Here is a 70,392-nt window from a genome sequence, read left to right as displayed (position 1 = left end):
CTTCTTTGTTGAAGGGAAACCTACATTGTTAGGATTGTAGAACCGTCAACAACAAGATAAAGGAAGAGTAAATAGGAATATTTTTGTATATTGAAACTGAAAAATAAACAAGAAGAGAGAGAGGAATAAAGGGATACGAAAACAATTCTAACGGATAAGAAGAAGTGTTGTGAAATAGCGGTTATAGCGCTATAGCGTAGCACTTTGAGGGTTCACCGTTGTTCCATAATTTCCCGCTATTATCCGCAATTTTTCGCTATGAGAATTGAAATAGCAGATTTTTGGCTTTATTTGAAGGAGAAATCTCTTTACAAACTCTAATACTCAATTCATACTCTAACATAAGGAGAATACTCTTATTTATAATCCCGGTAAGGTAAGTAAGTGACATTGACCCAACATAAGCCCAACTCAAATAATAAAAACTAACTTAATACCATAGGTCCCCGAATGATAGCTCAAGTGGTAAGAGTTAGGGACATAAGAGTTGGGTGAGATAAAGGGTAAAGGGTCCAGGGTTCGAAAAGGATGACTAATTTACTAACAATTACTAACAACTAACATTTGCCTATAAAAGTTAATAAAAAACAAAAAAACACTTAATACCAAAGCAAATAACAAAGCCAGACAGATAAAACCAAACCCAGATCCTAACACTACAGGCCCACTGACTCTATATTGTATCTTTTGTTTTTGAGAAGAATTAACTAGAAAATTGATAAAAAAAAATCTTCTTTCTTATTTTAGCTTAACTTTTTAGATAAAAATTAGGATTCTCAGCTTGATAGAGGATTTAAGGTGTCCAGAAAACATTGATGGAACTTGCAAAATGGAAGTTTATTGATGGAAGCTTGCAAAATGTTACAAAATGCATAGGTGAGAGAATATGCTATGTTTATTGATGGAACTTGCAACATGGAAGAAAGTTAATCAAGTGCATAGGTGGCAATCAATCTCTGAAAATGATGAAGATCCGATGAAGGAGCAAACATGAAGCTGAACTGGTGGACCCTTTCCTTTGCCATCATGTGCCCACTCTTTGTCCTTGGCACAACAACCTTCATTGCATTTGCACTAGACATCCTCCTAACCGGGATAAAGACGTTACAATCCCATTATGGTATTTCTTTTTAATCTTAAATTTTCATTAACATGTGACAAAGGAATTTGTATTCTTGCAGCAATTTATTGGCCTCTTTAGCAAGGAAAATGGTTGTCTACACCTAAATGAGAACAGTGCCAAAAAAAATACATCAGACATATGATGTGATGCGATAGATAAACATAAATAGAGAAAAAAAATAAGACATAGTTTATGCTGAAGTGTTAAAAAATTGGGATAGTTAGTGAAAAACTACCGTGAAAACAAAATCAAGCTGGACAGACCCAATAGCTATGCGAAGTTACTTCTGTCCATCAGGATTTTTGCTTAGCGTGGTTTTCTCTGTGTATTGAAAAATGCACTCAGTTGATACCTTTTGCATAGCAATCAAACTTGTCTTGGGTTAATAATGCACTAACATGAAAGCAAGGTAAAGTTAATCAACCAATGCAGCCAGCATTGGCTATAATCATAAGTGCTATGACTAACAGTACCTCTAAACCACAATCTAACAATGAACGTTGGATGAGAATAAACATAAATGAAGGGAACATGTAACTTCAACTTTAAACTAATGGTTGAGTGGAGGAGTGGGAGAAGGATAATTTGGTGCTAAGAATAAGTGCTTTTATTATTAAGCTAATTTTGATAATTATGTTGGGATCAAGTACCATAATTTCTTCCTCATCTTGATTCCAAAATCAATAAATCCCACAACAACAATAATTAATAACACATAGGAAGGCGACAACAAAGTAGCTTTCTTGCTTCCATTCCGTAACATAATATCTATGTCCTGTTGCCTCTGAAACTTCTTGAAAAACAACAAAGCACCTCAAGACAACCACTCCTCTTAATGTCCAGAGTACATATTACCAACCCATCACAAAATTTGAGTCCTTTACTTATTGCTCTTGAAATATATGGTAAGAAGAACAGCTACAACCACTCCTGTTGGAAAACATCACAAGCCTGTTAAGGTAAGCCTTAAAAGCTTTCAGAGTCATGGTTTCCATTATGGCTTTATAGGATCAGAGTGGAAGGGTCATTAATGACTTGAAGAGTTGGATACTGGATTTGTGTGCTTCTACAACAAAGTGGTTGAGTTAGTTTTCAATTTTCATCCTCCCTAACCCTTTCTGTGGTTTCCCGGAAACTAAAGAGATTGATGCTTCTTTGAAAGTCTTTATCTAGTGGGAACCCTGACAGATATTTCCATAACTCAAAAGTTCCTTGTTGTAGTATTATAGATCCTATAGGGTCTAGTAAAGAACTGATAAGAAAATATTATTCAAAACTTTTCTTGCTTGGTTTCCTAAACCAAAATTCTTGCTTGGTTTACAATCAAGTCATCTTGTGCATGAGGTTCCACAACAGCAGAAGCTAAAAAACCAACCTCCCTGAGATGTTTCAATCCCTGCAAACTTCTCATTGGGACTATTTGCTCTTGCATTTTCAAGGTCATTAGCTCAAGCTTTTCAAGCATTGGACATAGATTCCTCAGCTGCTATCAAAAGGGTACAAGAATTCTGAGTTTACTTTGCTGTTGGAATTTTTGGTGTTTTTGGCATAGAGAATCATAATGGATCTTCATCACCATCTACACCGCCGCCTGTTGGTTCACCGTGTAAATTCAACTGATCCAGGGTCGAAGGAATCTCTCACCGGTGGCTCAAATTTTGACACCAACATGCTGTTTATCTTGGCAGCTTTGCTTTGTGCACTGATATTGGCTCTGGGACTCAACTCCATTGTGCGCTGTGCTTGTTTGCTTTTGAGATGTAGCCACAGGCTTGCTTTCGAGACGCCGGAGGAGGCCGCAGCTCGTTTAGCCTCGAAAGGGTTAAAGAAGAGTGCATTGAATCAGATCCCTGTGGTTGTTTATGGTTCAGGTAGTGCTAGTACTAGTATTGCAGCCACAGATTGTGCAATTTGCCTTGGGGAATTTGTGGATGGAGAGAAAGTTAGAGTTCTGCCAGAATGTAACCATGGATTCCATGTGAAGTGCATAGATAAATGGCTGCTCTCACACTCTTCTTGTCCTAACTGCAGACAGTCATTGCTTGACCCTCCATCAATGTCTGAAGCTGCAACTGTCGCAGTAGCTGTAGTTGCAGATGCTGGAACCACGCGCCATGTAGAGAATTCCTTGGGAGGACATGAACCTGGGACTTTAGCTATAGCTGTGGACGAGGTTGGCTAATTCTACATTCAGGATTTTAAATTGCGGCCGCAGTTGCTGAATTGCGGACAAATGCGGGTTGATGAGGCCGTGATGCCAATGTGGGCAGTCAAAAACCCTTGAGGTTGGAATTCTTAATGTTTAAAGTGATAAACTAGAATGAAGAAAGGGATGAAAAAATTGAGACTGGTTGTTTGTAGCCTTGAGGTTGGAATTCTTAATTTTTAAAGTCTACTAGTATTAACTTATGCAGGATTGATGATATATGTTAGCGTAGAAAAGACTGCTGGGCGATGATTTCAGATACCATCCTGTGTTTGTGCATGTTTTTCTGACATAAGAAGTAGTGATAAATCTTGAATGTTTGTTATCGATGAATAGATTGAAAGGCAAAGTGATGCACAACTACTTGGATGTTTTGATGGCATTTTGTCAGCAGTAATTAAAAGAGGAAAAGTAAGTTTTATTAATGAATGCCTAATTCAAACTCACTTTACCTTTTCCCTTTTTTCTGTCAATTACATCACTAAAGCATTAACATCTGAAATGAGCTCAAGTGGAGTTTGGAAGTAAATCAAGTTGTTAATGTATATTTAAATAGATAATATAGATTTAGTTCATGATCAGCATTTGGAGTGTTGAACTAACTAAAATTAGTACTGAGAATCAGAATGGCATGTGATTTGGCAATCAAATTAGATGATTATAAATCTGATATCATCTATTTGCTTTGATTCCCAAAGCAGACACTGATGCTCTTTTCCCCCCTCCAGGTGGGGCAGCATCTTCTTTGTAAAAGGGAAACCCACATGGTAAAGAAATTACAATTGAATAAAACTAGCCTTAATTAGCACACAGATAAGCCAAGTCCTGAATAAGAACCTAAAAAAGTCAAGAGTTGGAAATCTGATTCCAAATCTAATCAAGAACTAGTCAATATGCAATGAGTATAAAGCAAAAGCGAGAAGAATGTTTCAATAACTATCTTTCCACATGGAAGGCATACACAAACACTCTAGTCTATTTTTATTCAAAGTGTTAGCAGAGATAGATAGTTGTTTCAGATTTCAAAGTGACTTCACATGGCACTAAGAGCAAACTTCTGTTCATTTTCGCTTTTCTATTCAAGCTTTCATACACCAACATCCTAGTACAGAATCCATTTCATGAGAAAGGATTCAGGGTTATGCCAATAATTTCTTTTGTCATGGTGACACAACAAATACAACTGAAAATCAAGAACCCTATATTCTTTGTCTATATTAACCACCATTAGAGGCTGAAAGAATCTGGCATTTATGCCAGTTCTCAAATGTAAATCATCTTTTGTATCCACAAGTGATTGCTGGAAAATATCACTAGATGAGTAGGAGATAGATCGCGATCAAGTTCGAACTTTGAGTATTTTGCTTACATAAATAGAAAGGAATCACCTTAACTTCAGTTCATTAACTTGTGTTTTCACTTAGCACCTTAAACTTTTTGTAGAATTCGTCTGTTGCATGGTATTAGACAAACGACAATAAACTAATTTAGAGTTTTTTTGGGTGTAGAAACTAATTTAGAGTTTGATCCCTACCGTCCCTATTTATTTTGGGAAAAAAATGAGATGGCTTAATACATTAGAAGACCCCTGAAATTGTAAAGGGGATCAATCCCAGTCCTTGTAAAATTTTCGCATCAAATTGGGTCCCTAATAAATTTTTTTTAATTCAATTAAGGACAAAGTGTGTCTGATGCTGAAGTGGCTAAATTTTAACAGACATGGCATTTCCATGTGGCTTTTATATTTATTTTTTAAAACCTAATAATTCCAACACATTAAAAATAAACTTAATCTTAATTAAAAAAAACCAAAACCCCAACAACAAACACAGAAAAGCTTCCAGCTCTGGAAAATTCAGACCGGCCCAACATTCTCATTGACATGAACATAAAAAACCAAAGATAATGATGGACTGAAGATACCCAGTAAACGGAAATGGACTAATACAGCAGTAAAAGCTTCAAAGTTCCAATTTTTATTCTTTAATTACAAGAATAATGATGGGATGAACAAGTAATGAAATTTGAAGACCTGAAAGTGAAATGAAGCAAAAGAAGGGATTCCCAAAAGAAGCTAGCTTTTTAATAATCAACGAATACCCATTTACCCAAACTGCAAGATCTGAATGCAGAATTAGTAACTAACCTATTAATCTCGTAATCGTTCCAGATGAGGAATCAAGCACAAAGAGGAGTCACTGATGAGGAATGAATTTCTGGGTTTTGGGAAAAGAAGAAAAGCAAAACAAGGGGGGAGAGAGAGGGGGAATCGATGAGCACCGTTCGGGAGCAGCGTTAGAAGAAAACGCAGCGGAGGGGAGAGGCACGAGACAGGATCTGAACGACGACGAAGAGGTATTGCTCTGTTTCGACGCGGTGGCGCGGTGGAGGAAAGAGGGCATAGTGGCAGAACGCGTTACTCTTGTAGCTTTCCTTAACCTTCTTCCCCTCGCATCCCACTTCTTCTACTGGAAACTCAGATCTGAAAAAAAGCTTCACTTTTGTTTTCTTAGCTTTGAGTTTAGTATCAAACAATGACCAAATCTGAAGCTTAGTTTAAGGGTCGATGGTTCCACATTAGCTCATCATGTTCTCCATCAGATCTTCTATGTTTTGTTTGAATTTCCACCAAGCACGTCGTGTGGTGGTAGATCTATGAGAAAGATGATACCCATTAGATTAGTTTTTTTTTTTTAATTAAGATTAAGTTTTTTTTTAATGTGTTGGAATTATTAGGTTTTAGAAGATAAATATAAAAGCCACGTGGAAATGTCATGTTTGTTAAAATTTAGCCACTTCAGCATTTGGAAATAAAATAAAATGAAAATATTAATTGGTATTTAAAAAAAAATTTATAAAAGCCATGTGGTAAAAAAAAATTAAGACACATCAGCGGCTCACACACTTTGGCCTTAATTGAATTAAAAAAAATTTCTTAAGGGCCCAATTTGATGCAAAATTTTTACAGGTCCTGGAACTGATTCCCTTTATAATTCCAGGGGCCTTCTGATGTATTAAGCCAAATGAGATTAAGCAAAAGGTAAGTGGATCTGGAAATTATCTATGCTTCAAGTTGGAAAGTTCTTGCATAACGAAACAAGTTAGAATGTTGTACTAAAAAGTATAAAACCATTTATGTGGGTCACTTGACATTCCAGACATTTTATTCTTTACAACTAATTTTATGAGGCCTGAGAGCAACTCCAACCCCAAAATTCTTATCTGGTTTCTTAACACACTATTCAGCACTATTCCTGTGGGCCCTGTCTGCCACATCAGACTTAAGAAACTCCTAAGAAACTGAAGCAGATTTTGCTCCAACCCATGGTTTCTTAAATTACTATTTGAAGGGTCCCACACGTGTCCCACCATACAACATAAATTAATAATATTTATTTTCACTCAATTTAGATTTAAAATTTAATACTAAATCAATACTTCAACTTAAAAATAATTTAATTAAAATTAATACGAATTTAATTTAAATTTAAATTTACTTAATATTTAAAACAATTAAATTTAAATATCGGCATGCTAACTTGAAACAAAAATAAAAAAGTACATTGTGTTATTTCTAGCAAAAACAATTTTATTGAATGATAGAAATAAAGACGAAAGAAAATACATGACAATGAAAAATAAGCAACAATACATTTGAAATGAAATACATAATAACACTTGAAGGTTAATTTTCATTATTCTCGTTTTCGGGAAGCTGCCAAATATGCTCCACCAAGTCTGCTTGAAGCTGGTGATGAATTGACCTATCAATTTGATGTGCTCTTCTTTCCAAGATATTTCTAAAAGCGGGAATAGGACCACTTACTACTTCAGCATCCAATATGTCATTATTGACCTGATCATAAACAAAATTACCTCGGTACGTGTTGCGCTCATCATAAACAATATTGTGGATTGTTTGGATAAGACATTTGTGATGGATATGATCCCATTTGACCCTGAGGTTGGTTTTGATGGTAGAACGATTGTGGAAACATTTGATACGAAGGATTTTGAACATTACCACCGGTGTGAGGAGGTTGGTTTTGAGGGTGACACATCTGCGGATGTTGGCTTTGTGGTTGATACATTTGCGGATGTGGGTTTTGTTGTTGGAACATCGGCATAGGTTGGCTTTGCGGGCGAATCACCTGCGAATGTTGGTTTTGTTGTTGGAACACCATCATAGGTTGGCTTTGCGGGTGAATCATCTGCGGAGGTTGGTTTTGTGGCGGAAACATAGGCGAAGGTTGCAAACCTTCACTTGTAGGAGGTGTTTCATTGTCGAGCAGTGGATAATATTGCTCATAAGGATTAGACATTGTGAGAAATTTGAGAATTTTTGGACAAGAGAGAAATTGTGGGAGTAAATGTTGGTGTTTCAAATGGTCTACTGCACTATATATAAGGTAAAGAATCTGAGAATTGAAAAAACGGTCGGAGAATTGAAAAAACGGTTAGAAAACGGGCAGAAAAACCGGTCAAACCGGTCAATTTAAAAAAATTCAAAAAAAAAAGCCCAAACGGGCAGAAAACCGGCACCAGCCGGTGGGATGACCGGCTCAGCCGGTCACCCACTATATAATCTACTTTTCCTCCCTCACTCTCCATTCTAACCCTAGCCGCTCCTCTCTTCTTCCTCTCTTCTCTCACGCAGCTTCTTCTTCAACTTCTCTTCTCCTTCGTCCTCTTCTTCTGCAACCTCACCAACCGATCACCAAACATCACCAACCGATCACCTGCGTCCTCTTCTCCTTCGTCCTCTTCTTCTCCTTCGTCCTCTTCTCCTTCGTCCTCTTCTTCTCCTTCGTCCTCTTCTCCTTCGTCCTCTTCTTCTTCCTCACCAAACCCTCCTCACCGCCACCTCACGGCCTCCTCACCCTCCTCACCCTCACCACCGCCACCTCACGGCCTCCTCACCCTCACCACCCTCCTCACCGCCACCTAACACCCACAACCTCAAACAAAACCCACCTCTCCGCCACCAAACACCCACAACCACAACCAAAACCACCTCACCGCCACTGACCCGCCACCAAACAACCTTCACCGCCACCAAAACCGCCTCATCACCTCCTCACCGCAACCAAAACATACCCCAGCCGCCACCAAAGCTTCAATCTCGACCCAAATCGCCCCTCAAGCACTGGATCAGAGACATGCAAGCCTTCCTCAAGGGCCACCCTCTGCCACCGCCACCAGATCAGAGAAAAACAACCGGATCAAACAAAAATTTATTGTAATTTTTTTCTGTAATTTTTTTCCTTACACCCTTCAGCTTCTGTAATTTTTTTTTTCCATTTTTCTTTGTAAAAATTTATTTTTCTGAAGCTTTGTAATTATTGTTTGAATAAAATTGTAGTAGTTCATACAATCTGTTAACCCTGTTTCTTCCCTCTGTAATCTGTTGGAACTGAATGTGAGAGAAAGTATAGTATTTTATTTAAGAAACTGATAAAGCAGAGTTGCTTCTGCAAGCAACTCTGCCCACTTTTTCTTAGCTAAGAAACCGGATGGAACCCTGCTCCAATGGGTAAGAAACTGGCCCTTGGTTTCTTAGCACCTCCAACCTGGTTAAGAAACCAGCGTTGGAGTTGAGCGTTGGAGTTGCTCTGATAATCAACTAGCAAATTTGGAAGCTTTTCATAATTTTAGCACCAAGACAAATTGTTAGCATCTGAGGAGAGTGTTTATTGATTAAAGTGAACTGAATATCTATTCAAAGGGGCAGCTTCAAATTTGAGTTTCTTCAAAACCAGTTCAAAACATAAAAAGCTTTTTAATGAACTTAATTTATAGCTTCTATGCCTACAAGTGTTTAATAATAATAACCTTATGGTCTAAGTCCAGAGGATCCGGCTTACGGAAGTGTTGACTAGTGCGAATTGATGAGGTGAAGTCACAAATTTAGCGTTTGGACCTATTTAGATTAAAAAAATAACTCTATTGTAAATGATTTATTGTAAATGATTTTTTACAGGAATTCAATTTAATTTCTCCTTAAAAGTCAGAGACTAAAAATATATTTAAGCCTTAAATTTATGCGCTGAGTTCTAACTTATTTGAAGAATAACCATTAGCACTCAAGAATTTGACATGTAAACAACAACATTATTCTGAAAAGTTAAAAAGCCGAAATCCGAAAATATTACAAACACAACACAGATCCCTCAAAGATTATACAGCATGAGGTTCTCTTCACTTGGACAACTCCTCTGACAGATTGCTAGCCAAAGATGAAATAGTTGATGGAGAAATCGCCCCTGATCCACCAAGGTACCATTTCTTGATGGTCTCTACCACATTGGCATTCTCTACTACAAACTTGGTGTCTTCTTTTCCCTCCAAAGACACAACAATCTGTACAGAAAACACAATAAACAAGAATCAGTTTTGATCATCTAAAGCTAACTCAACTTTAATAGCATGTTTGGATCAAATTCCTTCCTCAGAATCAATCAGAAGGTAGTCACAGAAGCTTCTCCCTAAAAGGTTTAGAATCAATTGTATTGTAGAAGGATTCAAACATGCACTTACAACGTGTTTGGATTAACGTTGTCAGAATTGATTTGGGATAGAATTGACTTTAGTAAAATTGATTATGGTAAAAGTGAGTTGAAAGTGAAGTGATTTATGTATGGATAAATTGATGGGTAAAGTGATTTCTTATAGGGTAATGTTGTGAAATCCAGTTATGAAATCCGACAATCGATTATGTCAACCGCAAAAGTTACTATCTCTAAATTCTCCGCAGAGTTAATTTAAAAACTAAAATCAATTCTCTACGCCGATTTTCAAACATTTATATATCCACCTAAAAGTGATTCTGGTGAATGAGAATTGATTTTAAGACTCTCCAACGTGGAGCCAAACACACACTTAATCAGCAATGAAGGATCAAACGAGGTAGATGAAGCTGCTACATATACTTTACCTCAGCAGTTGGAGAATTTGCTGGGAAATGAAATGTGATTACTGAATTTTTCTTGAAGTACTTAGACTGGAAAAACTCAACAACTTGTTCCAAAGCAGCTTCTTCTTCATCCTCATATTTGTCATCATTTACCAACCGGTCCCTCACAGCAGTCTCAATCTGAACTCCATACTGTGCGCCCTTGATCTCTTTCATCACCACAAGTCTAATAGCCTTCTCCACCGGAGCTGCACATACACACAATGTATCATGCACTCGTTCTATTTAGCATTTAGCAATATATCATTATTTTTCCATTGATACCAACAAACTAATCAATAGATGGGCTCATATTTTCATCAACCAACTATTCCAAAAGCTTAAGCTATAAGTATTTGGTGAAGACATATAAATGATCTTATATCATATTTGTAACGTGCCCCCTTACGCAAGAGACATTGCACAGCCTCGCATACCTTGTCGGAAAATTTAACTTTTTTTAGCAGAATAATGGGGCAACAAGAATTGAACTTTAGACTACTTTGTCAGAGAGGCTCTAATACCATGTCATGAACCAACTATCCCAAAAGCTTATGCTAAGCTTGAGTGAAAATACATGAATGGTTTTTTCTATTATATTTCTAACAATATCAAAGCTTCACCAATAGCCATACCCTGCTAAGATATTAACAGAACTTGGATTATTAAGGATCACAACTTACCAGAAATGAGAGCATCAAAGAAGTCATCTTTCTCTTCCAGCTCCTTTGCAGGTGTACCTTTCCACTGCTGCAAGTGCCCTACTACTTCAGGGTCCAAATAAACCCCAATTGTGTAGAATTTCACTTGGAGAAAGTGGATCACCATGTCATTAAGGCCTGATCAAAGAAGGAATTAGATCAAGTTGTTTCTAGTTGCAACTTACACATAAATCAAGCCAAAGCAAATAATCCAGCAGTTTTAAAATCTAGAGCCTATGATCTAAATCCCAAGCTGAATTTAGTTTAAAACTTCAATTCTGAACTTGGATTCAAAGTAGAAAGTTGAAACATTAGTTTACAGGAACATTAAAAATTCTAGACATCACCCCCCATCTTCAGAATCAAATCAAGAAAAGGGATACATGCAGCTTACCATAACCCAGTAGAGAAAGGGGCTTGGTGGTGGTGATCTTGGAAGGGTAAGTGATCTCATCAACCAAAACTGTTTCACTGGCCACTGAAATTAAATTCACAAAAAAAAAATTGTCTCAATTATAGGCACCCAAAACAACTAAACAAGAGATTAGCAACTCATATAACAGAGAAAGAGAGCTCTTACTAGTTGTGTTTGCAGGAGATGGAAATAGAGACAGGGTTGAAGAATTGATTGAGCAAAGATTTAGAGGAATTTAGACACAGGTGAAGGGTGAGGTGTATGTATGACTCGTTGAGTTGCTATATAAAGCTCTATGTTTTAGACACTTTCTACCAGACTAGGCTGCTCTCAAGGTGGTAGGTAGAGCAAGTTGACACACCTGTGAGTTTATTAATTGCTACCTTTCCATTGCGGTTTAACTCGGTTTACCAAGAAAAATATGATTCACAAGTTACAACAGTTTTTCACAGATTAATTTTGGCAACATCAGAAAGATATAATACTGATGTTATTTGTAAAAACATGATTCGAAAAGTTAATCATCTTTTAACATGATCCACCATAAAATTATGGTTCTACATAATTTGTAGTTCATTATTTGGCCACAACCTAAACTATGGACCTAAACTACACATCACATAAAACGTGTCCTCTTTTACCAAAACTAATGAATCTCTTTAATTTTCAGTTTTTGAATATATACTTTCTTTGCCTAAACTGGCTGTATTTGAAGTTTGAATGGGAACTTTAAAATGATGTAAAATTAGTTTTTGTTTATAAGAAATTAAGAATGGTTGAAATGACCAAAATTGAAATAAGTTTGGATTGAATTTAGATTTTAAATGTTGATGTTGACATGCATGTATATATTTTCCAGTCAATTTCGTTGCCTTTTGACTACTTTGAAGTCTGTTGGCCACCGATGCGGTTGGTGGCACGAGCGCCACCGTTCATTCCACCTACTCATCATCATTCATCAATAAATAACAAATTGTATTTTTTTTTTGGTCAAAACAAACAAATTGTATTTTATCCAGCTAGAATTTGTATTCTTCTGCAGCATTTGCATATTAAATAGCAAGTTGGGTTGATGAGAAATCTCAAATATGACAAAAATTGGGAAAATGGCTACGAAGATGGGCCACGGAAGGCCCAATCTGAACAATAGAGCAGTACTAGATTATTCCAACCATCAGAAATAGTGGAACAAAAAAAAACCATCCGACATAACATAAAAATGAAAAATCCATCAGAATTGGCCATGGCCCTCATGGACCTAAAAAAACATGTTCACAAGTTGGGCAAAGCTATATGCCTATATCCATACCACCTCTCACATATCTTCACCATCCCCCATTTTGAAAGAGACTAAAATACCTCTAACCCTTTAAACTCTTCACCATTCCTTCATTCTCTTTATCACCTATTGGACTCTCTTAATCTTCATCTTCCTCTTCCTCTTCCTCCTCCTCACCCTATCTTCCTTGTGAGCATCCTCCTTCCCCTATTGCAACCAAGTCTTTCCATTGCAAGCTTCAAGTGATCTCTCTTCTCCTTCTTTGTTTTATCATATTCCCTTTCTCTTATGTATCTTTCGTCAAAGAGCTATGAATCTCATAAGTATTACATGTATGTGTGGCACAATGAGCTTGACCTGTTAGGCCAGCCCGTTTTACCCACTTTTTTTGGCGAGTTGGATTGAGACTTTCAACCCAAATGTCAAAAGTGGGTCAGCACAACCCAACCCAACCCACATTTTAGCAGACCAATGGTGAGTTGAGCTTACCCCGCCAACCCGTAGGCTGTTTTAGGTAGGGGTGGCAAAATGGGTTTGGCCCGCTGGGCCAGCCCGTTTTGCCCACCTTTTTTGGCGGGTTGGGTTGGGATTTTGAACCCAAATTTTAAAAGTGGGTCAGCCCAACCCAACCCGCATTTTGGCGGGTTAATGACGGGTTGGGTTGGGTTAGCCCGCCAACCCGTTTTTCACTTTTTTTTTGAATTTTTTTTATATTTTTATTCTTTAAGTAGATTATTGTAAGGTACGCATAGATTATGGCAGACCTAAACTAAAAAACAAAAACTATTTTGAAAGCTAGTCAATGATGACCTTCCATGGATTCACCTGTATAAGTTGCGGCTCTTATTTGTAGGTTATGTTTTGTCTAAAACTTTCATGACAACTCCACATTATCTTTTATAATTGTTGGTTAACTATTATTGACTAAAGTAAACTCTTGTTGATGATTGTAAAACACATAGTGTTGTTAAGTAATATTAAGTGAGTGTGTATCAAAGAAAAATGACATTTATCAATTATTTGATTAAGGTTATTGACACTTACAGACAGTTGCTAGTGAGGTTACAATTTTACAACTTTTAATAACCATGCATGATAAATATTTTCTTGGTATTACTATTGGTGAGATTTTCTAGTTGAAATCATAACATTTGAAGATAAAGAATAAGTATAATTCTAATTTTTTCATGTGCCAACGTATGAAAAGTGAAAGATTTCTTAAAATTCCTCATTGCACATTTTTTATTATTATACTACATTTTTTAAGTGGGCTAGCCCGCCAACCCGCAATCCCGCCAAAATATGGGTTGGGTTGAGACTTTGAACCCAAATACCAAAAGTGGGCTAGCCCAACCCAACCCGTATTTCGGCGGGTTAGTGACGGGTTGGGCCTGGCCCGGCCCGCCAACCCATATTGCCACCCCTAGTTTTAGGTATTATAAAGTAGATTTAAAGTTGTGCTAGATATATATTTTAGTGTCATGAGATAATCTAGTAACAATAAGGATTCAGAGGAAAAAAACAACTCATATATCCTTACCAGAATTTACAACTCAAACATGTCACATTCGTTCATATTGCTCATTAGAAAATACAAAGGGATGAAAAATGGACAGTTGCTGACATAACATATCAAAACCTCTTAATATGATTGAGAGTGACTCAACTCTTGTTGTGAGATGGGTTTGCCGGGAAAAGAATAGACCTTGGAACTTAACTAATGAGCTTAATATGATTGATTATTTACTCCTGGTGGTGGTTTGTAGTGGGTTGCATCATATTTTCAGGGAAGGAAATGCGGAGGTAGATGAGCTAGCTAAGGAAGGGTGTTTTCGCGAGGAACAGGTTTGGCCGTATGGGGGGCAATTAGGATGAGGAATTTTTTGTTACGGTTTGGTTTAGTCTATTTTTATGCAGGACATGTGGAGCTAAATGTGCTGCTGTTAACTTTCTGTTTCCCAGCTGCAGCTGTTTGATGTGGGCATGCTTGGCAACGTTTGCTATTTTTTGTTGTTTGTTGTTTGTTGTTTTGCTGTTGGTGTTGTTGCTGGCTATTACTGTTGCTGCTGATGTTGTTGCTGTTTGCTGTTGTTGTTACTGTTGTCTATCTTTACTGCTGTTGTTGCTGCAGTTTTGTTGTTACTGATTTGGTTGTTGTGCTGTGGCTGCTCTTTGCTGTTTTACTACGGCCGTGTCAAGTTTGTTGTTGGTACTGATTTGTTGTTCTACTGCTGCTGATCTGGTCCACTAAATTGCTTGGGGAATTTTCACATTTTCGTCATTTAACATTCAAACTTCAAATTAAATTTGGGGTATTGTTTGCTTGTTCAGATGCAGAATGGCTTTCCCATGTTGGTGGTACTCTTTTTCCTTGCTAGGTTTTTATCTCACTGGATTTTTCCTAATAAGGTTTTAATGAGGCTCCTTCATGAGATACGTTAGAGGCCATTATGTGGGTTGGTGGTGGGTTCTGTGCACTCTACAGTCTTGCACTTTGGTCTCTTATTTCTTGGTCAGATTGTAATATAATTCAGTCTTGAGCTTTATTTTGGCTCAAGCTTTCATATTTATGATATTCATTTCGTTTTAAAAAAATATATATATCAAAACCTCTGTAAGTAGCATTTCAGGGTCAAAGTTGATTTCATCTCTTATGTGGTAAAAATCTGGTCAAACAATCATAAAATATGTAAAATTTTCTTGTATGATTTTCTCTAGATCTGGTCAAAGGTGATTTCATCTCTCATGGTGCAGATATGCCGAGCCAAATGCAGTCCAAAATTCGATCACCAGAAAAACGGTAATCTTCTTCCAAAGGTCGTATGTGTACGTGAAAAGTGACTCAAACCGCATTGGCACAACTTCTAGCTTAAATAGATATTGCCTTTGGAGGTCTGGTCGCCAAAGAACTAACATTTGGTGGTGATGAAGTCACCACAGGAGCAATCAACGACCTTAAGAAGGCAACGTTGTTTTCCATTCGAATGATAACCATATGTGGCATGAATAGGGTTATAGGGCCAATTTGCATGAACTTTCCGGATCATCCACTAAGCCATAATCTGAGATTCATGATCGAATCTCATATTAGGCTGACCCTCAAGAGGGGGGAATTGAATGCAAGATCCATTCTAACACACCACAAGGAGAAACACCATGAGTTTGCCCAAGCTTTATGGTATGTGATGACAAGTATGTTTTTCCCTTTATTTTAATTTGTGTTAGACTTATGGATTGTGTGAACTGTAGTATGTGTTGATAAGAATTTCTAACTCTGGAACTTATGGATCTCCCCACTATTTGCGCAATAGTTTTAGCGCAGTAATTTTAATTTTTTTTGTTATGATGCAAGAAATCCATGCGATTTCTAACATTATGAATTAGATTTATTGGAGTGCTAGAGATGCATTTTAAGTTCATGAGATAATCTAGTGTCAAAATTAAATCATGTAAAAACAGAAATACTAAGTGGTTAGTGAAGGATAAATGATGATAGCGAACTGCATGGTACAGATATGCCGAGCCAAATGCAGTTCAAAATTTGATCACCAGAAAAATTGGTTGAACGATATGAAAATGATCCAAACCATGCTCTGTCTGAACTCTTGCATAGACTGTTTCAGGTATTATAAATTAGATTTAAAGTTATGCTAGAGAGAGAGACTATCTAGTAAGAGGAGGTTTTTATGTGAGAGTGAGAGGGGAAATTTCCAACCTTTGGATAAAAATGAGTGGCTGAGATTAAAATTGTTAAAAGTATCACGTGCCTTCTATATTCGTAAACGGAAAACCCCAATTTTCTCTTCTTCCACAATCGATCTCAACATGTTGTCATGTCTCTGACTAAGAACGCCTTCTAATCTCCTTTCATAAACCCCAATTTTGTAACAATTATCTCTCGCACATAATCATTTGCCTTGCCTCACTATTCCACGCCATTCAAATTTCTTAAGTGGTGTGATTGTTGTGTCCCCTTTGTCATTTTGTCTAACTTGAAAGAGAAAATTAGGTACACTGTTGTTGTAATGCAGTGACTACCTTCCATTTCTGGCCTCCTTAGTAGCTTCTAAGGAGGTGGACATCCCGGGCGATCTTTGTGAAATGATAAAAAATAAAAGGCTGAGGACAAAGAAATTGAAATATAGGATTTTGAATTATAAGTTAGATCCAGAAGCCCTGAAGTTGTTGGAAGCTTCGTATAAGCTTCTCACTGTGAGTATTTCTGCGTTTTTGTTTTGATATTTATTTTGATAATTTGTAGAATTTTCAGTTATGAAATTCAGATCTATAGATGTAAATATTTTAAATTTTTGTTTTTAAGGGTCATTTCCATCTCATTTATGATCAAAAGGTTGAAGAGACCATTGATGCCATGGTGCACGGGTACGGAATTTTATTATTTATTTGACTACTTTGGTTTTTATTGAAAATTACGAATGTTAATTAATTTTTTATTCTTCTTCCACTGAGGTGAGGCTGGAGGTCAGGATTGCAGCCTGTAACTAACCTTAATTAGTCACAAAGTATTAAAATAGTTAATTAACAACATAAACAAAACTAACAGATTACATTCTTCGTCCAGAGAAACTATGGAGAAATCTTATTTCCTAATAAGGTTTTAATGAGGCTCCTTCATGAGATACGTTAGAGGCCATTCTGTGGGTTGGTGGTGGGTTCTGTGCACTCTACAGTCTTGCACTTTGGTTTCTTATTTCTTGGTCAGATTGTAATATAATTCAGTCTTGAGCTTTATTTTGGCTCAGGCTTTCATATTTATGATATTCATTTCGTTTTAAAAAAATATATGTATCAAAACCTCTGTAAGTAGGCATTTCAGGGTCAAAGTTGATTTCATCTCTTATGTGGTAAAAATCTGGTCAAACAATCATAAAATATGTAAAATTTTCTTGTATGATTTTCTCTAGATCTGGTCAAAGGTGATTTCATCTCTCATGGTGCAGATATGCCGAGCCAAATGCAGTCCAAAATTCGATCACCAGAAAAACGGTAATCTTCTTCCAAAGGTCGTATGTGTACGTGAAAAGTGACTCAAACCGCATTGGCACAACTTCTAGCTTAAATAGATATTGCCTTTGGAGGTCTGGTCGCCAAAGAACTAACATTTGGTGGTGATGAAGTCACCACAGGAGCAATCAACGACCTTAAGAAGGCAACGTTGTTTTCCATTCGAATGATAACCCTATGTGGCATGAATAGGGTTATAGGGCCAATTTGCATGAACTTTCCGGATCATCCACTAAACCATAATCTGAGATTCATGATCGAATCTCAGATTAGCTGGCCCTCAAGAGGGGGGAATTGAATGCAAGATCCATTCTAACACACCACAAGGAGAAACACCATGAGTTTGCCCAAGCTTTATGGTATGTGATGACAAGTATGTTTTTCCCTTTATTTTAATTTGTGTTAGACTTATGGATTGTGTGAACTGTAGTATGTGTTGATAAGAATTTCTAACTCTGGAACTTATGGATCTCCCCACTATTTGCGCAATAGTTTTAGCGCAGTAATTTTAATTTTTTTTGTTATGATGCAAGAAATCCATGCGATTTCTAACATTATGAATTAGATTTATTGGAGTGCTAGAGATGCATTTTAAGTTCATGAGATAATCTAGTGTCAAAATTAAATCATGTAAAAACAGAAATACTAAGTGGTTAGTGAAGGATAAATGATGATAGCGAACTGCATGGTACAGATATGCCGAGCCAAATGCAGTTCAAAATTTGATCACCAGAAAAATGGGTTGAACGATATGAAAATGATCCAAACCATGCTCTGTCTGAACTCTTGCATAGACTGTTTCAGGTATTATAAATTAGATTTAAAGTTATGCTAGAGAGAGAGAGACTATCTAGTAAGAGGAGGTTTTTATGTGAGAGTGAGAGGGGAAATTTCCAACCTTTGGATAAAAATGAGTGGCTGAGATTAAAATTGTTAAAAGTATCACGTGCCTTCTATATTCGTAAACGGAAAACCCCAATTTTCTCTTCTTCCACAATCGATCTCAACATGTTGTCATGTCACTGACTAAGAACGCCTTCTAATCTCCTTTCATAAACCCCAATTTTGTAACAATTATCTCTCGCACATAATCATTTGCCTTGCCTCACTATTCCACGCCATTCAAATTTCTTAAGTGGTGTGATTGTTGTGTCCCCTTTGTCATTTTGTCTAACTTGAAAGAGAAAATTAGGTACACTGTTGTTGTAATGCAGTGACTACCTTCCATTTCTGACCTCCTTAGTAGCTTCTAAGGAGGTGGACATCCCAGGCGATCTTTGTGAAATGATAAAGAAGAAAAGGCTGAGGACAAAGAAATTGAAATATAGGATTTTGAATTATAAGTTAGATCCAGAAGCCCTGAAGTTGTTGGAAGCTTCGTATAAGCTTCTCACTGTGAGTATTTCTGCGTTTTTGTTTTGATATTTATTTTGATAATTTGTAGAATTTTCAATTATGAAATTCAGATCTATAGATGTAAATATTTTAAATTTTTGTTTTTAAGGGTCATTTCCATCCCATTTATGATCAAAAGGTTGAAGAGACCATTGATGCCATGGTGCACGGGTACGGAATTTTATTATTTATTTGACTACTTTGGTTTTTATTGAAAATTACGAATGTTAATTAATTTTTTATTCTTCTTCCACTGAGGTGAGGCTGGAGGTCAGGATTGCAGCCTGTAACTAACCTTAATTAGTCACAAAGTATTAAAATAGTTAATTAACAACATAAACAAAACTAACAGATTACATTCTTCGTCCAGAGAAACTATGGAGAAATCTTATTTCCTAATAAGGTTTTAATGAGGCTCCTTCATGAGATACGTTAGAGGCCATTCTGTGGGTTGGTGGTGGGTTCTGTGCACTCTACAGTCTTGCACTTTGGTCTCTTATTTCTTGGTCAGGTTGTAATATAATTCAGTCTTGAGCTTTATTTTGGCTCAGGCTTTCATATTTATGATATTCATTTCGTTTTTAAAAAATATATATATCAAAACCTCTGTAAGTAGGCATTTCAGGGTCAAAGTTGATTTCATCTCTTATGTGGTAAAAATCTGGTCAAACAATCATAAAATATGTAAAATTTTCTTGTATGATTTTCTCTAGATCTGGTCAAAGGTGATTTCATCTCTCATGGTGCAGATATGCCGAGCCAAATGCAGTCCGAAATTCGATCACCAGAAAAACGGTAATCTTCTTCCAAAGGTCGTATGTGTACGTGAAAAGTTACTCAAACCGCATTGGCACAACTTCTAGCTTAAATAGATATTGCCTTTGGAGGTCTGGTCGCCAAAGAACTAACATTTGGTGGTGATGAAGTCACCACAGGAGCAATCAACGACCTTAAGAAGGCAACGTTGTTTTCCATTCGAATGATAACCCTATGTGGCATGAATAGGGTTATAGGGCCAATTTGCATGAACTTTCCGGATCATCCACTAAGCCATAATCTGAGATTCATGATCGAATCTCATATTAGCTGGCCCTCAAGAGGGGGGAATTGAATGCAAGATCCATTCTAACACACCACAAGGAGAAACACCATGAGTAGGACTGTTCATGGTTCGGTTCTTTGCTTGAACCGAACCGAACCGAACCTGAACCAAAATTTTGGTTTGAGAGAACCGAACCGAACCGATATAGTATGGTTCGAACCGAACCGAACCGGTTTCAAATTTGGTTAACCAGTTCGGTAAAATATGCATATTTATAGATGGTTCGAACCGAACCGATATACTATGGTTCGAACCGAACCGAACCTGAATTGGTAGTTGATATTTTGGTTCGGTTACCGAACCGGTTTTTCAATTTAGGTTCGTGTTCGGTTCGGTTCTTAAAGGTTCGGTTCTTGAACGGTTCGGTTTTCGGTTCGGTTCTTGGTTAGCTTCGGTTCTCAGAGAACCATGAACAGTCCTAAGCATGAGTTTGCCCAAGCTTTATGGTATGTGAGGACAATTATGTTTTTCCCTTTATTTTAATTTGTGTTAGACTTATGGATTGTGTGAACTGTAGTATGTGTTGATAAGAATTTCGAACTCTGGAACTTATGGATCTCCCCACTATTTGCGCAATAGTTTTAGCGCAGTAATTTTAATTTTTTTTGTTATGATGCAAGAAATCCATGCGATTTCTAACATTATGAATTAGATTTATTGGAGTGCTAGAGATGCATTTTAAGTTCATGAGATAATCTAGTGTCAAAATTAAATCATGTAAAAACAGAAATACTAAGTGGTTAGTGAAGGATAAATGATGATAGCGAACTGCATGGTACATATATGCCGAGCCAAATGCAGTTCAAAATTTGATCACCAGAAAAATGGGTTGAACGATATGAAAATGATCCAAACCATGCTCTGTCTGAACTCTTGCATAGACTGTTTCAGGTATTATAAATTAGATTTAAAGTTATGCTAGAGAGAGAGACTATCTAGTAAGAGGAGGTTTTTATGTGAGAGTGAGAGGGGAAATTTCCAACCTTTGGATAAAAATGAGTGGCTGAGATTAAAATTGTTAAAAGTATCACGTGCCTTCCATATTCGTAAACGGAAAACCCCAATTTTCTCTTCTTCCATAATCGATCTCAACATGTTGTCATGTCTCTGACTAAGAACGCCTTCTAATCTCCTTTCATAAACCCCAATTTTGTAACAATTATCTCTCGCACATAATCATTTGCCTTGCCTCACTATTCCACGCCATTCAAATTTCTTAAGTGGTGTGATTGTTGTGTCCCCTTTGTCATTTTGTCTAACTTGAAAGAGAAAATTAGGTACACTGTTGTTGTAATGCAGTGACTACCTTCCATTTTTGGCCTCCTTAGTAGCTTCTAAGGAGGTGGACATCCCGGGCGATCTTTGTGAAATGATAAAGAACAAAAGGCTGAGGACAAAGAAATTGAAATATAGGATTTTGAATTATAAGTTAGATCCAGAAGCCCTGAAGTTGTTGGAAGCTTCGTATAAGCTTCTCACTGTGAGTATTGCTGCGTTTTTGTTTTGATATTTATTTTGATAATTTGTAGAATTTTCAATTATGAAATTCAGATCTATAGATGTAAACATTTTAAATTTTTGTTTTTAAGGGTCATTTCCATCCCATTTATGATCAAAAGGTTGAAGAGACCATTGATGCCATGGTGCACGGGTACGGAATTTTATTATTTATTTGAGGCTTAATAGCACTTTTGGTCCCCCACGTTTCAAAAATATGCAATATTAATCCCCCACGTTTGAAAATAGCATAATGGTACCTCAACGTTTGTCTCCGTTAACAGTTTTGGTCCCCCAGCAATTTTCCGTCTAAAAACTAACGTTTTTTGCTGACTTGGAAATTTTAATAAAATTTAAATTGATAAAATTAAAAAAAAAATCTGGGACACTCATCTTCTCATCTTCATCTCTGTTCTCTCTCCTCATCCTCATGTTCATCTACAAAATCAACATTTTTCTTCTTCTGTCATCCTACTCCCTTCAAATTCCCCTTCTTAAAAACCTCCAACACTGCCGATTATCCTCTCTGAACACAGAACCGTTGAATCCTTTCACTGAACCCACACCGTTGAATCCCTCGATCTCGTCCCTCAGCTTCTCCTAACCCAGATCTGGGCATAAGTGTGGGCGAGATGAAGTAGTGGTGATTCAACGGACTTGGGTCTCTATGCGGTGGTGGTTCGGCACGGCGCGGCGTGATTTGCACGATGGTGGCACTGGTCTGGTCGTGCGATTCGCGGCGGAGGGGCGTTGCTTTCGTTGCTTTCACTGGGTTTAGTTTGCTGTTACTGTGGTTGTGGCTTCTTTTCACTAGGTTTAATTTATTGTGGTTGTGGCTTTATATTGTTGTGGCTTCTTTTCACAGTGGATTCATTTTCTGCAGCATGCTTATATAGGAGGTCAAAATTGCAGGTTCAAATTGCAGAAGAACTTTTGGATTCTATCCAATTCAAGAGTTGGATTTGGTTGAGTGCTAAAGCTCCAGGGTTCCCGTATTCTCAATTGATCTCCAATCCTATGCATTTCCTGAATTGTATCTAATATGGACAGAGTTGAAGCCTTGAGGGTTGAGTTTGTTACTACTGCTACGGGGTTCTTTTTGATTTCATATTCATGTAGCTCTATATCTGGTCTGTCTCGTTTTAATTTATTTTTGCTGGTTATTGTCAAAAAAATAAGTTTGTTGTGGCTGGCAAAGAAATTGCATTGTTGAAGACCAGCCATGGAAGAATGAATCCAAGTGTTTGATCTGGGTTTTATGGGCAAGGTGATATATTTGTAGGGAAGATGAAGATGTTTTGGAGAGGAATATTTTTTTTCTGGGTTTTCTAGGTTGATGAAGATGATGAGGGAGATGAAGAAGGGGATATTTTTCTTGGTTTTTAAGTGTTGTTAATATTTTAATTAATTATTTTTTTGCTCAATTACATATTTACCCTCAGAACGGTTAGTTTTTTGACGGAAAATTGCTGAGGGACCAAAACTGCTAACGGAGATAAACGTTGAGGTACCATTATGCTATTTTCAAACGTGGGGGATTAATATTGCACATTTTTGAAACGTGGGGTACCAAAAGTGCTATTAAGCCATTATTTGACTACTTTGGTTTTTATTGAAAATCACGAATGTTAATTAATTTTTTATTCTTCTTCCACTGAGGTGAGGCTGGAGGTCAGGATTGCAGCCTGTAACTAACCTTAATTAGTCACAAAGTATTAAAATAGTTAATTAACAACATAAACAAAACTAACAGATTACATTCTTCGTCCAGAGAAACTATGGAGGAATCGAACTTGGATATCCACATCATGCGTGTCTCATCGCATGGAGGCCAAATCAAAGTGGTAACTTTAATTCCAGAAAGTATCATCTCGGTGATAGAAAAAATGCATGTAGAGATGAGCTTGTGTCTGAAAATGATCCAAACTGTGCTGTGTCTGAACTCTTGCGTAGATTGTTTCAGGTATTATAAATTAGATTTAAAGTTGTGCTAGAGATATTCACGAAGAGAAGATATAGAGATGAGTTGTTGTCCTAGGATGTTCTCTTTAACGACCTTACACCCTCAACTCCCAAACCGCATCCCAATTCGTTGCAATTCCGCTTCATCAATATTGCAACATTGGCCTATAAATACAATGATGTGTTTGTTTCTCCTTCTGAGCTTCGACTTTCTTTCTTAGACTCAGAGACCCGAAATCCCTTCACCTCTCACTCTTAGTCAGAAAAGAGGAATTCCCCTCGCAAATTATATTGACACTGTCGTTCTCTTGTTCAATATTGCCATGATAATTGTTGTAACGTTCAACCACAACAATGTATTACTGGCTTATGTGACAGTTGGGTAGATAGGTTTCGTAGAACACGAATTTTGTGGATTGACCACTTGCTTGTTATTTCAAAGCCTTCCATTATGACATTTAAATTTGTTAGCCTTAGGGATTGGGGTTGCAAGTCACTACTATGACTCAACATTTGCAGAGGTTTTGGTATCAGTACTAGTTTCAACCGCCTATTCTTTTGGAGTCAACTTTTTTACCTTAGTGGAAAAACTCATAGTGTGCATAGATATCTAATGCTCTTGGGTTCATCTGCATTGGATGTGCGTGCATTAGCCTCCCCAAATTACTTAAAGCTCTAGGCATCGATCTCATTCATCAAGCAGCAAACGATGAAGAAACACTTTGAGAAGAACAAGCAGATGAAGCACTTGCACTTGCACTTGCACCTCAAATGTTGGGATTTGGAAGATATGAAAGATCTACTAGAAGGAGCCTTTACAGGAAAGCTTGATCGTGGGAACAAGCTTAACCGAAGAACCAAGAGAGTAGTAGTTTGTTTCCCCAGTTTGAAGTAGTAGTATGAATATTAGTCTTATCAGTTTATTTCCGCTAAAATTAATCTGATGTAATAGTTTCTAGGTCTCTAGGTAGTTTTCTAGGCTAGATTTTCCCCTAAATTTAGTGTCAAGATCTCAAGCTGAGGGTAGTAGTGTGTCTCTAGGTTATTTGACTTTTGCTTTTCCCAAAATTTAAATTTTTGAATACTATATTGTAATTACCTGTTATCAATTAAACGAAAATGAGTTTTATGGTTCAAAAAAAAAAAAGCTCAACCATAGAACTAAGAGAGTAGTAGTTTGTTTCCTCAATCTGAAGTAGTAGCATGAATATTAGTCTTATCAGTTTGTTTCCCCTAAAATTAATCTGAAGTAATTGTTTCTAGGTCTCTAAGTAGTTTTCTAGGTTAGATTTTCCCCTAAATTTCAAGTTGAGAGCAGTAGTGTCATGCTGAGGGTAATAGTGTGTCTCTAGGTTATAGGACTTTTGTTTTTCCTGAAATTTAGATTTTTGATACTATATTGTAATTACTTGTCTTCAATTAAATGAAAATGAGCTTTATGGTTAAAAAAATGTTGTGCTAGAGATACATTTTAGTTTCACAAAATTGAGTGTCAAAAGTAAATCCTGTAAAAATTGAAATACTAAATGGTTAGTGATGGATAACAGAATGATGCAGGCATGCAGAGTCAAATGAAGTCCATGTAGGATCACGCCTGGACCCAACAGTCCATAATTCGATCACCAGAAAATGGTGTTGTTACAGTTGTATAGGCTTTTGATAAGTCTGCTAAAAGGGTACACCATGTTCTATATAAATAGATCCCATTATGGTTTGGGATTGGTTGAAACTTTCAACCAAACAATCTAAATATTTAAAATTTACTTGTATAATTTTCTCTAGATCTAGTTAAAGGTGATTTCATCTTTTATGTGGAAAAATTTGGGTCGATATGAAAATGATCCAAACCGTGTTGTGTTAGAACTCTTGCGTAGACTGTTTCAGGTATTATAAATTAGATTTAAAGTTGTGCTAGAGATATTCACGAAGAGAAGATATAGAGATGAGCTTGTGTCCTAGGATTTTCTCTTTAACGACCTTACACCCTCAACTCCCAAACGGCATCCCAATGCGTTGAAATTTCGCTTCACCAATATTGCAACATTGGCCTATAAATACGTCGATGTGTTTGCTTCTCCTTTTGAGCTTCAATTTTCTTTCTCAGACTCAAGGACCAGAAATTCCCTCTCAGTCTTAGTCAGTAAAGATGAATCCTCCTTGCAAATTATATTTCGACACTGTAGTTCTCTTATTCATTACTGCCATGATATTTGCTGTAGTAAGTGAAGTGATGATCAACCACAACAATGTATTACTGACTTATCTAACATTTGGTTTGATAGGTTTTGTAGCACTCGATTTTTGTGGATTGACCATAGTTTTTAGTACATCATCGAAAGTAATCTCCTCTATCAAACCTATGTTATATGTTTTTTTTTTTTTTTTGCTTAAAATGCTTCCTGCAAGTTGTCATTTCTAATCAATATGTTTCAGCAGCCAAAATCAACATCTTATATACCCTTGTGGCAGTTATCAATCATTCTTGTAATTTAAATGTCTTCTATTATGTCATATTAAATTTGTTAGCCTCGGGGATTGGGGTTCCAAGTCACAACTATGACTCAACATTTGCAGAGGTTGTGGTGTCATTACTGGTTTCAACCGCCTATTCTTTTGAAGTTAAATTAGTTGACCTTCATGGAAGAATTCATAGTGTGCACAGGTATCTAATGCTCTTGGGGTTCATCTGCATTGGACGTGCGTGTATAAGCCTCCCCAAATTGCTTAAATCTCTAGGCATCGATCTCATTCATCAAGCAGCAGACAATGAAGAAGCATAAGGAGAAGAACAAGCACCGGAAGAAGATGAAGCACTTGCACTTGCACCTCAAATGTTGGGATTTGGAGGCTATGAAAGCTTTACCGGAAGCAGCCTCTACAGAATAGCTAGATCGTGGGAACAAGCTCAACCAAAGAACAAGAGACTAGTAGTTTGTTTCCCCAATCTTAAGTAGTAGTATGAATATTAATCTTATGAGTTTGTTTCTCTAAAATTAATCTGAAGTAATAGTTTATAGGTCTCTAAGTAGTTTTCTAGGTTAGATTTTCCCGTAAATTTCCAGGTAAGAGCAGTAGTGTCAGGCTGAGGGTAATAATGTGTCTCTAGGTTATAGGACTTTTGTTTTTCCTGAAATTTAGATTTTTGAATACTATATTGTAATTACTTGTCTTCAATTAAATGAAAATGAACTTTATGGTTCAAAAAAAAAAAGTTGTGCTAGAGATACATTTTAGTTTCACAATTCGATCACCAGAAAATGGTGTTGTTACAGTTGTAAAGGATTTTGATAAGTCTGCTAAAAGGGTTCACCATGTTCTATATAAATAGATCTCATTATGGTTTGGGATTGGTTGAAACTTTCAACCAAACAATCTAACTATGTAAAATTTACGTGTATAATTTTCTCTAGATCTAGTTAAAGGTGATTTCATCTTTTATGTGGTAAAAATTTGGGTCGATATTAAAATGATCCAAACTGTGTTGTGTCTGAACTCTTGCGTAAACTGTTTTAGGTATCATAAATTAGATTTAAAGTTGTGCTAGAGATATTCACGAAGAGAAGATATAAAGATGAGCTTGTGTCCTAGGATGTTCTCTTTAACGACCTTACACCCTCAACTCCCAAACGGCATCCCAATGCGTTGCAATTCCGCTTCACCAATATTGCAACATTGGCCTATATATACATCGATGTGTTTGCTTCTCCTTTTGAGCTTCAACTTTCTTTCTCAGCCTCAGGGACCAGAAATTCCTTCACCTCTCAGCCTCAGTCAGAAAAGATGAACCCCCCTTGCAAATTATATTTCGACACTGTAGTTCTCTTATTCATTACTGTCATGATATTTGTTGTAGTAAGTGAAGTGATGATCAACCACAACAATGTATTACTGGCTTATCTGACATTTGGTTTGATAGGTTTTGTAGCGCCCGATTTTTGTGGATTGACCACAGTTTTCAGTACATCATCGAAAGTAATCTCCTCTATCAAACCTATGTTACATGTATTTTTATTGCTTAAAATGCTTCCTGCAAGTTGTCATTTCTAATCTATCTGTTTCAGCAGCCAAAATCACCATCTTATATACCCCTGTGGCAGTAATCATTCATTCTTGTAATTTAAATGACATCTATTATGTCATATTAAATTTGTTAGCCTCGGGAAGTGGGGTTGCAAGTCACTACTATGACTCAACATTTGCAGAGGTTGTGGTGTCATTACTGGTTTCAACCGCCTATTATTTTGAAGTTAAATTTGTTGACCTTCGTGGAAGAACTCATAGTGTGCACATGTATCTAATGCTCTTGGGGTTCATCTGCATTGGATGTGCGTGTATTAACCTTCCTAAATTGCTTAAATCTCTAGGCATAGATCTCATTCATCAAGCAGTAGACGACGAAGAAGCATAAGGAGAAGAACAAGCACCAGAAGCCAATGAAGCACTTGCACTTGCACCTCAAATGTTGGGATTTGGAGGCTATGAAAGCTTTACCGGAAGCAGCCTCTACAAAATAGCTAGATCGTGTGAACAAGCTCTACCGAAGAACCAAGAGAGTAGTAGTTTGTTTCCCCAATCTGAAGTAGTAGTATGAATATTAGTCTTGTCAGTTTGTTTCCCCTAAAATTAATCTGAAGTAATAGTTTCTAGGTCTCTAACTAGTTTTCTAGGTTAGATTTTCCCCTAAATTTCCAGCTGAGAGCAGTAGTGCAGCTGAGAGTAGTAGTGTCAAGTTGAGGGTAATAATGTGTCACTAGGTTATTTGACTTTTGTTTTCCCGAAATTTAGATTTTTGAATACTGTATTATAATTACTTGTCTTCAATTAAATGAAAATGAGCTTTATTGTTAAAAAAAAAAGTTGTGCTAGAGATACATTTTAGTTTCACAAAATTGAGTGTCAAAAGTAAATCCTGTAAAAGTTGAAATACTAAATTGTTAGTGATGGATAACATAATGATGCAGGCATGCGGAGTCAAATTGAGCCCATAATTCGATCACCAGAAAATGGTGTTGTTACAGTTGTAAAGGCTTTTGATAAGTCTGCTAAAAGGGTACACCATGTTCTATATATATAGATCCCATTATGGTTTGGGATTGGTTGAAACTTTCAACCTAACAATCTAAATATATACAATTTTCTTGTATTATTTTATCCGGATATGGTCAAAGGTGATTTTATCTCTTATGTGGTCAAAATATAAGTTGAATACACTACTACAGAAAAGGCCTTTCGTCACGGTTAAAACCGCCCATTCGTCACGGTTTAACCGTGACGATAGAAGGCGTGACAATTGCTCAATTGTCACGGTTATAGGCGGAACCGTGACAATTGACTCACCTGTTATCGCGGTTAGTAAATCGCAACCGTGACAATAGGTTCCACCTATTGCCACGGTTACGTACTTAACCGTGACAATAGATTCCACCTATTGTCACGGTTAAGTACGTAACCGTGGCAATAGGTGGCCTCTATTGCCACAGTTTTAACCGTGACAATAGGTCATACAGATCTGTTATGCGAAATAGCTACAGGTTTTTTGATTTTTTTTTCCTGGTCTGTGCATAAATTTTAGTACGTTTATATTGAAAAATAAATTGCATAAAATCACCGACATTCAGATATTCTAGCCAAATTACTCAAATATTCCAACCTTGAATAAGAAAACAATACTAATTGTTATTGAGAACATACTCTCACAAGGAATTAAACCAAATAGCCCACACTAGCCAATACAGTACACTGTTTGAACCAAATACTCTCAAAAAACATGCAGTACAGTTCCTAACCATAAGTAGTCCATGCTCTCACAAGGAATTAAACCAAATAGCCCACACTAGGCAAAATTCTTTAACACATAAGTAGCCCACTCTTTAATTTCATTTAGTTGATCCTCATCATAGAAGCCAAATTGACAATCGGAGAAGTACTGCAAAATGATGGTAAAAGTAACAAAATTTAGAGTCACACTTAAAAATAGGAAAAATTAAGAATTTAGTCAAAGTTCCATACCGCTTGTGGAATTGTAGATTTTTTGTGCGCAATTATCTCCTTTAGAAAGCTTAGTATACATAGTATCCGCAATCTATATCATTTGTTTGAGCAGGGCACTACAAAAAACAAATATAATATATATCAGTGATTTTGTAGATCTAATTGTTTTCAGTTATGTAAATATGTATACCTTTATAGTATTCCATTTGGCTTTGGACCATGTAATCCTCTTGTCATTGCAATTAGCATGGTAGATCATCATTGCACTAACAAATTGAATGAAAAACTCATGATTAAATATTTGAATAGCATGACTAACATAGCAAGTAGATCTATATAAGCTTACTTATCAAACATCTCTTTCATGACTTTGCGTTGATTCAAACTACCATGTATAGGATCCAAGTAAAATAAGGTCCCTGTAGTGGCATTAATCACAACCAACACCCAATGTGCCCTACAAGCAAGACATGTTAAATTATAATATTAATAAATCAAGTAGTGGCATTAATCACAACCAACACCCAATATTACTGCATTCCAACACCCAATATTGCTATTTTCATGTCATATTTTGAGTTCTATTTTACTAAAATTTTAAACAAATATAAGCTCAGATCGATGATCAGAACTGATTTTCTTAAGGAAATGAATTTGTATTTCTAGCAAGCAATTAAAAGCAGAAACAACAGAATGGGTGGTACAGTACACTAAATTGATTTTTTAGATTGTGAGTGCTCAAGAATCATGTTGGTCAAAAATAGAAAAGTTTATTAGACTCCCTATTAACCTTTCACAAGTTGTAATTATTCAGATCAGATCTCCCCAGTATGCATTTTATTGGCAACAAGAAGATTCTGCTTGACAACTTGAATTAATATCATGTTAAATAACAGCTCATTCAATCATTTCAAATAACAATGTCTAAGAGGTTCAGGATTATAACTAATAAGGCCTACCAACCCTGAAAAGTGATTCCGCAACCACATATTAAATAGCACATATTTCAAATTCATACAGCGTTGAGACTCATTCAAAAAAAAAATTAGAGAAAGAGAACAAAAGTCCTACGCAGAACAAGATGTCCGTAAACATGAGCTGTTATCTCTTTTGCTCACCGGAGCTTAGCTTTTATGGGTACATATGTTGCCATGAGCTCATATAAATGAGATAACCAAACACAAGGTGACACAAATTAGACAACAGACATAGAAGTAAACTACACATGATAAGCCTCCGTTGACCTGGCCTCAATTAGTTCTCTATTTCTATTTGTCAACATGTACTGTACACAGTTATCTCTTTTGCTCACAGGAACTTAGCTTTTATGTATACATATGAAGCTTAAATTCTGAACCATATGTCAAAACTCACTTAATTGATACAAAGCAAGGAAAAAAAAAATCAAGCTGAAATGAAGGTAAGGCAAGGAAAAACAAAGCAAAGATGTAAAACAAAATACCTTTTTGCCAAATTGATACAACAAATCAACCAAGTAACTTTGCCTATGACTACGAGCTCCAGCCGTGGCACTTGCTCCTCTGCAATTTTCCGATTCCCAAGCAGGATACACTGATTGCAATTCTAATCCTTCAAACAAGATAAAGTAGACCAGCAATATGAATCAAGGAATTTAATTAATCATAGTGAAGCTTATAGAAAATAACTTATAAACCCTAAACTTGACATGAAAATTCAGATCACAGTTTGTTTCCAGACACACACACACACAATTAATACAATGAAGATCTGTAGGCATGAATTGGAAACAAGAAACCCTAACCTATCTAGAATAAACATTGAGAAAGCAATGGAGAAAAATGAAACCCTAATTTTGCAGATAGATAACTTTGGTAATATTTGTTTCTCAAACCTTTTGAGAAACTCATTCCACATAACCTTGTGAAAATGTCTGTCACGGGTAGAGCACATAGACATGCACTGCAACTTTTTTTAAAACAAGCAACAAATGTTTAAATAGTTCTTGCATACTAGATATGAAGTATGTACTCAATCCATGTCTGTTTCAACTTTTGGCAAACTCATAACAGCGGATATACACGATTGTTGCTATTAGAACACAGAATTTCGGTCATATACAGTCCTGTAATATTTACCAAACATGCTGTAACTAAGCTAAGGCTCTTCCATTTTAAGAGGCCAAAAGCAAATAATTGTTTTTTGGCCATATACACAGTACTGCAAATATTTACAAAAAAATGCTGTAACTAAGCTAAGGCTCTTCCCTTTTTTACACTCAATTTACCTTGGTAATGTATGTAAGATATATTGTACAGTGTACATAAGTTCTACTTTCCACATTATGTAGATTCTCAGAGTTCATAGGCTGGAAATTTAGACTGGGTAGGATCAACCATGTCCAACAAGAGATAAGCCAAGCCTCCTATACCTTCAAACAACGAATATGGTTGATCACCTCCATGGATTTCAGCTCGAGGTATCTGCTTATGAGCTCTATCAAGTACAAAGCAAGTAAAAGATTTAGCCCTGAATAAGTACCTCACGTCCCTGGTATATTTGTAAAGTGACAAGAAAACATAAGCATTCCCGCTAATACCATGGCAAATCCCAACTCGCTTAACCAAACCTCGCTCCCAAACCACATCTGCTGCTTCCATAGCTGCATCCAAGAATTCTTTATCTCCAAAAACCTAAGGAATTTTGTTAAGGAAAAAAATAAGTTATAAGTGGTCTGCAATAAAGGAAAAAACAATTCAACACATGGCATGGAGAGTATTTGCATAGGAAAATGATTCATGATTGCAATTTTCCGATTCCCACAGCAGGATACACTGATTGCAATTCTAATCCTTCAAACAAGATAAAGTAGACCAGCAATATGAATCAAGGAATTTAATTAATCACAGTGAAGCTTATAGAAAATAACTTATAAACCCTAAACTTGACATGAAAATTCAGATCACGGTTTGTTTCCAGACACACACACACACACACACAATTAATACAATGAAGATCTGTAGGCATGAATTGAAAACAAGAAACCCTAACCTATCTAGAATAAACATTGAGAAAGCAATGGAGAAAAATGAAACCCTAATTTTGCAGATAGATAAAAGAAAGGAAAGAAGATAAAGGAACGAACCATCTTTGAGAGAAGTTAAGCACTCGTAGGAAATCTCGAACTGAAAGGGGGTGAGGAAGGAAGCGGGATTATCGAGGACGGTGACATTCGTGATGTTCACCGCACTCATGCTTCTTCTTCTTCTTCTTCTGAGAGAGCGAGTGAGAGAGAAGAGAGAAGAGAGCTCCTCTCAAATAGAGAACGCAGCGAGCTCAAACTCACAAATATGTACACCCTGCTTCAAACCTAAATCATGAACAGAGCGGCGGCGGCGGTGGGAGAAGAGCAGAGCAGCGGCGGTGGTAGATAGGGATTAGGGAACGGGTGGATGGAGAGTGGGAGATCAAGTGGGAGAGTGGGAGATCGAGTGGGAGAGATGGTTTAGGAAAAATTCTGAAAAAATTTGAAGAGTAAAGTTATCTGTTGTCACGGTCCATAAAAAAATTAATAAAATATTGTTACCTATTACCACGGTTCCTTTTATAACCGTGGTAATTGCTCTATTATCACGGTTCCGTCTATAACCGTGACAATAGAGGCGTGACAAAATGTCATTTCTGTAGTAGTGATAATATGAAAATGATTCAAATTGTGCTCTGTTTGAACTCTTGCGTATGCTGTTTTAGGTATTATAAATTAATTTTTTTTAGAGAATGTAATGATGTACAATGATAATATTGTGTTAATTAGAGTTATCAACTGAGCACACCCAAAACAAATTGTGAAACTTAGACACAAGAAGGAGCTACCGGAGGTGTCATCAATGCTCACAAAGCATATGGTTACGACCATGTACAGATGGTACACAATGTGGAGCGCCCAATTGATCCACTCGCTTGGTCTTTGGATGAAGACTTGAAATTCAAAGTGGTCGATCCAGCACCATCTTCATACCAGAGGAATATGAAATATATGAGCATCTTCCACCTCTGGAAACATATCTTTGGGTCAACTTCGGTGACGGTAGAACTTTAGAAAAGCGATTAGCTCACCATACAACTTTTGTTAGGTTCTTGCCCTAGAGTTTGTTCTAATGATGTTTGGTTGTTGTTGCTTACTTTCCGAACAACAAAAAAAAGTTAAGAAATGATAGACATTATTAATCTATCTTTATAGTGAATATTTGTTACACCGTATAATATATAATTAATGTAAAGAGCTTAATTAGCATCCGTTGACCGTGTTAAAAAATTTACACAACTACTTAATTAGAACCATCAAATTTTAATTTAAAAAAGATTTAAAATAAAAATTTGAGAGATGTGAACTCTTCCATCCGCTCTTATGTTAAAATTTATCATAACCATTCTAAGATATATATATATATATATTACAATTTAGTACATTTCATTTTAAATGAGCATGAATAAGTTCCATAGTAATTTCTTTCTTTATAACCATCAATATTAACTCATTTTAAACACTTTAGTATTTTTAAAACTATATATGAATAATGATAATATCATAAGGAGAGAATAAGATATCAATAAGAAATCATTTGTATTTAATGAACCCGTGTAAAATTTAAAAAGAGATGACTTAGGGCCTGTTTGATATCTGTTTCCAAAACAGTTTTCAGTTTTTAAAAACTGAAAACTTGTTTGGTAAGACCTGTTTTCAAAAACAGTTTTTGAAAACAGTTCTTATTTTCAGTTTTTAAAACTAAAAAACCAAAACAGGTAAGACCTTGCTCTTAAATGTTCAAAAACATGTCATTCAAACTGTTTTCTTCTTCTGAAAACTGTTTTTAAGAATTGTTTATGAAAACTGTTTTAAAAATTGAAAACTAAAACTGCTATCAAACAGTCAATAGCAAGGTTCTCGGAGCGACGTTAGCACGTTCTGGGACCGCGACAACATCAGAAGGGTAATGAATTTAATTACATAGTTTGAAAGTTGTAATGTGAAGCATGTTGATCGGGATAAGAATAATACGACATATCGTCATTAGCTGCTACTTCTATCTTCTTGGATACGTTTAGCTACTCTTCCTCTTGTAACAAAAAAAAAACTCAAGAGCAAGGAGAGTAATTTCTCTAAATCACTAGTGTTCTTTACTCGTGCGTTGCACGACGGTTAAATTTATTGTAAAAATAAATTAGTAGTAATGTGTTTTAACTTAGTTTAGACTCTTTTCAGTAAGTATAAAAGATATGGAACCGAACATATGTTACAAACATGTAGATGAATTGACCACAGTAAATATATTTATTTGATGAGGTTGTAGATACCTCACAGTGTCAACACTTGAATAGTAATAAAAACCACGTTTTTAAGTAATGCATTACATGAAAATTGAAATAAGATAAACATAACAATGACAGCAACATGAACCCTTATTCGAAATTGTAGTCCATGATTAATGATAAAGACTTCATAACCGAGCTTGTTGTCAATCAAGCATATTTGTGCTATAGAACCTAGAAAGGAAGAAAAAATTATTAGTGTAATAATCAGTAACTAATACAAATATAAACTGTGTATAATTTGAAAGTGGTAAACTAACCTTATAGAAAAGTCATTACACCTTCAAATTAGATGATCAATAAATTGCTTGATATCTTTTTATGCTGTAAAACAATAAAGAGAATAACCATATCAGTTTTCCTATTTCTACCATTTAAATTGAAATTAATTGTAAGATAAATAAACACTTACATGTCAAATATTATCGAAGACTTCTTGATACACTACATTGCGTGTAGTGTTAGATACAACTCCTTTATCATCTATGATAATCATCTTCAACCCTTTTCTAGATTTAACTCTAGAAAGTGCAACATATAGCTGCCCGTGACTAAAGACAGGCCTTGCCAAATACAGTCCAACATGAGATAAAGAAAATTTCAAAATTATGAATTTCTGAAAATTTTGGGTATGGTAAACATGGAAATTCCTTAAGTGACCTTCCATTGCCTTGCAATATTTTTTCAATCTCAATCATACATAAGTTATGTAATTCTTCATCCTCTATACAAAGATCTGAAGGAAATTAAATGAAATAAGGCAAATAAATTAAATTAGAAAATTAAATTAAATGAGAAATATTGATTTTTTTTATTTTGAGAAAGAAAATACATTTACACAACTTTAATTTTTCCTTCTAATCACACTCACCATATTTTGATAATGTCAAATTAGGATTATTTTTATAAAATAGTAGTAGTTTTAACGTGATACTCATGTGAAAAAGTATTTTTATAAAAACTTGACATATTTATTTAGATAATAGAAGCTCTGATATAGTTTTTTTTGATATTTTTTTTAACGTGCAACAAATAATAGTGAGTTTGGTAGGGAAGTCTTTGTTTTTTTTTTATTGGGAAAACTAATTATAGGTTAATTTGAGTATAAGAAAAAAGTATCTCCATAAAAATAAGAAAATAGATATGGTATGTGTCGCAACCGGGGTCGCGGCGGGACGGCGCGCTAAAACTTAATCAATGTATCAGAAGAGTCGCCACTAATGTTTTTAGGGAGAACATCAGAGAACCCAAATAATAAAAGAAACCAAATCTAGATTCGGGAGTCGGTTACGTATAGGGAGGTGTTAACGCCCTACAACGTCCGTTAAGAAACGGTTACCTATGGTCAATTATGCAAGATTTCTTAGCTTTCTAAATCATTTATTTTACCCTTAAGAAAATGTCTTGTATTTTATTTTTTTAAAAAAAGAATATTTACAAGTTGCTAGTGTAATGAAAAGATTATTCTACAAAGAAGAACAAAATTTAGATTTTTGTTTGGAGTGCCTGGCGGGAATGACCCCGGGCCTACGTATTCTCTATCAACAGAGAAAATCAAGGCTACGTAGTTCTTGGTAGAAAAACATGAGTTGATTATGATATTTTTTAGTTTTCAAATGATCAATTCATTTTGAGAAAAGTTAATGGTTTGTTTCTTTTGATTTTTTTATTTGCAAAAAGGTTTGATCCTTAGCAACTTATAGATAGATTATTAACAACATTGAAGAAAATATATTTTTGGATTTTCTTAAGTAAATAAATAGTTAGAGAGAGATCTAGTAATAATTGGTACTTACATTTTGATAATTAAAAGAAATCAGGTTCATGTGTGGTACCAAAAAGAAACTGAATCATGATTAAAAATAAGGCCCATAAGATATAGAAAATAAAAGTGTTATAAAGAGCCCAACAAAAAAAAAAGGACAAACAGACCAGCAAAAAAGAAGATTCAGATATAAGAAAATTAAAGAAAGAATTTTAAAAAAGAAAAGCAAGGAAGATGGGCCAATGGCCCGTAACACAATCAGGGTTACATATATTTAATAATAAAAGGAAAAAAAGACATAAAGGGGAATAAACCCCATCCCTTTTCAAACCAGTTGCATTTCTTTCCTTTTGTACGCTCTCTCTTTCTCTGTTTCGTTCAGGTTCTGTTCTGTTTCTCTTCTTTCACATTCTTCTTCCTCTGAAACCCTAGCGCCGCCGACCTTCTCTTGTGCGCGCGTGGCCGGCGCCGGGATGACGACGCCGAGGCCGCAGCCATGGCGGGGGCTCGTCGAGGTTGATAAGGGCCGCTACAACACCGAAAAACGCCGCACTTCGGCGGCGGTCCGGTGGGAGCAGCTCGGGTCTTCAAGGGAGAGCACCATGACGCTGAATCTAGCCTATCCGGTGGTGATTATGGCAAGGATGAAGTGGATTGAAGCTTCAACACCACCACGACGTCAAAGCCGCCACCTCTCGGTGGTGCTCCGGCGAGGGTGAGTGGAGGTGGCTCGAAAATGAACCGCCACGACACTAAGCCACCATCCTCTGGCGGTGACTAGTGAGGGCATGAGGGATGAGCCTTCATTCTTGTCTATGTTCCCTGAATAATCCTCTGTTGTTCCTTTTTATTTATTTATGTAGATGTTCATCTAGTTCTTTTTTAGTTTTCATTAGATGAGTGTATTACTTTTCTCTGTACAGAAGTTATTTTAGTTTCATTCGGGATTTGGGTTTGGCACCCCACCTATTGGGTTTGGCACCCCATGTATTCAATACGGAAATTTAATTTCCGTTTTCAAAACGGAATTTAAAATTCCGATTGGTTTTTTATATGCAATGAACGGTTGAAAATGTGCCACATATGCTAAAATACATAACGGTTTTTTAATTTCCGTTTTTTTCGTATTAAAATCGGAATTTAAATTCCCGTTTTTAATAAAGTGGGGTGCGAAACCCAATAGGTGGGGTGCCAAACCAAATTCCCGGGCAGTAAAATGAAAGTAAGGAGCAAGAACTGAAACAGGACAGTAAAGAAAAACTTATAATCGTTTGAGAGGCCTAAGTAACCATGGCATTGTAAAATAATTACATAGTATAGTGATGAGGAGGGGGAAAGTACCTTTGACAAAGCTACAAACACCACCAGCACTCACGTTCCCTTGCTTCTTCCCTTTTATCAGACAGTTTTTATATTATCAAGTTTAGTGCCTTCCATCCTTAGGTAGTTGGGGGAAATGTTATCACCTGGTACTTATAGGAGGATCACTTGCCTTAAGGTGGGGTTCATGGACCATTGCTGATTTCTTTTTTCTTTTCTCTCTCTTTTTTTTTTTTATGGTTGATTGCATAAAATGGGCCAAGCCCATAAATGAAACACACTCTTTTTTTGAGTTTGGTAAAGCCCCCTTTTTTTATTATTGACATCATGGAATCAAAATAAATCAACTCACTTAATCATTCTAATTCTATATGCCTAATTAAGTTATTAATATTTCTTAATTTAAAAGATTAAGCCCGGACAAAAAGGGGTATCCACAGTATGTAATTTCTACATTTTAGCATGTGTAAAAATTATGATAGTACATTTCTTAGATTGCTGCATAATTTTCTAAATACGGTAAATACTATTTGGTTTACTTAACATATGGAAAGAAATAGTAATAGCAGTGGACAATTATACATGTCAAAAAATAAATGCATGCTAATTCTTTAGGGATAAAAAAGAAAATATTACTAATTATGGCCAAAAAATTAATATTGATGAAATACCTGGAATGTTGAGTGCGTTTCTTCTGTCATATAAAATCCCATCACTTAAAAGAGTCCAAGACTTTCTCCAAACTTCTTGTGGCCTGGAAATCAAGTTTGTCATCAGCATTCTGGTAAATAATTTCCTTAGCTGAGATCTGGAACCAAGTTCACTTGCAATTGAAATTCCATCAACATACTTCCGGTCATCCTCCAGTAATCCCATCGCTTCGCATGCATTGCGGAATGTGGGATAAACAACACCCTTTATAGTTCTTATGCTTTTAAAACTGTCACAACCTTTTTGCCTATTTAATAAAACACGCACGTAGTAATTTTCTCCCATCCCAGGAGCAATAAATTGCAATCGACCAAGAGAAATGCCTCTTTTCCTAGGAAGCCATATTGTTGATTTTTTGTTGTACACAAACTTGGAAGGAAATTCTGCATATGTGAGATTTCTCCCCTCCTGGTACTTCTTGTTGGCATCCATCCATGCCAAGAATTGAGTGCCCTTTTTAGTTGAGTTTTCCTTCACAACTTCCAAATCGTCATTCTCTTTGAATAAAACACTTTGTTGGTTTGGAAGATGAAATCCTAATCTCAACACTGGAGGCCATCTATCATGAATATCATATTTGAATGTTCTCCACGCGGCTTCACATGGAGTAAAAAAGAGGTACCTGCATTTAATTTCAAGAGTTAAAAAATTCAAATGATATTAATCATAAACTCACTTATATGGTAGCTGCATTTTAGGTACCTGCTAATAATGTACTTGTTTTCAAAAAAAATTACCTTTTTAAACTTAAATATTCACTCCTTAGTTGACGGGTTCCTTTTATTTTTAAATTATGTTTTTTTATCAAGTAAAACCAACCACACATATTTCTAATAATGGAAAAAAAATCAATACTGTTTGTTTTCATTCTTAAAATAGGAATTTACATTTGACAAACATTTAAGACATCACCATAAATGGAATGATTTTTTGATATTAAAGTGAAAATAAATTGACTCCTTAAGATCCACAAATTAAGGAACTAATCTGTATAAATTCTTCTTAGACATTAAATTATTATTCTTTCTTAATGACTAAATATAAGAAAGGAAAAATCAGAGTCTTAAGGAATAAAACGAAATTACCATTTTTTTCCACTACATTAGCTTACGAAATTTAATGTTTTCATCTTAAAATGGTTTTAAACACTGACTTAATTTTTTTTCATGCACACTTATTGGAGGAACTTATGCATTCAATGCAAGAATAAACAAAAAATACCTCAATTAATTTCTAGAGTAAAACATATTTGTGACTCGGAAAATTACCTGCAATCATAATATTGTTTGATTTCATCTTGTTGTTCAGATTTGTCAGCACTGGTACCACCATTGGATATCTGAACATTGACTCTATCAAGTCCTTTGTTATATTTCATAGCATTCGACTTATTGCAGTACTCAACATTGATGTGTCCTTGATAGCGCATAAGCAAGACCGGGTTATAAGGAACAACAAAACCATTATCGAGAGGAACTCCTTTCTTCAAAATTGTAATCCCAGTTCTTCTTCTTTTATAAATTGGATAACCATCATCATCAACTGTTGTGCAATTTTGAATTTTTTTTTAAAAGTGTTTAGAACACTTTCCATCGACCATGCAAACTGACTTAGGGTCAACAACACCACATGGACCATGCATCATGTATGATGATACTGCCTTGTATAAATTTGGATAAACTTTAGGATCAGGAAGCTCTGCAGAAACATGTTTGTCTATATCCTCAATTTTTTTAATTTTGTGTTGAGGTTGAAGCCACAAAAGTATGTGTGGGGGGCAGCTTCTTCTATGAGAGGATTAAAAAGAACCTTTGTAGCTCCATAAACATTTTGGAGACTTGTCTTACCTGTAACATAAAAATTATGAATGTTTTCAAAAAAATTGTCACTGCACTTTAATTATTTGACACCAGATGAAACTTTAAAATACCTTTAAAGGGCTTTACTTTGACACAACTCACAACAACAACAGCATTGGTTGCATCAACAGATCCAAGATAACCAACGACCTCATCAACATACTTTCCAAAAAAGGTGCATTCAACCCGAGCCCTATTAAGACGCATGAGAAATTATAAAACCGTAAAAACTTAATAATTAAAGATGTATAAAATTTGAATAAGCTTTGAACATTGGGTGTACCCATCTTGGTCAAGTTCAATAGTAATTCTTTTCTGCTTCCCACCATCTTTTTCGAATTCTTGTTCAGCACTTGCACCAGTGAGAATTCCAATCACATATGCAAAATCTTAGAAACATTAATCCAAAACCCAGAACAGTAATTTAAAAATCAAAAGGTACAAAAAGAGTATATACCAATAAGAAAAGACGTATCAAGATCCTTGAACATTATATCAGATATTGGCACAAAATTGTACGGGCTTAAGTTGATGGCCTTGTTGGGAACCAAGCGGCAAGCGCATAGATGTATGAATATCAAAGTTGATCTTGAATGGATGTGAGGTTGGTCGGAAATCACGACCGCTTTCACCAACACCAAAGAACGAAATCTGATATACATGTCCTTCACTTAGCAAAGATTGGAATCGGTATATCAGAGTCTTCCTAACCGAAGCATGAATCTTAACACCCTGAAATTCAATAAAAGGAGAACATAAGCAATTTATAGTATAAGCAAAAGAACGTAAAACATGGTGTTTATGTGAAAAAGTGATTTACCTTGTCATCCATAAGAATCATGTCCATGGAAAATGGAAGCTTGGATCCATATAAGCTCGGACTAAGCCACAAACAGTTCACCTTTGCAACAATAGACCAGTTCTCTTTGGAGGCATCGATGATGGCGAGGTCGTCGATTGCCATTAGAACACAGTTTATTTCAAAGCTAATAGTTGGTGGAAATAAATGATGAAGTTGAAGAATACCATGAGGTGTTTATATAGGAATTTGAGAATTAGGGTTACTGGTATATTCATCTTAAAAAGGAAAAAAAAATAACGACTAATGTTTATTTGAAATATGCGTAATCAAAGCTTCATCTTCATTCTTGACTTTTTTGTAACGAATAAACGCAAGGCCCTTTAAAATGACGGTTCATGGTGGAACGAAAAATATCAAATTAATGTGTAGATGCAAACCTTTCATGTAAACCTTTCATTAGAATTCTTGACTTTGTGAGAGTATTAAAACCAATTTGTTGACTACTTTAATCGCTGATTTTGCTAACCTTTAAGAGTATTCAAACTGATTTTAATTCTTGACTTTTTGTAAGAGTATTGAAACCAATTTATTGACTTTTTTGTAAACAGTAATAACACCAATTAAATGCACCAAATGCCTTGCGTGAACTACTCAATCTGGTTCCCTATTAAAGGAAAATAGGGAATGCAATTAATTAGGGGAGGTATTCGAATTTTTTTGAAATAATACAGTATTTAAAAAATTAGAGTATTTATAGAAAATTACGCTTAAGCATGAAAATAGCTGATTGTTGTTTTTACAATGTAATTAGCATTAAATGTATATTTGAACGGATTCAAATTTTCCATTCTTACACATAATTCGAATTTTCCATGCAATTAATTAGGGGTCATAAAACTATAAAAACTAAATCATCATTCTTTGAATAATGGGGCTCCATTAAAAAATTGAAATAAAATTGGGCTTCTAGTATTTTGGTCCAAAACAATCATAAGGTGACACTTGTCCTGTAAAGAGGGGGTGGTTAAGAGTAATTCTTGGAGTGCCAAATCATGGAGGTGGGGCTCATAACCTTCCTCTTTTCTAAAGTATATAGATTTTCTTTGCAGCTTGTGGGAAAACTTTTAAATTCAAAACAGTCACATGAATCACATTAGATCAAGCACTCACACAAAAAAATCGTCCGGAAGCAATTATTTAACCACATGCTGATTCGCAGTTATATATTGTCTAGCTAGTCACAAGAAATTTTAGAAAAACACGCCTACCAAGTACCAACATGCAACACAATAATTGTGTTGGCCGTAAACTTGACACAATTTCCACATTTTTTTCAAAACCGTGAAATACTGACGTGGAAATCCTATTCCTACGTGTCATCCACGTGGCCCTCTGTAAGCCAAGCTTTACAAAATCGAACGGACCCTCTATGCCCGCCTTCGCAGTCCATGCACTTTCCCCGCGCTCCTCACTTCTGCTTACGCGCGTCGCGTGTGTGGCTCGTGGCATACCCATAAATCCACGTTCCCAACAAAATCAAATTCCACTGCAACGCACTCTAACTTAACCCCATGCACCCTCGCTTCAAAACCGTTCATCCAAATCAAGTCTCCACAAAAACACAAATCATTGGTTGATTACCGCATCTTCATCATATACAAATAAAACTCACCCGCATAGAAACAAACCAGTTGGTTATTAAAACAATGATTGTTGTAAGTTGGAACAATCCACGTGAGAAAAGATAGCGTCCAAGTCAGAGTAAACCGCACATTACCGCCCTCGATTTTGAACGCGTTACTTACCAATAACTATCATTCTCTTCTTCTTATTTTTATTTGATAAGCTTCTCTCATCTCATTCATCTTCATCCGAATCATCGAACCAAATCCTTCGTCTCGAGTTTCGAGCTTTCTTCTATGTGCCATCTCCTCAGATGGCGGCGTCATCTCTCAGAATCGCGTGCGGCGGAAGCAACCGCGAAATCGGAATGCAGAAGAGGTGCAATTGCAATCTCACCCGCGCATTACCGCCTTCTTTAATCGTGGTTGGCGGGAAGAATCCCCGATCGGTGGTGAGGAAGGGGAGGTTATCGGCGGCGACGGTGAGGGTGAGGGGACAGGGGAGCCTTGTGAGCTCGAGGAAGCGGGAGAGAGGTGCGAAGGATGCGGTTGAGGCGCAGGAGAGGTTGGATCGGTGGATGAGGGATTCGGTGGGGGAGATTGTGAAGAATTTGAGGGAGGCGCCGTTGCTGGTGCAGGTTTTCTCTGAGAGGGCGCCGGTGGCGATGGAGAAGAAGGTGGTGGTGGAGGATTGGGCGGCGGTGAAGGAGAGGTGGGAGGCCGGTGAGGCGCCGATGCCGGAGGGGGTTATATTCGTGGAGGAGTTGGATGAGGAGGAGGCGGCGGCGTCGACGGAGAGGACGACGAGGGTGTGGGGGGTTGTGGTTCAAGGGAAAGGTGTTGGGTCCGGTCCGGTTTGTTATTTACTGAAGACGAGCCAGGCCGGGTCTGGACCCGGTCCAGGAATGGGTATATTGTCGACCCACTTTTGTTTGATTCGAGTGAAGAGTTTCAGGGAAAGCGCACGATCGCAGTTGAAGAATTGTTGGTTGTTGCAGAGTCAATGGCAACAACACTAGTGATGATCATGTTGCTGATTGTTTAGAGATATATTAATTTTTGTACAGATTTCTTGAAAAAAATATTAATTATTTCTCCACTGTAATTGTAGCAAATTGTGGATCTGCAATGTATAGAGTGATCAATTTTATCAAACTGGACTATTAGTGAATTAGTGTTATTTGTTGTTTTCTTAATCATTTGGCTAATCAGAATTAAGGGATTCATCAAAATAAATGTTAATATAGTATTAAGTAAGCTAGACTCTGTAAGAATTGGGTTATTTGTTAGAGAGACATGTAATTGTTTGTCGAACAGACAAAAGGAAAAAAGAAATTAAGGGATCCAATTGTAGTATATGTTTGTGTTAGGCTTCTGTTTGGGGAAAACACAGATTTTAAACATGTTAATTTAGGATCTTTCGTGAAGTGATGTCGTCTTCAATTCTTAAAACTCAAAATAGATGACAAACTCAGAATGCATAAGATTCTTTTTAATTTTGCAAAAATACCATAAGCTCATTATTTCATTTGTTTTGGCTTAAAGTACCAAGTGCTCATTTCATATTATTTTGAAATACCATATTGGCTTTTCCCATTGAGAAACTTCTTCCCATTGATAAGAAATAAGGATCACTCAAGTGGTAAAGCTAGGGGACGTGTGGGCTGGAAGAGAAAGATCCAAGGATTAATTCTTGGATGGAGTAATTTAAATTTCCGATGTAACAAAAAAACTCCTAACTATGAAAATGACCAACATTCTGGTACCTTTTGTTCCGTGTAACCACCACTTTGTCCTTTAATCAAGTCATACTTACAGATCCATGTGGGAAAATAACATAAATCAATTGAAATTCAAAGCCTATAGATCGGAAGATTGAAAGTTGAATCAAGTTAAATATACCTCCTGCATCTGGCATTGGTTTATTACCACCAAATTAGATCAGAACTGAATGCACATTAATCAAACATACATGGATACAAGTTGTAGCCACAGTGCTAGAGTTTTCGCATAAGGAGTTATCTTCATTGTGATTGTCTCACCAAGTTCATCGTTGTTCCATCATCTACACATTAATTAGTTATATTGAATTCAAAACATAAACTAGATATGGCCTATGTTGCATTGTTTCCTGTTTTTCTGGTTTGAATAAAACTGCAGAGTGCAGTGGGTGTGAATTAGTTCCAATGATAAAATCCAAAACCAAAATAATGTAACAATGTTTCAAAACAAGATCAGATATTGATATTGCTAATAATTCTCTTATTCTCTCGCCCTGGTACCGTTTCATTCATGAAGAGGATTGAGCACCTGTCCAATAAAGAACACAGTTCCAGACAAACTTTCTCTAATAAGGAACAAGAAAGGGTGGTCAGCTACAAAATCTACCACCTTTGGATAAATATAATTCAAGGAAAACCCCATATCGTCATCTGATTCTTCAGTAACGGCTGCAGCTTCAGTGCTTTCTTCATTCAGTGAAATGAAAGATTTGTGTCTTATGTTGGAAACAAATAGGTTTTTGTCACTCATAAGAGGGTCCCGGTCCACCATTTTTGTCAGATCTGCATGGAAACGTGAGAAAGGCAAAACCAGCCCCATCTCTTTCAGTACATTGGAAAGTTCAACTCCGAAAGAAAACTTGAATTTTGGAATCCTGAAGTCTAGTACTTCCACTTCTCTATCAGGAAGATGATGTTCTAGGAACCCAGATTCAGAAGTCACTCGCTCAACCAAAGCTGGCAGCCCATCATTTGCATCCGGAAGGAAAATATACATAGAGAATTGGCGCTCATCTCGACCCGACTCATAAGCAAGTTGGAGGACTTTGAAACCATCGCAAACACGAATCTGCCGGAACTGCTTGCTTGTCATGAACGGAACCTTAACTGATGTGCCATTCAGAATGTGAAAATCACCCTCTTTTGTCATTGATGCATTAAACTTGTCTCTCTCTTGCCATGCAGCTTTGAAGTACAGTGAATTTGCAAAAATGAGCCTTGTGAAGCTGCCAAGTGAACCAGAAGGAAGAATGTCTTTGATAAGCCCCTTTGTCTTTTCTTCAGCCCACAAATTAACTTCATTGACCACTTCGTGAGCCTTTAAAACATCATCAAATTTAAAATCAATCATGCCAGAATAACAATGAAGGATCTATAAAAGCTCTAATTGAGAATGCAAAATCAAAATTATAAGGCACTTAGAAAATGTATGTATTTCACTCACCTTGTTCTTGAGATCAACAGAGGCCAGAGTGGCCTTATAATCAGTGGTCAACAGTTGTCTGAAGGAATGGAGAAGAGGAAAGGTTTGTTCAACCCAAACACCATTGGCAAAACAGACGCTAAGGCCTTCACATTCTGGATCAGTTTCGCGTAGCACATCGGAGGCGAGCTGAGAGGCTAAAGAGTTGAGATCATCGGTGGATTCACATCGGAGGAAGCTGAGTCTGAGTCTGAGGAGATTTCTTGAATGGGATAAGAAATTGGAGTTTGGGAAATACTGCGTTTTTGTTTGGATTTTTGAACTTTCTGAGTCTGAGGAGGAGTAGTAGTAATTACTACAGGAATGAAACGCAAGAACAGTGAGATGAACCAATAGAAAAATACAACCATCCCATGATGTATTCTCTCAAACATAGAAGTCTTCATTCTTGTTCACGATTGAGAGGAGATCAAACAGAAGCGATTGTTCACAGTGAGCCACAGAATGTATCTTCCGTTTCCTATATATCTCACATATGAAATAAAAACAGATTTGATTTGAAATAGAAGAAACTGATATGATTATCATATGAAATAAAAAGAGATTTGATTTGAAATAGAAGAAACTGATTTGATATGATTATTGCTGATTTGTAGCAGAAAAAATAACGAGATACTCTTGTATCACTTTAGTTAGCCTTGATTCCCGCGGTACAAGATACGTTGCCATGAATAGGTTATTGGGTCTTTTTTTAGGGGCGCACATGAGTTGGGTTTGATGGATTTTGATCAAAATAAAATTCGAACCGATTAAAATTGTCTGGGTTGGGTTGGGTTAGATTTCACGAATTTCTTCTTCGGACCTGATTCGAACCAACCGGACGAAGTTCGGATTGGGTTGGATGGATTGATTGGGTCACTATATTAAAATAATAATATATCTGAAATATTAAAAAAATCTTGCAAATATTATTATAAATTCAGAAAAAGTTATAAAAAATACTAAATATGTTATAATACTAAATAGCATCAAAATGACACAAAAAGTTATACCAAATAGCATGAAATAATATCACATAAATGACATATAACTAAATATCATGAAAACATAAAATTTCATTACCAAATGACATAAAACAATCTAACATAAATAGTACCTAAAAAGTAAAAAACAACACTAAAGGTCATGTCATGACACTTAGAAATTAGATGTCTCCAACATGTCAAATAATATATATAGACATGTAACAAATAACTACGAACAAATACTCTAAGTTTAAATATGACAAATAACTACAAATACTTAAGTCTCAAAGTTTCAAAAAGTCATCACTCCAACACTAGCGCTCCAAGTATGAGTAAAATTATAAAAAAATTATTATTATATGTATGGATTCTGGGTTGGGTTGGATGGATTTGAACTGAATCCGAAATCCGATCCGAACTTGGTTGGGTTGTAGTAAAATCCATCCGATTAACCCGATTACCCGATCCAACCCGCATTTTTTCTATTTGATCGGATTGAGTTGGACGGGTTCATTGGATCTACCCGACCTATGTTCACCCCTAGTCTTTATTATTGGTAGTTTTTCCTTCGGCATGTATCCTTTTTTACTATAGAACATAGTCAACATACATCAACAAAACAACTGTACCGTCAAGCGTGGAAAATTTCAATTTATAAAGTGTTGTAAAACATGCATAATTTGGAAATTTTACATGTGCGTAGATAACTATCATGATTATTTTCAATTGATATGTACAATTTTCAAAATTAATTTTATTTTATAGGCTTAAATACTCTGAATGTCTCTGAAATTATACCCCGTATGAAAATAAGTCCCTAAATTATTTTTTTTCGATTTCGGGTCCCTGAATTTTTTTTAATCTAAATAAGTCCCTACGCGTGTTTTAAGCTGAGGTGGCTCTAATTTTGCCTACTCATTGTTTCCACGTGGCCTTTATTAATATTTTTAATTACACATGGATTAATTAATGAAAAATAAACATTAACACTTAAATTGACTCCCTAATTCTAATTACCTTTTATCCCTAATCCCTAACAGATAAAATCAGATCAAACCTAAACCTAAGATAGAAAGGGGGAGAAAGAACGGAGGTGAGAAGAGAGGGAAGAAGAAGGGAGGGAAGAACGAAGCTGTGCATCCACTCCTTGCCATCGTGCTCAGGGTCACACCGCCACCACGATCTTCAGCCAAGGCCATCGCGTCACGCGCCGGAACCACCAAGTCGCGCCTCCATCACTGTTGATCTGCTTCTGTCGGTTCAAAGATGTGAACTTTGATGGAGAAATTATCAGTTCCAACTCTAGATTTATCACGTTGTACCCATATTCATAAAGTTCCGATCTCATCTCGCTCTCCCATTTACAGATCTAGGAACCAGACTTTGATAGAGGGTCTATTGTTCTTGTTCCCTCTTGCTGCGTTTTTAGTGGAAATAAAACCTAAGGTGGCTGATTTTGTGGTTGTCACTGTTTTTGCTGCAATATTTCTAGTTCAGATCAAGAAAAACAGAGTTGGCTGATTTTTGGGCTGTCACAATGAGAGGGGAAGGGCGGAAAGGAAATGAGGGTGGGGGTGGGGGATAAGAGGGTCGTGGCGGTAGTCGGTGGGAGAAGCATTGTAGCAGAAGATGAAACATCAATGGTAACTTGGGAGCAGGTAGGGGGGAGAAGGGAAGGGATAAAAGGTAATTAGAATTAGGGAGTCAATTTTAGTGTTAAAATGTTTATTTTTCATTAATTAATCCATGTGTAATTAAAAATATTAATAAAGGCCACGTGGAAACTATGAGTAGGCAAAAATAGAGCCACCTCAGCTTAAAACACACGTAGGGACCTATTTAGATTAAAAAAACAATTTCAGGGACCCGGAATCGGGAAAAAAAATTCAATGACTTATTTTCATACGACGTACAATTTCAGGGGCCTCCAGAATATTTAAACCTATTTTTATAATCATTTTGACCGGCACTGACGTCACCACTACCAACTACCACCATCGTCACATGTGTCGTTGTGTTGCCACCTTTACCACCATCACTAACACTTCCACCGCCGCCACCACCAACCCCACCACTACCGCTTTTCACCTCACACTTTCAATCGCTTTGAAAAATGAAAACGTCTTTTTTGTGTTTTTTGTTTTGATCATATTTTAGAAAATATTTTCAAATAAACATTTTCTAAATATCAACTAAACATGTTTTTGGTTTTATTAACTGTGTTCTTTTAAAATGGAAATAGGAAATAGGCAAACCAAACTAGCCCTTACTTTGCAAGGAGGATTTGGCTTTGTCTAGGCTTGAATGCAACCCATGGGAGCTTCTCGGGTTAGAATTCAATCCAATGGTTTGGGGGGCTAGTGGAGCATGTTGAGTTCACGGCGCTGGCTGGGGTTTGGGGTATTTGGGTGGCGCGCAACCGATTCTGCTTTGATCGGCGTGTGATGCCTGACATCGTGGTGGTGGCCTCAATTCAGCCGACGAAGCTAGCCTTCCAAGCGGCTTGGACTAGGAACCAGGAAGTGCCTCTGCTGCGCGAGGTGTCGTGGGTTCCTCCCTCACCGCATGGCATCACTGTTAATTGTGACGAGAGCAAAGGGAGCACTGAGAACATTGCTGGGTTTGGTGGGTGTGATTGGCTAGTTGGTTTTTATGGGTTTGGGAGGAATTCCTCGGTGCTGCATATGGAGTTGTTAGCCATCCTCCGCATAGACAGGTAGTGTGTTACTCCGACTCCCTGCATGCGATTACTTTGATCAACAATCTTCCTTCGAGGTTTCATGAGTTTGCGGTGCTGATTTTGAATATCAGAGATAGCTTACGTCGCCAGTGGGAGGCCCGGGTGATCCACACCCCGAGGGAAGGCAACACTTGTGCGGACTTCATGGCAAAGGCGGGTGCCCAATAGGACCAGGATTTCCTTCTAGTTCAGGACCCCCCCCCCTAAGCCGGGACCTTTGCTCGCGGCGGATGCAATAGGAACTCGTTTTAGGAGGCATTAGGGGGGGTTTGGTTTTCACTTTTTACTTGCTTGTACCACACAAAAAAAACTAGCCCTTACTTTTTCACCTTTTGAAAAGTGAAAACTCATTTTAGATGAGCTGTTTCCAAATCTGTTACTGTGTCTATTACAAGGTGATTGCTAAGCTATTACACTCTCAACGAACACGAAGCATGAGAAAGCATATATTTTTACATAATCATATAGCACAGTTTTCTAAATACAAAAGTGGAATTAGAGAAATTTTAGTGGTATCTTGGTGAAGAAGTATTAGCAGCCACACCTGATTCTGATGATGGTGTGCAGCAGATCTAAACCCAATTAGGTACCATCTTGCTGGAGGCAGGCTTTGAAGGATCATCCAAAACCTTAGCAAGGGAGCGATACTGTAATTTTACACTCTCTGCATTGTCCAATGTCTTCACCACATACCTGTAGATATAAGTCTGTTATTAAAAACTGAAGCAAGTTCACTTCCACTGGATAATTACATATTCAACATGGCCAACGAAGATTTGATATTAACTGCTAGAGGAAAAACTCATAAAGGTACTAACCATCCATTAAGGCATTGTGTTGTTACAATAGCTTCACGCCCTACAAAGCGTGGTGGTGTCCTTTTGTTCCCCTGATCCATGATGCTTCTAATTATTTGCTCTATAATTTTGAATTATAAATAAAGGTAAAAACTAAAAATACTTCTATAAGTAAACTGAAGCCTGTTTACATACTACCTTTATGACAACCCGGTCCATCACAGCAAATGGAAACTGAACACCTCTGCTCCTTGATGATTCCATAACAGGTGAATCTCCAAAACCACCCTGTCCTATGTAAAATATGTTTCATATTAAAAAAAAAGGACAATTTCAAGGTAAAATATATGAAATTTAAGCAGCCTAGGTGGTTACTGATTTTCTTTTCATCTCTCTTTCTCAATCTATTAAGGTATAAACATGTTTGAGGAACGTAGATACACACCTGATCAAGTCTTTCCCTTCTTCTTTTGGATGACCGGTAAAATTGCGACTCCTCTTCCCGACGGTATGCCTGCACAGCAGCTTGAAGTGCTGATCAAGGTAGCCAGCACCACAAGAAAATAAAAATGCCAAAATTAGAACTGTACAAACAAGTTTTACTTAGTACCGTATATTTTTTATATAGTCTCAAACACTCCGAAGTATCTTTTATAAAGTGTCTTTGCCTTTTTAATATCTAAATCAGAGCTGGGGAAAATAAGAATGAGAAAATAATCAATTATACATAAAAGAGTGCCTAAAATAAAATATTTACAAGAAATGAAAAGAGCAAAAATGACAGTATTTAATGTTTAGGAATTTCAGTAAAATCTGCTCACATAGGTTTGGAGATATTGATTCCTCCGATACGGGTTGAGAACAAGTACAGCAAGCTTTCTGCAAAAGCATCACACAACTACTACATTAGTTAGAGGACCACATGAAAATTCCTGAATGGTTAAAGTATTTCCCATTTGAAAATTGAAACTTGATAGCAAGAAACCTAAGTGGAAACTAGCTAGCCAACAGCCACTTACCAGACAAGGTTAAAGATAAATTTTAACAGGAAGGAACATGTGGACCTCTTTAACCTTCAACAAGCCTACTACGGGCTCATCCACAACCAAAACATATACAGATGAGTGAAATGACCATATCAACATTCACCCTAAACGCTAAGTCAACTCTCTGGGTAATCTATTAATCCTCAAGAACTATAGGTGGAATTTGATTATTACAAGTAAGCAGGAGGAACAGTTTGAAATAAATCTCCATAAAATGTCCAGTCCCATTCAATAATTGTTTATCAACTTGAATATATTCTTCTAGACATCTACTTGAACTTTTGATCAAAATCAATCAAAATTCAGTTCCCATCAACTCAAAACACATTCAAATATTCAATAATTTTCCATATTCTCCAAACGGAAAGGAAAATTTGAACTGTTGCAAACAACTTATTCATAGTAAGTCACTTCTAGAAGCTTTGAGAGTCCCACCATTCTACCGACTGGAGGCATGTATAACATAAAGAGAGATTGAAAATTACACGCTCCATAGTTATTACTAACATTTTTCAGATTACTAGTCACAGAAAAGGTCAGTATGAAAATATGGCAATTGATGGCTTAGAACGCACCATTCTAGTAACATGTTGTATCCCCCCTCCACCAAATGAATGTCCACATGGTAATATCATTGCATCTTCCATAAGAGCTCCTCTGTATTTTCATAAGATGAAATCAATCAAATATAAAAAGTATAGGTTAGTTATAAAGCATGAATAAGTTATGTGATTGTATTCTTGCAAAAAAAGGAAAAGGCAAATAAAAACACCAATTTGGATTCATTCTGCATCACCATATTTTTGTATTTATTAAAAGAGAATACAAAAACACAAGGAACTGCCTCCAACAAGCGGGCAAAGTATTTTACACGAGGAAACAACTGATGTTAATGGATAATCTTGAGAAGTTTGCAGTACATGGTTTTTGTAAATGATCAGAACTGAAGTGTCTTCTTTATTAAATTATTACTCATTCAACCAGTTATCTGTATGACAATAACACCAAGCTGGCAAACAAATGTAAAGGGAAGAAAAGTTTAAAGGGAAGTATATGATTTCCAGGAACAAGCTGGAGAAAATGACAATATAGGTGCCTAATACTTTAAAGTTTGAAATTCTACATGCCATTGGCTGGCTAATTTGATTTGATCAAACACAAAATGATGGTTGGAGAACCTTCACAACAAAGAACAAAAGCAAATTATGAAAACTAAACTCCCATAACTCCCCACATTATCACAAATATTGCTCAACAAGCACCAAACTCAGTATGTAAAGAAGACTCAAGTTAACAGAAAAAGGAGACACTCACGTAACAGGATCTGAAAGAATGGCCCTCAAAGACTCCCCTGACTCAGTTGAAAACATAACATCCTTTCTTCCACTAAACCCACAACCATTATCATCCACCATAGCCTTCTGCACAGAAGCTGACCCTTCCGTGCCATGAAGAAACTGAGAATAGTACTCCTCACAGTCAGTTTCAGCAACGCTCACAGAACCCTGGGACTTCCCTAATCTTTCCCGCCGCCGGTGATCTCCATCAGCACCACCACCACCCATCTGCCCAATTTCACCATCCTTCCCCAACAAATCTCTACCAGAAACTACAATTCAAAAATGGCAAAAATTAATAATGGGCAACAGTTCATAAGCTGAAAATGCAAAGTTTTCTTCATCTTCACTCATACCATAAGGGGAATGATGCTGAGTTTTCCCATTTGCAACCCCATCGTCATTGATTACATTGGAATTGCCCTTGAGTCTTACTACTTCTGCATCATCGTCGTCGTCGTCGTCATCTTCATCATCGTCTTCGTCGCCGTCGGTTTCATCGCTGCTGGGAGTTCCGTTCCCTCTCCAATTCCGAACATCGGGGCGGTCGGCGTAAACGTTGCGGCGGAATTCGGCGCCCGGGGTGGTGAAAAAGCGGTCGCGGTCGCGGTCGATGGTGAAGATCTTGTCGTCGATGAACCCGCCGCCGAGTTCGCGGGTTTTCGGAGCCGGGTTGCGCTGTGGGTTGAAGTCGTCTTGGAAGACGAGGGGTGAGGTGAGACCGTTTTCAATTCTCTGGCCAGAGACGAGGGTGATGTCGTCGGAGGACATGGTGGAGCTCGGAGTTTGAGATTGTGTGAGGAGAATTGGAATTTCAGTTGAGGGTTGGAGATGGTGGTTGCTGTGAAACGACGTCGTTTTGGGGTGCCATTTTCTGTGTTCGGGAGTTGAGAAGTGTGACACTACACTCACATAGCACAGTTGAGTACTTTCTTCTTCTAGATGCCAATGACTTCACTGGAGATGAATTGTATTGTACGATGTTGTTAAGATTGACAATATTTTTTTAATGTAAGATTGGTTTATTTCTTCGGAGATAATCATGTTTGAGTTAGAAACATTCACGTCATGGTGAGACTTACTCTTCCAGCACGATTTTTTTCGAACCACAAGACTTGAATCCGAGACTTTGCTTAAGGGGAATGTACCACTTGAACCAATCACTCATTGGTAGAAGTCTGTATGGCATATCAAATTTAACTCGCAATGGTTTACATCCAAAAAATTCCAAAACTAAATTATAATAATTCTATAAAAAAATATTTTAAATTAAGTAAAAAAATGTCTCATATTATACTTCTAAGGCAATGATTGGATTTAAGTTGGCTGGCTCAATGTCATACCAACGAAAGCTTGGAGCTTCATTCACGTTTGCTCTCGCTCTTCACTGTTGTATTATCCTAGTCCACAAGCACAACCTTAGAAGTAGAGTGAGAGAATGGTTCCTCCTTGCAACAACAAGACCTCTAGGAGGGAGTTGTTTTCAAAGTGAATTTTTTTTACATTGTAGCCTTTCACGATATGAGAATTTGGAGGCTCTCTGCTTTCTAGGATATCGCGTGGCAGAAAAGATCCCTACAACGCTTAGCAAAGAAATTGTAGGGCTTAAGGCAGTGAATGGTTTGAGGGTAGGCAACTAAATAGAATAATAAAGTAATTTGGCTTAAAGTCTTGCACTATGGGAATATGCAATCAGAGGTTTCAATGTGTGAATATGTTTTTGGTTATAAACTCAAACAGTCTATTTGGTACACAGTTCCAATATCATAAACCAAAGTTTGAAAAACTTGGCAAGAGACATGGATTGAGCTTAACTTTTCGATTGAACTGCCTCGGAAAGAGGGAATCATAAGAACCAAACTGGTTCTAAACCTATATACTAGTACATTGGAATGGACTTCATTTTATACGATCCGATTTCAATTTCCCCACATGGTTCCAATGCGAAGAGACAAGAAGCTTTTATAACTCATTTATCCTGAGATGATTCTCTGCCTTCCCTTTTCAAGATGGATCAACATTTTTTTTTATGACCCGGAAGGTTTTCTTTGATCGACAGAACTTGTTTACCATTCTAAATTGAAGCATTCAACCAAGGAGAATTGTTTGACTCAATCAGTTCTATTGCACAATTCACTCCAAGCCTTCCATCCCTGCCAAGTCATTCATATGCTATGCGCCTGTTTGTGGAGGCGTCGTGATAGACTCCGTTTTATCAAAATCTTCATACTGTAGCTTCGAAATTTACCTGTGTGTGAAGGTTGTACGGCACAAATACAAACCCACTATATGTCCACTAGTTCAGTAATGTTACTCCCAAGTCCCATCCCAAGGAACTTCTTGTTCCCAATTACTTCCTTCATCTTCTAGTGCTACATGGATTGCAGTTGTGGTCTTGATCTCATATTTAGACAATTGGTCAAATATGTGTTACAGAACGACTTAGGAAACCAAATGGCAATACCATTCAAGACTCTGCAATGGCTTTGTCTCCCTGAATAAGCACAGGGACTTTATGTTAATTTTCCTTAACTGAAGACTGAAGTTGCTGACTCTAGTCATATGGTACCTGTCTTCTTCTATGTACTCATTGCAGCTATACAAGAATTATAAGAGCTTCTGATCATCATAATCATCTATATTATCTGAACATTGTAGTAGCAACGTTTGATTGACAAAATCATCAAACAGCTTAGTTCCCTCCTTTAATTGTTGTAGCAGTATGTATATCTCGTCGCACTGTGGGTGGGAGTGATCTTCAGCATTGAAAGCATGCACTTTATTTTTCACTTCTATCCAACTCCAACCAGGAACTTTTTTCACTCCCCTTTCTCGCATCAGCCTCGTTATACTAGCCTTTTGATCCCACATCTTCAGACGCCCGTACATATCTGAGAGCAGAACATATGTGCAGTGCTCCTCAGGCTCTAGCTCTAGCAAAGATTTTGCTACTTGACTAGCTAACTCGATATCACCACAACTTCTGCAGGCACCTAATAATGTCTTCAAAACCATTCCATCAGGTTCAAAAGGCATTGTTTCAACCAAAGCTTTTGCCTTCTCTAGACACCCAGCCCGACCATAGAGATCGATTGCACAAGCATAGTGCTCCATTCGTGGTGCAATACCATAATCAGACTCCATACACTGCATAAAGTAGCTTCCTTCTTCTACTAGCCCATTATGACTACAAGCAGTAAGAACTGCAACAAAAGTTATATGATCGGGTTTCACCTTTTTCTCTCTCATTAAGTAAAAGAGGTCTAGTGCAATGTTTCCTTGTCCATGTTGTGCATACCCAAAGATGATTGAGTTCCAAAGAATTGCATTGTCTTTGGAAGTTGCTTCAAAAGATTTCCTAGCATCTTCTAAGATACCACATTTAGAATACATGAAGATCAATGCACTGCCAACATATTTATTGGTATCAAAGCCTACCTTAAGTGATAAGACATGAACTTGTTGACCTAGCTGAAGTGTTGCCAAATCTGAACATGATCTGATCACACCTGAAAAGGTATAGTGGTCAATTTCTATGACCAAAGATCTCATCTGTACGAATAAATTCAAAGCATCTTCACTCAAACCAACTTGTGCATACCCTGCTAAAACAGAGTTCCAAGTACAACAATCTTTCACATCCATGGAAAAGAAGATTCTTAATGCATCTTCCATGCACCTATTATCAAATCTGAGATACATAGCAATCAAAGCGTTTGAAACCGGCACAGAATCTTCAAACCCCCTTTTTATCACCAACCCATGTAAAGATTTTCCAAGGCTTTTATGCTTTTGTGCTGAACAAGCACTGGCGATCCCAGTGTAAGTATAAGCATCAGGCTCAAACAGAAAATGCTGCATATCAATAAAAACTTTAAAAGCAAGATCTTCTTTCTCATGCAACAAGTAAGCACCAAGCATAGAATTCCAAGTAACCAGGTCACGATAAGCAACAGCACCATCAAATACTCTCTCAGCATCTTGCAGAGAACAGCATTCTGAATAAGCCGTGATGGTGGCATTGCAGACAGTGTTAAAGGACTCCAATCCATGCTTCACTATCTTACAATGCAGCTGCATTGCCAACCTGCAAAACTCAACATCATCAAGCAATGTCAAAAGGGGAGACACCGTGCCATCATCAATCCCAACACCCTCCAACTCCATACACCTCAGCATCCAAAACGCCATGTCACGGTCACCAACCTGCGAATAACCAGCAATGAGCGCGTTCCACGACACATAATTGCGTTCCGGCATGGACCTGAGCACGGCAAAGGCATCAGCAACTCTCCCACACTTGGCATACATGTCAAGAAGGGCACTGCCGGAAAACACATTCTCAGTGAACCCCATCTTGAGCATTACAGAATGCAGCTGTTGCCCGAGCTCGATGCGGCAACCTCGGCCAACCCCTTTGAGAGTACTTCCGAACGTGTGGTTGTTGAGTGCGAGTCCAGAGCTTCTCATGGCACCGAGGAGTTTCCACGCAGTTTCCAGGTAACCTGCATTTACATAACCGGAAACCATGACATTCCACGACACGGTGTCTCTATGGGGCATTTCGTCGAACAACTGGTGAGCAAGCGTTAGTTCTGAGCATTTTGAGTATGCTGTTATGATGTTGTTGGCAGTGTAAAGGTCTGCAATGGAGGCTAACTTGATTGCTAAGCAATGGGATGCTTTGAGCCCAAGCAACGTGATGGGTGAGCTCGGGTGCAACCTCTTCATTCATTCATGAACATCTGAACCGGTGGGGTTGAGCTAAATAAAAGCGTTTGCGTTTTGAGGCACTCAGATTTTGACATTTTGTTATCAAATTTATTTCTTTGGAAAATTCATCTTCATGTTACAAAATGATTTTTTTTTTGAAGAAAGTTAAAATCTACCTGCATTTTGTATTATCATATAAGGTATTGAAAGATTCTTAATATCGAGTTATGGTCACCTAAAGAATAAATTATTAATATACCAATCGTTCAAAAAAATTTGTTAACATTCAAAAAAAAATTAATTCTCAATTATACACAATTATCATCAAATTATTCATATAAATTTTCCTATGCAAACAAAAAAAATTGTTCATATAAAGTTAATAGTTAATATAATATATTTTCTTCATAAGAGGAAGACTAAAAACAACAAATACTAGACTAGCACATCGAGGCACAAGGCCGAAATAACAACATGAAGGTAGTCTCCAAATACATTATTGAGCGTGATCCCTGCTCGCTTGTCGTGCTAACTTGTCTCCTGCATTGCTTCTCTCCCACGGAATGTAAGCAATGTGAGCATCACAGTCTCGACCAAGTCTGGCTCGAACCCTCATAATAGTATATCGCCTAGTACTGTGAAACATCCAAGTTTTGGTGAAAGGTATCAACTAAATTCGAGCAATCAAAGTAACACATAATAACCTTATGGCCCATATCCCAGACATGCTTCAAACCAATTTTTATAGCTAAGGCTTCTGCTAGGAAAGCATTTCCAACCCCAAAGCTAACTGACACTCCGGAAATCTAATTACCATGAACATCTCTCACAACTGCATTGCACCTAATTCCTTTAGAGATGAGATTGAAACGGCCATCTGTAAAAATATAACACAGGCTCGCAACTGCTGTCAAGGAAGCAACGCTGGTATGCAGGTTGTCAGGTGGTTGCGGTTGAGAAATAGTTGGCCATCTCCTCCAACACACGACGTCATTCAGGACTTGACGCAAAACATAGAGCCTCCACGATCGAGCACCCAACACATGATCATTTCGCCAACACCATAACCAACAAAAAACAACAACAACCAAGATGTTTTGAAGGCTATGCAAAAGCTTACTAAACCAAACCTGAAATGACATCTACTCTTGAATAGAGAGAAGAGTCAATGTAAATTGAGAGCACAAATCACAAACCATGAGGTAGACTCAAAATATGTGATTTACATCCTCAATCTTAACATGGCATCTAGAACAAGCGACATTGGAACTCAGGTGATTCAAGTGTCTCTTGGCATTGGTAGGGAGGGTTTCCTCTGCAATGAGCCAGAGAAAGAACCTATTTGTTTTTGGAACTCTACAACGCTAGATACTCTGCCAAGGTCTAGAAGGTACATCGCCAACCCCCGCAATGACCTCATAAGTCGAGATAGATGTGTATTGCCCATTATGGGTTGCCAACCATCACATAACATCCATAACTGTAGGGCAAGCTAGGATAGGAACAACCGAAATTTCCTGATGGATTAGATCAGACTCAAAGTGGACAAGCGAGACAAATTCCAAGTCTCATGGTTCAACATGTCCTCCACCCACGAGGTGGTATTAGATATATGAACATGATGACAGAGTTTCTCTGAGCTAAGCCAAACATCATACCAAAAAGAAGAATTTCCGTTGTCGAGCAAGGGACCAAAGCCCTCTTTCAAAATATAGTTAATATAATATATATTTCCTTTCAACAAATTAGAACATAATATTTTATATTTAATAATACACATTTACTTAAATATATGTTTAAATATGATTTTGTCCCTCTTACTAAACGGTCGGCCAAATTTAGTATCTCATCATAGTAAAGTTGCATATGAGTCCCTGAAGCTTTTCAAATTCCTAATTTTAGTCATAAACGAAGGAGGCTATGTGTTTGACAAACCCTGACATTATCCACGTCATTGTTAATTAAAATTTAAATGAGACATGTATAATTAATAATTAAGAAATTAATTGAAATGTAACAAAATAAACAAAAGGTGCAAATTTTCCTATTTTGCTTAACTCTAATCCTAATTTTTTAAAGGCTTAATTGCAACTTTGGTCCCCGACGTTTACCAATGCCACAATTTTGGTCCCCCACCTAATTTAATTACATGGATGGTCCCCGACGTTGTAGGCCGTGTGCAACGGTAGTCCTACCATTTATTTCTTAATGGAGGAGGTTTACGTGGACGTCTAGTTGGAGAGAGAAACGAGGTATGAGGAGAGAGGGAAGCACGTGAGTATCACGTGACCCTTATCTGAACTCATTATACCCAAACCCCTGACCTCCCTGGAACGAAGAAGGTAACGCGATTTAGATCCCTAGGATTTCAGATTTGGGTATAATGAGTTCATATAAGGTTCACGTGAGTTCACGTGATACTCTCACGTGCTTCCCTCTCTCCTCAGATCTCCTTTTTCTCTCCAACTAGACGTCCACGTAAGCCTCCTCCATTAAGAAATAAATGGTAGGACTAACGTTGCACACGACCTACAACGTCGGGGACCATCCATGTAATTAAATTAAGTGGGGGACCAAAATTGTGGCATTGGTAAACGTCGGGGACCAAAGTTGTAATTAAGTCTTTTTTAAATGCAACTTTACTCCAGCAAGACACTAAAGATTGTTAATATAGTTAAAGTGAACACAAACATATTTAATCTTTAAATAGATTTCAAGTAATTTTCTTAAATAGTGTAAACACATATATAATAGTTTTTTTGAAAATATATATATAATAGTTTATATAATTAAATATATTTTTATTTTCTGACTTATAAGAGTGAATAAAAATTTCTCAATGACAAAATCTTCATAAGGACTAATATGTCATAAGAGCATCTCCAATGCAAGGTTCTTAGTTCTTATTTTTGAGTTAAGAACTAAGAACTTTACCATTGGAGGTGCTGACATGGAGCTCTTAGTTCTTAAAAATAAGAACTCAATTCTTATATAAGGAGTTTTACTTTTTGAGTTCTTAGCTTAAAATATTAATTATTTCTCTCTCATCCAAATTACTTTATTACTTTATGAGTTTTGTTTTTTACTTTATGAAAATAAAATGTATAAATAATGTGGTTGGTGTGACCAAATGAATAGTGATAAGAACTAAAAACTAAGAACTAAGAACTAAGAACTCATGGTTGGAGCAAAATTGCTTGAGAGCTGCTTAAGCACAGGTGGCAATACGGGCCCACATGAATAGTGCTAAGAACTTAGAAATAAGAATTAGCATTGGAGATGCTCTAACACAATGTGCGCATTTTTTTTTGGCTCAGTTACCAATCTACGGGGCAACCTAATTACCATCATTTGTCTCCTTCTTCTCATCCCTATTTTCAAAAATGGTAAAAACAATACTCCCTCCGTCCCCTATTATAATTCACTTTTACCAAATTCTCTAGGATTAATAAAAGTAGTTATTTGCAATAAATTTTGTAAAAAGTTTTATTAACTTTCTTATTAATAATTTTTCAAAATCACACTATCTCTTTCATATTAAATCATGAGCGTAAATTTGGAAAAAATATTAAATGTTTCATTGGTATCATAAAATGACTTATATTTTAGGACAAAAAAATCTCTTAAAATGTGACTTATAAATGGGGACGGAGGGAGTACAAAATAATAACAAATAACCTCATTGTACAATGTCATGAAAGATGTTCTCGTGTCTAGATACCTCGCTCATGAAGTAAATCACCGCTCCTAAGGCCCAACCAATTGGGGCAGAATCAATAGGTTCTATTTTGAGAGCGATTCATCCTTCTCGAACGCAACGTACAACTATATCGCTCTCCAAATGCGCTTGTTCCCCCTTCTTCCTTACCTCAACGGGTTTTTGTGAAATAAAATAACTGTGATGTGAAGAAAAAAAGAGGCGTCAAGAGACCCCCTAGCCCCGAACATTCTAAGATCCCTTTTCAAAATTGTTCCAATTTCAAGTCAATAGATAGATAAATAGACACATCTCATTGCATTGATCGAGGGCATTTGTAGTGAGTGCGAGGGTTGAAGACCAAGAAATGAGTTATTTATCAGCTAAGCATTTTATTCTTCTTATGCCTAGACCCAATCTCACGGGCCATGCGGAAAGGAAAAATAATTTCCTTCATTTTGGGAAGGAAGTATTAGGAAAATTGTGAGTCGAGGGACCGGACATCCTTTGCAACAACCAAATGGCCCTCACGTTACACTAAGCCCATCAAGGAATGTTATCACTAGACAAAGGTGATTGACAAGTGATGTAACGTTGTAAATAGTAACTATCACTATTTTCCAAGTATGCACAATTTACCTTAACGTCACTCGTCGAAATTATCCTGACTTAAGTGTTAGAGTGTTTTTACATGCACCACCCCACACACTACTAGTTCAACGATAGTGCAAGGGTCGACGATGAACAAATACCTAACTTTTTTTTTTAAATGAACAAATACCTAACTTAAATGACAAAGGACGATAAACGAACCCCCTATTCAACACTAGCTGAGCCCAAACGACATTAACGTATCCTTTTATTGTTTGAGCCTATATCTTCAAGTTAAACATAGTATATTACTATATTTACCAAAAGCTATATAATAAAGAGTTTAATGGGAGTGCACTGACAGTGTAAACATGGTTTACACAGTCACCCAATAGAATTTTACCTTTTGGCCACATCAGATTTATTAAAAGGATTTTGTTTGATTAAAAATATAAAAGGGCAAAAACAGAGCATGTTTCTCTGTCACAAAACTTGTACTGTGCCGCCGTGAAATTACGAACTCCCGGTTGTTGTTAGCTCTGGTGCTCTTCCTCTTTCTTGATTTAATTCTTTTTCTTCTTGATCTTGTTATGTTTTTCTACCTCTGTTTCACATTTTGTTTCTCAATCTTCTCCATCATGTTGTGCTCACTCTCAGTAGTTGCTACCCATTAAAAAATTAATTGATGTCTGCCATTGATTTTGGGGGTTCGCAACCATAGTGTGGCCCTCTCATTTCCGATCACAAGTCACAGCAGAAAATCAATTTCAGATTTGATATTTTGTACCGAAAAAGATTAGTATCACATGAGAAAAAATGAGATCAGTCGAGAAAACACGAATGAAAGGGAGAGGAGATTGGATTGATTAAAATGAAGGCTAAAAAGCATTTTTGGCCCCTGATGTTTCAAGTTTGTGCAAATTCTGCCCCTATCTATTTTTGTCGATGTTTCTACCCCTCATGTTTTCAAATAGTGCATCGTCTACCCTGACGGAGGGGTAGACGATGCACTGTTTGAAAACACGAGGGGTAGACGATGCACTGTTTGAAAACATGAAGGGTAGAAACATCGAAAAAAATAGAGTAGGGGCAGAATTTGCACAAACTTAAAACATCAGGGGCCAAAAGTGCTTTTTAGCCTAAAATGAATTACTACCAGATATAAGATGGCAATGATATATGTTCCTCTGGTGTGCTGTTGCAGAATTTGGAGAACATGAAATTGGGGAGAAAACACGATTGAAAGGGAGAGGAGAACTGGAATTTTTTGTTTTAAATTTATTAAATTATATTATAAATAAGATAATGACATGGCAATTTTATGGAATATGATTGGTTGACTGTGTAAAGATGACTTTACACTGTCAGTGCATTTCCATTAAACTCTATAATAAAAGCATGAAAAGGTTTAGTTCAACAGTTGGGAATTCGGAAAAGAACAGGAAAAAAAAAAGAACCAAGTAACATGGGAAGCAATATAACCGAAAAGTAAGCTTCTAGCTTCTATTCCGACAGCATCATATCAAATATTATTATTCTATAAATCTAATAATTAACTAGATTCCCTATGTAGCTTCATCGTGATGTTTAAGGCGTGCTCTGCCTCTTGCTACCCACTTTCTCTATGTACTACATGGAGTTCTTCTCTTTCCATTTCCTTATTTATAAGAAAAAGTTTGTTAACACCATGGGTAAATGGAATGAAGAGAAGATAGTAGTAATAGAAAGAAAAGGAGATAAAATAAAAGATGCGTGAGGTGATATGTTTAAAAGAGAAAAATAATATAGATTACAAAAATGAAGTGGCAAATTATTATTATTTTTTTATAATGAAATAAAGTGGCAAATTATTAGAATGTGAATGAATCATAGATTTTATTTACTATATTTTTCAATATTGATTGGAATTCAAATCAAGTAAACTCTATGTATTCTTAAAGAATTTGTTAAAAAAATTGCTAAAATTTAAGTTTTAAACATTAATGTATTAAGTACTACTATAGTAATTTTGATTATTTTTTAATACTTTGACTAGTCTTGGTCGGTCACAATTTTTTTTAAGCAAATCTATGTTTTAATGTGGTGCTAATCCAAGACTCTTATTACATCACTTTTGACTTGTAAATTGGCAGTACACAGATTTTGATAAATGGAAACATCTATTCAGTAGTGTATCATAGACCTAACAACGAGACCATTCCAGCCCGATATCAGTTTTACATCAGAATCGAAGTAGTGTTTCCCTATTTCTTAATGTTTTAGAGGAGATTTCTTAGTTTATCTGTAGTATTGTTCTATTCCATTTATTTAAACTGCCATTTTTAGAATATTTTTATGTTGATTAGTTAATGATATGGCGTTGATTACATTTTCTTCATGAAAGAGGGTCGTGTATTGTCAACTTGAACTTGAACTCTTCAAATTTCACATGATTGTCGTCTAACGTAGAAGACCTACTAGACATCTTTCATAGTGAAAGATTCTCAACCAGACAAGAGACAAATAAGAGAAATAAAAGGACAGCACAATGCATGCGCCTCATACAAAAAGCGTATAAACAAACTGATCATCATTCCCAGACACACAGAAAAAAAAAGCTGTTCCAAACAATGAAGTGGGACACGAGAAAGAACAAACTTGAATATGAAATATCAGCATTTGAACAACAATTTCCATAACAGAGAAGGGGGGTCCAAAACGGAACCCGGTGAAAAGGAATCCAGCATCCTAGGTGTGCCATAACAGAGGAAATCTCAGATCCAACTACAGAGTACAGATTACAGACTAAAAATACAAAATATTACAATGAAAAAGGAAACATTTTCTAACAAATAATAATATTGTTTTCCTCTCTGTAATGAACAAAACCGGATTCTTCTTCGCCGGATAAACCACCATTGTCAAGAAAATTGGCAAGTTAACTCATCATTATCATTCATCCCAACTCCTCAGTTCCTTCTGAGGGGCATCTTATCAGTTCCAATATGTTAACAACCTCTCCCATTTCAGGTCTGTTAGATGGCACTTGAGATGTACATATTAACCCGAGCTTCATTACCGGAATCGCTTCCTCCGCCGGGAACTTCCCTTGGAGCTTCTCATCAATACATTCATCCACTCTCCCTTCTTCCAATGCGCCTCTCACCATGTCACACAGCACCACCACATCGTCCTCCATGTACTCCACAGGCCTCTTCCCTGTAACAATCTCCAGAACCAATACCCCAAACCCATAAACGTCGCATTTCTCAGTGATCTTCACTGTTTTGCAGGCAAACTCTGGTGCCATGTAGCCAAGCGCACTCTGAATTTTGCTGCTCAAGACGTAACGATCGAGCATAGGCAGCAGCCTTGCTAGGCCATAATCGCCAACTTTTGGTTCACCGTAGCTATCAATTAGCACATTGGTTGACTTGATGTTGTAGTGAATGATGTTGGAGTGGTGCAAGTGAGCTAAGCCCTTTGCTGTCCCGAGAATCACGTTGAACCTCTCATTCCACGAGAGGAAGTTTCCGCCTGAACCTTCATGGAGATGCTTATGCAGACTACCACCAGAGACATACTCGTATATGAGGAGCTGCAGTGATGAAGTCCAATAATAACCTTCAAGTTCCACAAGATTTTGGTGTCTGACTTTTCCTAATTTCTTCACTTCCCTTTCAAAATCATCTTGAGACTTGACAAGGCTCGATACGGTGAGTTTCTTTATAGCAACTGAATGCCCATCTCCGAGAACTGTTTGGTACACGGCCCCAAACCCTCCGCGCCCAAGCTCACAATTCTTGTTAAGTAAAGCATGTGCCCCAGAGCTGAAATCAGGCTCACCTGAAAACATGACAAGCTTGCCAGAGTTGGCATCCGTTGTTGGTGAACGGCTGAATTCATCCCCTGCAGAAAATGTATGGGCAGCAAGAGTTCGAGAAGCGGAGGACCGAACACGGAGGTTAAGAACAGTTATGCCGATGACACCAATTACAATGAAAGCAGCTGCACCAATGGCAATGAGTGCAGAAATGCTGAGAATATTTCTCTTGTGACCAAAATTTGCAGGCAGTACAGAGCCAGAGTCAGTAGTGTTGGGATTCAGAACAATAGGCTTTGGGAGGACAGTAGGGCATGATTTGTTCACTGCAGAGCCACAAAGTGATGGATTGCCAGAAACAGAAGACGGTAAAATGGTGTTGAAAAAACCACCAGCCGGCAATTCACCCTGAAGGTTGTTGTGAGATATATTGAAGGAAAGAAGGTTGGGAAGGTTGGCCAATTGCTTCGGAAGGTTTCCAGTAAGGTCGTTAAATGATAAGTCCACGATTTGTAGATTGGTAAGTTTTGCAACCGCAGCTGGTATCAACCCGCTGAGCCTGTTCTGCGACAGAATCCTACAGAATAAACCAAAGCAGAAAGGGGAAAAAAAGAAGCATAACCAGGGAAGTCAGAGCCATCATAAAAATAAGAGGAGTCGAGACTAAAACATAACATCCCTATTAAGAAAAAAGTAACAATACATGAAACTACAATGATATAAAGTTTAAAACCACACCATGATAAGTTGATAACATTTTATGTACTGAGAAATAAAAAACTTTGGTTGCCAGGTTGTTCATGTCAACATAACCATCCCATCCCCAGTATGTATTATGGACATCTTTTCTTTAATCTTTTAGCTTTTTCAATATTGTAGGGTACATAAAAGGTGAGAAGTATCATTGAACTTAAGACAATTATTGCTGTTGAAGTAACAGGCATAAGCATTGCATTGTGCATGTTTATGGCAAAACAACACAACTGCAAACCAGACTGAATCAAGTTGACACTCAATTATCTTTTATTGCATTATGATACGCAACTTGTATTAATAGAACATGAAAAGGGAAAACAGAAGGTAAAGTCTCCATCAAGGGAATATCAACCATGAACAAACAAGGTGACTTGACTTCAGTTTATATGGGTATAACTATCTAAGTAAATGAAGGCAAGTTAAGCACTTTATAACCAAATATATTGCATGCAGATTTGCTAAATCCATATGATGAAAACTTGCACAAAATTGACTACAAAAGGCAACTTTAATTGCCTACTGTATTGTAGGCATGTGTATAAAATGCTAAAATGAAAAATGGGCTGGAAAAAGAACTTACAAAGTTGTTAACGAAGAGCAGTTCTCAATCGAGGTGGGAATCTTCCCAATTAGGAAGTTCTTTTCCAATATCAACTCTTTCAAGGACATAGCTCCTCCTATTTCCACAGGTATACTTCCGTTGAGCTTATTATAACTCAAATCAAGACTAGAACAAGTTTTCAGTTCACCAATTGCAGCTGGTATAGGGCCTCTCAGAGAGTTCCTTGATAAATTCAAAAGTTGCAAGCTGCTTAAACCTGCAATAGCAGACGTGATTTCACCAGAAAATGCGTTGTGAGATAAATCCAAAACCTGAAGACTCTGAACCGCAACTTCAGCCAGGGAAAACAAAGGGGTTTCCAGGCTACCACTGGGTCTGTTTTCCGATACCAAAACCTTCTCCACATCCGACTTGAAAATCCACGATGGAAGGCCTCCAGACATTGAATTCTGACTGACATCCAAGGCCAAAAGGCTTGTGCAATTCACCATAGACTCTGGCAGATTACCAGTGAAACCATTGGAAGAAAAATTCAAAACCTTCAGTGACTGAAGATTTCCTACAGAGCTTGGCACTTGACCAGAAAATCTATTCCGGGAAAGGTCCAATGTCTCAAGACCCTTCATCTCTCCAATCCACTCAGGAACCTCTCCTGAGAAAGCATTACCACTCAAACTAAAGTAACCACACAACACTAGTCCCTTCAAATCGCCAGGAATGCCACCGGAGAAAGCGTTCTCACTGAAATCAACAGACCTCAAGAGCAAACAACTTCCAAACCCATCTGGAATCTTCCCAGATAACTGATTCCTCGCCAAGCTTATGCTCCTCAAATTCTTCATCGCCTCAACCCCTTTTGGAATCTCTTCCTCCAACATGTTACCAGACAAATCCAAAGCCCTGAGCCCACTCAGCGCCCAAACCCCAGAGGGAACAGAACCTGAAAACTGGTTAAGAGACAGGTCAATGGAAGCAAGAGAAGAACAAGAGACCAAAGTGGAAGGAATGTTCCCAGAAAACTTGTTCCTCGCCAAGGAAACAGTCTTCAGAGACCCACATTGTCGGAAAATCTCATCAGGCACCTCCCCTGAGAGATTGTTGTTGCTCAAGTCAAGAACCCGAAGATTATCAACAATAGCAATGTTGGGGGTTATGCTCCCAGTGAGATTATTGTTCCTGAGAGAAAGCTTCCGCAGAAACTGCAAACGCTGCAAACCTCTCCCAATTCTCCCAGAGAGAGAGAACCCATCAAGGTTCAGCTCCACCACCCTGTTGGATCTAGGGTTACATTTCACCCCAACCCAACCACCGCCACAAGCACTCTCATCATCCTCGTTCCATGACACCAGCTTCCCCTTCGGATCTCGTATGTCAGCTTTGAACACAATCAGCCCCAATACGTCGTCGTTCAGTGACGGGCTCACAGCTACCGCCGCCACCGCCACCGCCGCCGCCGTCAGAATCAGCGGCAACAAGCACAAAAGAAGAGCTCTCATGTTGAATAAAGCTCGCATTCTCCAAACTCTAGACACAACCCATGTGAAATTGAAGAGTGAGTGAGCTGAGTACAAATCAATGGACCAAAATTGAGCAAAACGAGAAATGCTCAGAGGAAGGTAAAGTGTAACAACACACCAAACCCTAGAAACCAAGGAAGGTAGTGAGTTTGCTTTTTCTTGGAGAAGCTTCAGAGTGAAACAAAGCAGAAAAAGTTGAAGAAAACAGCACCAAGAGTGTTGTTGAAGGCACGATCCAGGAAACAGGAACAATCAAATGCAGTTGGAGGTGGAGTTCGCCGGAGAATTGAACCAGACGGCGGAACCACCGTTAGTTACCGGTGGTGGAAAGAAGCTGAACAGGTTTTCCGGTGACCGGAACGGAAGTTTCTCTCTCTAGAATGTCACTATCTTTCTCTCTCTTTGTTTCTCTCCCTTGTGTGCTGTGTGAGCTGCGAACACAGAATTTTTATTAACGGCAAAAGGGTACTGGTTGGTAGATGGGAAATTAAATTTTAGAACAATGCCACGTGGCGATGCACATGCGGGGTTGGGTCCTACGTGGATGACACGTCATTGTTGTCAGTTATTCTTTTGACGTGGATGCTTAGCTGGCATTTTAAATTCCGAGATTGCCCCTTCCTATTTTTTTATATTAAGGTGACATTTGACTATTGATTAGAACTTGGAATTATAAATTAAATCAATTATTGGGGGAAGGAAAACAGAGATATTTGTTTGTTTTTTTCTTTAGCACTTTCGGCGAAGAATAGAATTTCGATAATTGCGTGACCCAATCTTCAAGTTCTTTAAATATTTACCTTTACCACGTGATTGCATTCAATGCAAGTCTTCTTTGACAAGCATCTATTTATGAAGTGAAAGTATATTTGCATGTTTTTTCCATAAACAAAACTATATTTGCATGTATTTAAAAAAAACTTGGTGATAGTTTTTACACACGCTTCAATGTTAATTAAGCATGTGCTAGCTGTATACCCCCCCACCCCAAAATTTATGTTTTTGTCTGATATTGTGAAGTTTGGTTGTGCATGATCAGTGGCGGACCTTGGAAAGGACAGGGAGGAGTCATGGCTCCCTCATGTTTTTGAAAAATTCCTATATATTATGAATTGTTTGGGACTTTTTGTTGGGTCCAGGTGGGCCAGCATCCTGCCTGCAGGTAGCATTCGAAACGGGGCGCTGTCTGCTACGCTATAAGAAATAACGTTGCGCCCTCACTAACACCAATTGGTTTTGGCGTAGTGGTAAGCGCGTGATCCTACAAGTGGTATCAGAGCCAGGTCCCGTGTTCGAATCCCACGGAAGGCATGCTGTGCAGCTAGTTTGGCTGGCAGGTGCTGGGGGGGGGGGGGATTGTTGGGTCCAGGTGGGCCAGCATCCTGCCTGCAGGTAGCATTCGAAACGGGGCGCTGTCTGCTACGCTATAAGAAATAACGTTGCGCCCTCACTAACACCAATTGGTTTTGGCGTAGTGGTAAGCGCGTGATCCTACACTTTTTTGTGTCGAAAGAAATATAATAGATATT

General features: G+C 37.2%; 8 protein-coding genes across 14 annotated transcripts; 2 read left to right on the top strand and 6 right to left on the bottom strand.

Moving 5' to 3' along the window:
* Positions 1–1,774: 1,774 nt before the first annotated feature.
* Positions 1,775–3,754, top strand: LOC130710137 (RING-H2 finger protein ATL74-like). The gene is made up of 2 exons (XM_057559296.1): positions 1,775–2,082; positions 2,563–3,754. The coding sequence occupies exon 2, from the start codon at positions 2,685–2,687 to the stop codon at positions 3,303–3,305; it is 621 nt and encodes a 206-aa protein (XP_057415279.1). The 5' UTR covers positions 1,775–2,082; positions 2,563–2,684; the 3' UTR covers positions 3,306–3,754.
* A 5,633-nt stretch (positions 3,755–9,387) lies between these two features.
* LOC130710113 (chalcone isomerase-like protein 2) lies at positions 9,388–11,722 on the bottom strand. Its single transcript, XM_057559268.1, has 5 exons — positions 11,563–11,722; positions 11,377–11,460; positions 10,965–11,120; positions 10,264–10,490; positions 9,388–9,689 (listed from the first exon to the last, which is right to left on the bottom strand). Coding segments are annotated over exons 1-5 (630 nt in total). The 5' UTR covers positions 11,564–11,722; the 3' UTR covers positions 9,388–9,527.
* Positions 11,723–34,913: 23,191 nt separating this feature from the next.
* On the bottom strand, positions 34,914–41,069 carry LOC130710093 (uncharacterized). 4 transcript variants are annotated; one of them, XR_009010291.1, is made up of 7 exons: positions 40,936–41,069; positions 40,724–40,845; positions 40,062–40,640; positions 38,104–39,415; positions 35,410–35,560; positions 35,258–35,321; positions 34,914–35,171 (listed from the first exon to the last, which is right to left on the bottom strand). XR_009010291.1 is itself a non-coding variant. In XM_057559252.1 (4 exons), exons 3-4 carry the CDS (start codon positions 40,220–40,222, stop codon positions 38,722–38,724), a joined length of 855 nt encoding a protein of 284 aa, XP_057415235.1. In that variant the 5' UTR covers positions 40,223–40,640; positions 40,724–40,845; positions 40,936–41,069; the 3' UTR covers positions 37,845–38,721. The 4 variants fall into 4 exon arrangements, 1 of the variants encoding a protein (XP_057415235.1); XR_009010294.1 differs by having other exon boundaries at positions 35,410–35,548; XR_009010290.1 differs by lacking the exons at positions 34,914–35,171; positions 35,258–35,321; positions 35,410–35,560 and adding an exon at positions 35,567–35,733.
* A 2,101-nt stretch (positions 41,070–43,170) lies between these two features.
* LOC130710085 (uncharacterized) lies at positions 43,171–44,231 on the top strand. The gene has a single exon (XM_057559242.1). The coding sequence runs from the start codon at positions 43,391–43,393 to the stop codon at positions 44,093–44,095; it is 705 nt and encodes a 234-aa protein (XP_057415225.1). The 5' UTR covers positions 43,171–43,390; the 3' UTR covers positions 44,096–44,231.
* Positions 44,232–45,317: 1,086 nt separating this feature from the next.
* LOC130746160 (serpin-ZX-like) lies at positions 45,318–47,782 on the bottom strand. The gene is made up of 3 exons (XM_057598711.1): positions 47,767–47,782; positions 46,302–46,705; positions 45,318–46,175 (listed from the first exon to the last, which is right to left on the bottom strand). Exons 1-3 carry the CDS (start codon positions 47,780–47,782, stop codon positions 45,363–45,365), a joined length of 1,233 nt encoding a protein of 410 aa, XP_057454694.1. The 3' UTR covers positions 45,318–45,362.
* A 2,584-nt stretch (positions 47,783–50,366) lies between these two features.
* Positions 50,367–54,178, bottom strand: LOC130710061 (U-box domain-containing protein 62-like). 4 transcript variants are annotated; one of them, XM_057559216.1, is made up of 8 exons: positions 53,582–54,176; positions 53,203–53,497; positions 52,464–52,545; positions 51,664–51,721; positions 51,288–51,376; positions 51,041–51,130; positions 50,864–50,934; positions 50,367–50,738 (listed from the first exon to the last, which is right to left on the bottom strand). In XM_057559216.1, the coding sequence occupies exons 1-8, from the start codon at positions 53,994–53,996 to the stop codon at positions 50,618–50,620; spliced, it is 1,221 nt and encodes a 406-aa protein (XP_057415199.1). In that variant the 5' UTR covers positions 53,997–54,176; the 3' UTR covers positions 50,367–50,617. The 4 variants fall into 4 exon arrangements, 3 of the variants coding, with proteins under 3 accessions (XP_057415199.1, XP_057415214.1, XP_057415206.1); XR_009010285.1 differs by having other exon boundaries at positions 50,671–50,738; positions 51,041–51,135; positions 53,582–54,178; XM_057559231.1 differs by lacking the exon at positions 50,367–50,738 and having other exon boundaries at positions 50,874–50,963; positions 51,041–51,135; positions 53,582–54,178.
* Positions 54,179–54,727: 549 nt separating this feature from the next.
* On the bottom strand, positions 54,728–58,118 carry LOC130710049 (putative pentatricopeptide repeat-containing protein At3g25970). The gene has a single exon (XM_057559206.1). It carries the CDS (start codon positions 57,954–57,956, stop codon positions 55,833–55,835), a length of 2,124 nt encoding a protein of 707 aa, XP_057415189.1. The 5' UTR covers positions 57,957–58,118; the 3' UTR covers positions 54,728–55,832.
* Positions 58,119–64,855: 6,737 nt separating this feature from the next.
* Positions 64,856–69,297, bottom strand: LOC130710032 (probable LRR receptor-like serine/threonine-protein kinase IRK). The gene is made up of 2 exons (XM_057559189.1): positions 67,365–69,297; positions 64,856–66,605 (listed from the first exon to the last, which is right to left on the bottom strand). Exons 1-2 carry the CDS (start codon positions 68,858–68,860, stop codon positions 65,162–65,164), a joined length of 2,940 nt encoding a protein of 979 aa, XP_057415172.1. The 5' UTR covers positions 68,861–69,297; the 3' UTR covers positions 64,856–65,161.
* Positions 69,298–70,392: the final 1,095 nt, after the last annotated feature.

The sequence above is a fragment of the Lotus japonicus genome, chromosome 1, assembly GCF_012489685.1.
Source record: "Lotus japonicus ecotype B-129 chromosome 1, LjGifu_v1.2".
NCBI classification, from domain to species: Eukaryota; Viridiplantae; Streptophyta; class Magnoliopsida; order Fabales; family Fabaceae; genus Lotus; species Lotus japonicus.
This window is presented reverse-complemented; position numbering and strand designations above follow the sequence as displayed.

Bases quoted from the DNA above. Each gene is read 5' to 3' on its own strand.
- LOC130710137 (XM_057559296.1), top strand. From the start codon at position 2,685: ATGGATCTTCATCACCATCTACACCGCCGCCTGTTGGTTCACCGTGTA.
- LOC130710113 (XM_057559268.1), bottom strand. The intron at 11,121-11,376 runs GTAAGCTGCATG...TTCTTTGATCAG, and splicing joins CCTTTCTCTACTGGGTTATG to GCCTTAATGACATGGTGATC. The intron at 9,690-10,263 runs GTAAAGTATATG...TTTTCTGTACAG, and splicing joins CAAATTCTCCAACTGCTGAG to ATTGTTGTGTCTTTGGAGGG.
- LOC130710093 (XM_057559252.1), bottom strand. From the start codon at position 40,222: ATGCGCTATCAAGGACACATCAATGTTGAGTACTGCAATAAGTCGAAT. The intron at 39,416-40,061 runs GTAATTTTCCGA...AATTAAATGCAG, and splicing joins AAACAATATTATGATTGCAG to GTACCTCTTTTTTACTCCAT.
- LOC130710085 (XM_057559242.1), top strand. From the start codon at position 43,391: ATGGCGGCGTCATCTCTCAGAATCGCGTGCGGCGGAAGCAACCGCGAA.
- LOC130746160 (XM_057598711.1), bottom strand. The intron at 46,176-46,301 runs GTGAGTGAAATA...GATGTTTTAAAG, and splicing joins CTGTTGATCTCAAGAACAAG to GCTCACGAAGTGGTCAATGA.
- LOC130710061 (XM_057559216.1), bottom strand. From the start codon at position 53,996: ATGTCCTCCGACGACATCACCCTCGTCTCTGGCCAGAGAATTGAAAAC. The intron at 51,722-52,463 runs GTGCGTTCTAAG...ATGCTTTTGCAG, and splicing joins TACAACATGTTACTAGAATG to AAAGCTTGCTGTACTTGTTC. The intron at 51,377-51,663 runs GTGAGCAGATTT...TACCTTGATCAG, and splicing joins ATCAATATCTCCAAACCTAT to CACTTCAAGCTGCTGTGCAG.
- LOC130710049 (XM_057559206.1), bottom strand. From the start codon at position 57,956: ATGAAGAGGTTGCACCCGAGCTCACCCATCACGTTGCTTGGGCTCAAA.
- LOC130710032 (XM_057559189.1), bottom strand. From the start codon at position 68,860: ATGCGAGCTTTATTCAACATGAGAGCTCTTCTTTTGTGCTTGTTGCCG. The intron at 66,606-67,364 runs GTAAGTTCTTTT...TTTATTCTGTAG, and splicing joins TGCTCTTCGTTAACAACTTT to GATTCTGTCGCAGAACAGGC.